General features: G+C 26.9%; 4 protein-coding genes across 8 annotated transcripts; 2 read left to right on the top strand and 2 right to left on the bottom strand.

Annotated features, from left to right (window-relative positions):
* The first annotated feature begins 8,811 nt into the window (after positions 1 to 8,811).
* Positions 8,812 to 23,869, top strand: LOC123260796. 4 transcript variants are annotated; one of them, XM_044722145.1, is made up of 8 exons: positions 8,812 to 8,955; positions 12,104 to 12,321; positions 12,419 to 12,572; positions 13,793 to 13,881; positions 17,663 to 17,806; positions 18,986 to 19,237; positions 23,037 to 23,121; positions 23,788 to 23,869. In XM_044722145.1, the coding sequence occupies exons 2-7, from the start codon at positions 12,222 to 12,224 to the stop codon at positions 23,114 to 23,116; spliced, it is 819 nt and encodes a 272-aa protein (XP_044578080.1). In that variant the 5' UTR covers positions 8,812 to 8,955; positions 12,104 to 12,221; the 3' UTR covers positions 23,117 to 23,121; positions 23,788 to 23,869. The 4 variants fall into 4 exon arrangements, 3 of the variants coding, with proteins under 3 accessions (XP_044578080.1, XP_044578081.1, XP_044578082.1); XR_006508520.1 differs by lacking the exon at positions 23,037 to 23,121 and adding an exon at positions 19,451 to 19,575; XM_044722146.1 differs by lacking the exons at positions 23,037 to 23,121; positions 23,788 to 23,869 and adding an exon at positions 19,451 to 19,576.
* Positions 23,870 to 26,456: 2,587 nt separating this feature from the next.
* Positions 26,457 to 27,308, bottom strand: LOC123260475. The gene has a single exon (XM_044721583.1). The coding sequence runs from the start codon at positions 27,306 to 27,308 to the stop codon at positions 26,457 to 26,459; it is 852 nt and encodes a 283-aa protein (XP_044577518.1).
* A 12,241-nt stretch (positions 27,309 to 39,549) lies between these two features.
* LOC123260786 (serine/threonine-protein phosphatase PP1-beta catalytic subunit) lies at positions 39,550 to 52,911 on the bottom strand. 2 transcript variants are annotated; one of them, XM_044722129.1, is made up of 7 exons: positions 52,754 to 52,892; positions 50,133 to 50,213; positions 45,231 to 45,718; positions 42,833 to 42,931; positions 42,468 to 42,707; positions 40,290 to 40,448; positions 39,550 to 39,713 (listed from the first exon to the last, which is right to left on the bottom strand). In XM_044722129.1, the coding sequence occupies exons 1-6, from the start codon at positions 52,803 to 52,805 to the stop codon at positions 40,335 to 40,337; spliced, it is 1,074 nt and encodes a 357-aa protein (XP_044578064.1). In that variant the 5' UTR covers positions 52,806 to 52,892; the 3' UTR covers positions 39,550 to 39,713; positions 40,290 to 40,334. The 2 variants fall into 2 exon arrangements, with proteins under 2 accessions (XP_044578064.1, XP_044578065.1); XM_044722130.1 differs by lacking the exon at positions 50,133 to 50,213 and having other exon boundaries at positions 52,754 to 52,911.
* A 4,786-nt stretch (positions 52,912 to 57,697) lies between these two features.
* On the top strand, positions 57,698 to 61,177 carry LOC123260795. The gene is made up of 2 exons (XM_044722144.1): positions 57,698 to 58,559; positions 61,151 to 61,177. The coding sequence occupies exon 1, from the start codon at positions 57,698 to 57,700 to the stop codon at positions 58,541 to 58,543; it is 846 nt and encodes a 281-aa protein (XP_044578079.1). The 3' UTR covers positions 58,544 to 58,559; positions 61,151 to 61,177.
* Positions 61,178 to 72,089: the final 10,912 nt, after the last annotated feature.

Raw genomic sequence — 72,089 nt, 5'->3', positions numbered from 1 at the left:
TGAGTGTAAGATCGGAATGAGCTTATATCTTTAAAAATGTCAATAGTTCACAAGATACAGGGTCATTTCTCAACCATGTATCTAGAGAATCTAAATACTTATCATCATAAATTTACTATTGGTGAGAATGATATGAAACCTTGAAAAGGCACAATTCCAGGTCAAGACTTTTCCAATGATACTAAATTCAACCATAAAAACCCATTTTATCATATAAATACACTGGCCACAAACTTTTGTTTATTCTCTTAACAATGTAGATTACTAAATTATTTTGTAAAATTAGAGTAATATTTTTCTGGTTGAGTAAATAAATTGAAAAAAAAAAAAATTTTATTTTTTTGCTATCTGTACCTAAATTTATTCACCATAGATGAAAAGAATCTGTACGTAGAATCATCGAAAAATATTGTACAAATTTCGAACGAATAAAACCCGTGAAAAAATATATTACCAGCTGAAAATAAGTCAAAGATATTACACAATATAATTTACCTTTCGAGCTTTCAATCTTTATTTATTTTATCTGTCTTTTGATTCAAATTCGTCGACATCATCCACCAGCTGAAGTTATACTACATCATGGTGTCATAAATATAAGTAATAACCACTGCAGGGAAGAGAAAATTGTGGGGTGAGTACTGTGTATAATAAGAAGCTTCTTAGTGTATCTTCAGAAAAGAATGGCGGAAAAAGTTTGTAGGTATCAACAACTTTAACATTGTTAGCTCTGTACTTTCATTGTTACTGTTATTATTCGTATTCATTTTTTCCATTTATATAAAGCAGAGGAGAGGTGTATCCCTTACAATCGTTGGATGTAAGATTCACCACCTACTAAGGATCTCCACCAACCACCTTTTTCTTGGCGCTCCTGCGCGAGATTCCCTCCCCGAATAAAGACCCCTGGAGAAAACAAAGGAGAATGGGAATAAGTGTCGAGCACTATACCCTGAAACGCGTCTTCTGTCGACTCATAAGTTTTCATTAGCTGTATAGTGTGGATATAAGGAGATGTTGAGGATCTATTTCCCTTTCTCGTTTCTATTCGTGCGATGAAAAAGACGAACAAGTTAAGGAGACGTAAAAGCTCAAGACAACGACTTAAATTTATTTCAATGCATTAGGTATATGTCTTTTATATGTACGTAGTACACTTGATTAAATAATTTAGAGTTAAGTTGACATTGATTGTTTAAATTTCACTAACTGAAGCTTTATATTTTCACGTTGCAAAAACTAGCGGAAGCTAGTTCATTTTTTATTAAACTTATTATGACAATGAAGAAATTGTTTAGATTTTTTTAATGACATTTTAAGATGTCACCTTGAGCCTAAAGTATGAAGTAATAGGTAGCAAAAAAATTTACTATTTTTTAACCTGAAAAAATTACTGGAAAACAATTATCCATACTAATAAATGGAGAGCCGGTTTTTTTGTTCGGTTATACTGCGTAAACTACTGAACCGATCGGAATAATACTTATACCATAAGATGCAGCGTGCTTCGGAGAAGGTTTTAGTATATGATATGGTGGTGATTACTTATCCGGAACCTATATTTTTTTGACTTAGAAATAATGAATTTTTATTGTAACTTAATTTATTCTATTCGATTGTCATTTGTTTAAAATAAATTTTTTAATTCTATTGGTTATGTTAAATACGAGGCAGATTTCTTCACTTATGAGACCTGAAATTTCTTTAACTGAAACTTTCAATGCTCATTAAAAATTTTTTTCTGCCCTCCAGGCGGAAAGTGGCAACTTTCGGCCCGCTGCGCTAAACGAAATTGCCGCTTTCCGCCTCTGTCGGACAGAAAAATAGTATACAAACCTATGGCAGGAAAATAATAAATATCTCAGACCACATATATGTCGACCTCGGCTTCGCCTCGGGCAACATATATGTGTTCTGAGACATTTCTCATTTTCTTGCCACAGGTGTGTAATATACTATTTTTTCATATCAATTATTATTCATTTTTGTAAGAAAGACACGGGAATGTTATAATGATTGCACATTGAAAATTACTATGAATATCATCTAGAATAATTACATGGATAAAAGGTACATGCCAATTCGGCAGAATTTGGAATCTGCAAGTCAAAACAATACTCTAATTAAATTTTAAGTCTAGATCTAAAAACGCAATTCTATAAAGCGCCCAGCGGAGCGGGCGAGTAATAGCTAGTTTTCTCATAAATCGTATTAATTCATGTAAATTTTTATATAAATGATTGAACTTCATAGATTTTATTGAAGGCATTTTAGGATATGAGTTTTTATTTGAATAGGAACATAAATATTTATTAATCTGTACACTGAAAAAAAAATTAATTTGATTCAAAAGAACAATTCTTGAACCAAGAATATAACTTTGAAGAGGGTAATTATCTTGAATCAAGACAAAAAATTCTTGAATAAAGTAAAATTTCCTAAAATCAAGAATTTTTCTACTCAAATCAAGAATATCAAGTTCTTCAAAATTATATAGTTGATTCAAGAACATTTTTTTTTCTGTGTATGACCTGAAAAACTGCTAGAAAATGAGTTTTTCATGACAAAAATAGGTATTTTTTTTTATAAGTTTTGATGGCTATAACAAAATAGTCTCCATTTTTTTTTAAGGACATTTTAGAGTATGTCACCTTGAGTCTAAATCACGAATCATTAGATAGGAAAAATATTTACTATTTTTTAACTTGCAAAAACTACTTAATAATGAGTTTTTTTTTTTTTCGTAAAATTTATCTACTGTTTCATGTAACTTTTAATGACAAGGATGAAAACGTTTGGATTTTTTTAACATTATAAAACATGTCCTCATAAGTTTGAATTATAAATTATAAGGGAAAGAAATATTGACTAATAATTAACTACAAAAATTACTAAAAAATATTCAAGTTAAAATCGTCTAAATTTTCTATAAAACATTCCACAATAGTCCTCTTAGGTTCGAATCGGGTCCATGAGGAAATAAAAATACGTACTTTTAAACCAAGAAAATCATTTTGAAAAGTTGGATAATTTTGAATCAAGCAAAAAAATTCTTAACTAAAACTTATCCTAATCAAGAACATTAAAAATTTTTCTCCTTGATTCAAGATCATCAAACTTTTCAAAATGATTTTTTTGGTTTAAAAGATTTTCTCTTGAATCTAATTAAATATTTTTTTTTAGTCTAAAAATTAAATTTTTTTTTTTGTGTAACTTTTTATCACAACTCAAAAGGTTCAGACCCAAAGGGACACATCCCTTTGAGACTGAATCTTAATTTATCATGGAACAAAAATCCTTACTATTATTAACTAAAAATTGGTCACAGGAATTCAGGACAATAATTCCAAACTAAGTGTTGATTCTAGTTGAACGTTTTGTCCTTTTATTAGGACTTCCTCAGCAACTACAAATAACCAAAAATTATAACCTTTGTATACAAAAATATATGAAGAAAAATGATCATACTTACTCATACTAATTCACAGTTAAAATATATTATTGTTGAAACATATAAAGTATTAGTGTCCATATTAAGAAACCTTAATGGTTAACATGCTTGAAAAATGTAATGGAAAATGCGAGTATTTGATTGGATATTTCTTTTTATGATAATTATCTATAATTTTGTATTTCTTTCTATATAAATTTATTACTTTTGTACTTATTATCTCTTTGCATTGTATTATCGACAAAAATTTTGTAAAAATTATATATATTGTAAAATTGGTATTTTTGTACTGGTTCTATAAACAGGTGTCTTTACACCTCGATAGAATTCTTTACCAGATAAATAAATAAATAAATAAATAAATATTTCTCACCTCCGGGCGGAAAGCGTCAATTTTCCTCCCGCTGCGCTAAACGAAAATGCCGCTTTCCGCCTCCGTCGAGGAGAAAAATAGTATACACACCACGGGCAGTAAATAAGAAAGCCTCAGATCACATGTTTATTGACCTCGGCTTCGCCTCGGACAACAATTACATGTGATCTGAGACATTTCTTATTTTACTGCCCTAGATGTGTAATATACTATTATAAAACTTAACAAAAATTAACAATTTAACTTTTCTACCAATTATCACAGAATAATTCAATACATCCATAACGATATCAGGTGTAATACTAACGACTCTTAGAACCCTAGTAGAAATAATCGAGTTTTCACTGGATATAAACCAGTAACTGGCCAGTGATATCGAGTAAAAACTTGAAATCGCGCCACCTACAACTAAGTCATAAACATTGGTTACACCGACAGAGTATCTTTACTAGTGTGTGTGTGTGTGTGTGTTTGTTTACTTTTTTTATTAATTTGTACGCATGATTATTGTAATTATTATTAAAAAACAGTAGAAATCAATCAAAATTAGTGTTTATTAACGTGTAAATAATTTCCAATATATATTTCAAAATGGATGCATTGAAAAAAAATGACACAATATATAAATTGCAACTGTGGGCATTAAAAACAAATCTCCAATTCAAAATAATTATTTTCTTATTCTATTGTTAGATTTATTATTAGTCTATCAGTCTAATGATGTTATCTATTTTATAATGTACACATAAATGAAACTTTTTTATATCATATCGTTTATTAAACATTATTTTGAATTTATTTGACAATTTTAATAACGCCTAATAACCTCAGAATTCGAAACTGACAGTTTCACTAAAGCCGCCATAATGTTTTGTTAGATCTCTAGTAAAACTGGCCAGTTACTAGACAGAAACTTGATATTACACTGGCCAGTTACTGGTTTAAGTCTAGTAAAACTGGCCAGTTACTGGCTAAAAACTTGATTTCATTTCTACGAGGGAAGTCCTCGTAGCAGCTACACAACTACCAGGATGAATAGTAAAAATTAGTGTTTAAGTAATATAAATTATATAAAAAATTGTTTTCTACGCATATACATATATTGTTATACTATATTATTTCATTTTATTTTTTAATTCATTATCAAAATTAATAGTTGTAAGCTGAAAGGAATGTAAAAGGTCATGCAGGCCATACATTATATGAAATAAACTACTCCTACTAACGGCTCTTAGTTGGTGCGTAATGGCTTTGTAGTTGCTGAGGAAGTCCTAATAAAAGGACGAAATGTTAAACTAGAATCAACTCTTAGTTTGAAATTATTGTCCTGAATTCCTGTGACCAATTTTTAGTTATTTATATTTTCTGGACGTGAGCAAGATTTTAAGACTATAGTATTAATCTTACAAAACTGCACTGATAGAAGGATTTGTTTATAGTTAAAAATATTTGTTAATATTTAACAAATCATTTATTAGAGACCACTTTTTAGTCCTTATCAAATATTTTTTAGTATTTAAAAAGATTTATTAATATTTAATAAATGAATATCAGATTTATTAAATACAAACGAATGATTTTAAATACTAAGAAATATTTGTTTAATACTAAAAAATGGTCTCTAATAAATGATTTGTTAACTATTAACAAATATTTTTTAATACAAATAAATCCTTCTATCAGTGTGCTGAAAAGTCATTTGTTTTTCCATGTAATTTCTGAACTACAGATTTATATATAAATATTTTAAGATTTTCCCTATATATTGGACATGATTATTAGCAACACGATATATAATAAGCTGAAAAGATAGTTTAAGTAGGTCAAGATGAAAGATTAAATAAAAACAAGCGAAGGTCAAATAAAAAACAATTTCAAGTTGTAAATATCCGGTAAGGTGCCCCGAGAGTGTCGCAATGATCGATTAAGCTTTCAGTAGATCACGAAAGCGATGATGCGGTCACTCACTCATCGCTGTCATGTTTATTATCCATTAGCTTCGACAATGCACAAAAATAACAATTATAAACTACAACAATAGTTTGAAGACATAAAAAAAGAGAAAATTGTGAAAAAAGTAACTTCTGCTGAAAATCAAGCGTTAACTGTGAGAGAGTTACTAACATATGACACCTCTAGCCCTCGCGTGTGTGAAATACTTTTAATCGAGTCATCTTGTCATTTTGTTTGGCCGTGGCCGAGTTGAAATATAAATATACATCGGTGGAACGCATACACTGCGTTTTTAATAGATGTGTTTATGTATATGTTTAAATTTGTGTATCGTGTGCTCTCGTCCCGGACGAGTAAATAGTCGACGACACTGAAAATAGACGTGTAACGTCTTGTATCGATGCATATGCATTTTTATTTACCAGCTTAAATACAACGAGTACTTGTACTTGTATTTACATGAGGTACTGACCAACAGCTGGCTGATATGTGATGATCATCATCATTAACATGATGCTTCGATTGATTAGTTTGTTAATTGGGCAATTAATTTCGCGGTGGCTGATATTAATTTGACCGGTTGTCGCTTCCTTTGTTCATTATTTATTTACACAGATTTCAATCTGTAAATGTCAGAGTTCAGGATTTTCAAATTTTATTTTTATCTGGGTAAATATTTTTAGGGGTAATATAATTTTAGAAGGATTCACAAGATAAGAAATTGATTTTAATAATGATGGAAATTTGAAACTTTTTGAATTATAATATTGGATACTTATTTCAGCAATCAAAATTGTTAAAAAATAAAATTAATTTTGCAAGTAATAAAAAACTGGAAAAAAATGGAAGTTTCTAATTAAAAAATAATAAAAAATTGAATTTTTCAATTTAAAATAGATAAAAATTTCTTCTACAGTAACGACATAAATTAGAACAGTGGAAAAATAGAAAACAAGACTGTTTTTGTCGATTTCTGCTTATTACAGAAATTTTTGTAATTATTGACTATAAATTTGTTAAGAAATCGAGTAAAATTGTTAATAAAAAAATAACACATTAATTACATACACAAAATATTTAATATTAAATAAATAAATTTAATAGAAAGTAGAAAAATTTGGAACCCAAAAATTAAATTTTATCTTTAATAAAATAAGGTTCAATAATAAAAATCATTTCAATAATTAATAAAAATTTCTTCTTCTAAAAAATGAATTCATTCATCAATAGAAATGTCAATCCATCCAAGTGAAACGCATTAATCAAAATTTTGGATAAAATAAAAATGAAAATAGAATTTAAATATCTTCAATTTTTTTTTTTTTTGCTAAAAAGAACTTAAACTTCAGTTTTAAAAATTTTTTCCTTTATACTTTTATGATTAAGAATTCAGAAATCTTTTTTATTAAGTTTACATAGAATTTCAATTTTTTAAATTGACAAAATTATAATACTTTATAATATTCGACTTGGTAGCTTATAAATTTATCAATTCTTTAGTAAGAATTCGATAGATATTCTTTTGTTAAAAAGAATTCTAATTTTTTTCTTATAGGTTTGATTAAATTACAACTTTAAAATTTCATTAAACATTATTTATTTATTTTATTTATTTATTTATTTATTTCCCAAAATTACATACATAGTCTTACAAAAATAACTACATATAATCCCCATAGAGACAAAAGATTGTCTGTACATAGGGTAGGGAAAAAGAGATAGGCTTAATGCCTAGTGCTATACAAAATATTCATAACTAATTGAGTCACTCTTTCATAAGCCTTAAAGGATAAATTACAATTATATGTTTGATCTATTTTATATTTTCTTTGATTTTGTATCTGGTTACTAGTTTTTTATTAATTTTTTTTTTTAATTTTTAATTTTTAATTTTTTTTTTTTTTTTTTTTTTTATAATTTTATTATTTTAGAGAATTAGATGAGTTTGAGTATTTGATAACCACTTTTTTATTTCGATTTTGTTTGTTTTATTAAATTTCGATAATTCTTTATATTGCGTTGGTAAAATATTAAAATATTTTGTTGCTACGTAATATGGGCTTTTGCAGTATTTCGTTTTATTGATTTTACATAGTTTTATAATTTTATGTCTAGATCTACCATCGTAATCATTGTACAGTTTTTTACATGCATCATAGTAGTATAATAAACTATTTAAGATAAAAGTTTGTTTGATATTTAGTAGTATGTTATACATTATTAATTTAAAATAATTAATTACACTATAATTTTTATCACGGATCTCTAAAGTAAATTTTTTAAAAATTATCAATAAAAACAGAACTTATTTTTGTTTTAATAAACATTTTTATTAATTTTAAAAATTAACTGTCTATAAAAATTTTTTTATACAATATTTAGTATGAATACTTAAGACACTAATTTTACGATTATTAAATATAGAAACATTGGCAAAAAAGTTTCACACTTCATAAAAACTATTCTCGACTTTTACCATCATAAAGATTCGAAAATACACATTGCAATAAATAACGCGAATAAATAGCCAGTAATGATAAATAATTAAAAAAAAAAAAAAAATCAGTCGCGTGTAATTTTGTAACGCGTAGAAAAATTTATTTATGCAATAAATAAAAGTATAATAATAAGGATTTTCATAAGATATTATAAATAAATAAAATACTACGTAGTAGCCAATGTCATCAGAAATAAATGTCATTTCTTATTCTCTGGAGTATGATGAATGTACGATCTTGGAATAACTTTCGGTAAAAAGCACTGCGTGTAGGCCGCGGGCGTGGGAGTGCCCGAGGTCCCGTGATAATTGAACAAGTACAAAAATAAAAAATTGTTTATGGAAAATAAAATCGAAAAACAAATAAAAATCACTAATATAATGCTATTAAGTATTCGTCAAAAGTAAAAGACGTCACTGTTATTATTTGTTTATTTCCCTCTTTTTATTAAATTTTCTCGAGCGTATCATGATCTGCGGCCAATAATTATCGTGCAGAAAATAATAACATAGCCACGGAGGGGGAAACTTGCCATAAATGTCGCCGTTTATTGTTAGTTTCGAATCTCACCGCATTGGCGCTTTAGTTTATCGCACTAGTGATATACTAGTTGGAATTTTTGGCAGCGAAAGCTCAGTGTAAGATCCAATCCTCGATCCGAACGGTCAACCGAAAATTAGGTAATAATTGTCCACATACTCGACATAATTCACATTTTTAAAAACCACGTACCATTTTTCACAAATTTTATTATTAAAAAAAAAAAAAAGAAATTAAATTTTTTCTTTTCGTGCGGATTTTTGATTTTTGCTAAGCGAGTTTATTGTTAATTTAACTATTGTCAACGTCAACTGTCAAATTTTGACACAAGGAGACAACAACCACCTGCTGTGATGTATAATTGTGATAAATTATTAATATTAGTTTAATTGTTGAGGAGTAACGATCTATTATCGTTGTCAGGACTATTATTTTTTTTAATTATTTATTAACAAATATTAACCAATTTTTGAATAAATTTTTTTGAACACTAATGACTAATGACTAATTATTTATTTATTATTATTAGTAATTATTGGTTATTGATCATTGATTAATAATCTATAATCAATAGTAAATTATTAATACTAAGGGTTGATTAATATTAAAAATTGGCCTGAAATTAACGTGACACATTAACCTAATTATAGAATGGAATTGGATCATGATCTAATAACACTCATGACTCAGATTAAGATTGCCCGCTAATGTATTATATTATATTTGGTATATGTTGATAAGAGAGAATTATTTATATAGAGTAGAGTGTATTGTGTGGGTGTGAGTGCAGCTGACAGATAAATAGAAGCTCTAAAGTCGGAGAAAGATGTTGGTTTATACCAATAAATTGGCACGAAGATTTAACAGTTATGTAAGAGTATACACATGCACATACGCTAGATTCTATATTTATATGCCGGATAAAAATAACCTGAGAGCGGCCAAACCCACTAAGGTCTGACCAACTGTACTTGTTAGCTCACTGTTATAACATTACGTATTATTTAATTCTTGCTCAAATTTCTAACTCATCATTTTGGTGTTATTGCCAAGAGTAAGTCCGAGGTATTTTATTATTGCGTTTTTCGCTGTTGTATATTTTAGTTAATCCACAAATTTTTTTATAATTTTTTAGTATAAAAAAAAAAATTTTTTTTTAAAAGTTCTGCGAATATTATAAAGTAAAAAAATTATCTTGTTTTTTTATATTATTTATTTTTATTTTTGAGAGTTAATAATTACCAAAATTTTAAATAATTTTTTTAATGAAAATTTATATTTAATATTAGACATAATTTCTCTTTAATCTAATAAAATTTTTGATAATTTATAAAAAAAAATTATAACAATTTTTTTCGGGGATGTATTCATTTATTTACCGGTTCGATAATTTAAAATAAAAAAATTGAATAAATAAAAAAATATTTGATACTTACAAATTCTGATAACCATTTTAAAAATTATTTTAATAAAGCATAAAAATTAGTGGACGAAAAAAAAAAATAAATAGAGATTTAAAAATAACTTTTAATTTGTCCTTCACCTAAAAACAAATATAAACCAAAACTAATTAAAAAAAAAAGTAAGTCCAATTTTAAATTTAACTTGTCTTCGTGCCGTCTGACTACATAAATACTCCTTCTACTCAAGCTACACATTGCACATTACTCATTACTCATTACTACTTATTATAATCATCGCGCAATAATTCAAAAAAATTTTCTCAATTATTTTTGGCACTTTTATTAATGACTGACTCATCGAACTAATTAATTATTATGAGTCATGAGTTTATTACCGTTAAATTGTAATTGTATAAAGAAAAAATGAACATTTACAAATTTATATTATGATCTTTTGTTTTGTTTTGATTTTTTTTTAACATAAAAAAAAATGTATTCTTAAACTCAATTAATAACAAATTTGATTATTAGTCAGAATTTTGAAATTTTTGAAATATAGTCTAAAATTATTCAAAATTCAAAAACAGATCATTCTTCTGAAAAAGATAAATTTCTTAGTTAGAAAAAAAAATTAAAAAAAAAATATTTATAAAATTAATCATCTTAAGCAAAGTAAAAATTTTGGCTTTAAAATAAATTTTTCTCTATCAAAACTATTTTAATTTTCCCCAATAATATTTTTGGCTCAAGTAAAAACTTTTTCTATGCAATGAATAGTAATGAACTTTAATACAAAAGAAAAAATAAAATAAATTTTGGCATAATGTCAAACTCTGATAAATTAGAGTCGAGTGCTGCAATACAAACACCCAAAAAAATTGACCTTTTTTTGCTTGCACAAAAATTATGTAAACTATAATCTTCTCAAATTTCTCTTTTTCATACCAGTTAACTTTTAACTTAAAAATAAAACCCCCACTCGAAAATTTTGCTCCTAAAAAACAATATCAAATATTCAGATTTAATTAAGAATATTCAAATATGTCAATAAATAATTAATAATTATAATAATTATAATAATAATTAATAATAATCAATGTCAAAAAATAAATTAAAAATTTTTGAAAATAATAAAAATGATTTGATCATTAAAATCTATAAATAGTAAATAAAATATCCGAGTCGTCAATTACTCACAATTCAGTGAGTAAGCTTCCGGTTGTTGACTACAAATCTATAATTAATTATAATAACTCCGTTGACAAATTGGTAAATCAGTAATTGAATCCCGCGAACGAGAATTATGAGGTCATTGTCAAGTTATAGTAGATCTAACTCATAGGAATGGTTGGTTATACATATGTCGGTCAAAGTCAGCAGTACATAGGTGGCTTTACTCTGGCAGTTTACTTGATGTGAAGGTATAGTAACGGAATGTAAAGGCTACATTGAAGAGAAATAGAAAGAGAAAGAGAAAGAGTAAATAGCTCGAGTTTAAATATTAAATTAAACGATTAAGCTCTGTCTGCGCTACACCTGTTTCGAATCGGCATATATGTAAATGTATATTGTAACATATGCATGTATATAGTATGTTATAACACATTGATGCAAGACATCAGAGAAATCTAAAAATGATTCTTGGTCTGAGCTCTAGATGCTGAGGGGGCTGCTACTCACAGACTAAATTTATCGAACATAAAATCCGGGACTCTTGCGTCATTACCTCAATCATACGTACATTCAACATTATAAATAATATTTATTATTTAGAAATTTCTTTTTTTTAAATAAAAAAAAATATTTTTCGACTTTTTAAATTAATTTATTTCAGATAATATTAATTTGATTAATTAATTAATGCTAATGAATTTTTTGTTTCCAGCGAACGAGTACAAGTGATCGGTAGAAGTAGCCAATAGCTACGTTGTGGCATCGAATAGTTTACAATAGTTATTTTTATTAATTACTGATTAATAAATAAATTTTAAAAAACGATAAAAATGGACGCGCGATTCAAGAGCAATCTTGCCATGATTGGCCGTAATGAACCCATTACGAGAAAAGCCAGATTTTGGCAGAGTTATGTACGTGCTCTCAAAGGTATTTGTTTCTTAATTTTTATTTTTTTTTTTTTTTGTTTTTTAAGAGAGAGAGAGAGTTAATTAACTATTAATTGAATTTTGTTTTTGTAAACAAGGAACCGACGACATGAGAGCACCCGAACACACTCGTAAACCTAGAAGCATATTCAGCGACTACCCTGAACTTCATTCGTCATCATGGCCTTACGGAAAATCTATTTTTGATAACCCATCGCACGCATCTGATCGCATCAATGTACCTGGATACAGGTAAATATACTTTTTTTTTTTTTTACATATTTTGATAATGTTAATTAATAGATAGTTTGAGGTTCGATTGATATTTCATTTGAAGAATATAAAATACGGTAAAATTGATGAGGAATAGCTTTTGGCTTGAATTAAATTACATATTTTTATAATTTACATTCTTAATATTTTATATAGAAATTAATATTAATATTGAATGATATAATAATTTTGTATTGAAATACGGTGTCTTAGAAATTGATCAATGAAAATTATTTTGAAGGGAACTGATTATGTTAATTCAAGAATTTCTTAATGAAGAAAAATTTGAAAAATTTTGAGCAACCTTTACACTGATAGAAGGATTTCTTAGTATTTAAGAAGATTTCTTTGTATTTAAGAAATCATTTCTTAAACATCATTTTTTAGTATTTAAAAAATATTTTTTAATATTTAAGAAATATTTCGTAGTATTTGAAAAATATATATATTTCTTAGTATTTAAGAAATATTTCTTAAATACAAAGAAATATTTTTTAAATACTAAGAAATGATGTTTAAGAAATGATTTCTTAAATACAAAGAAATCTTCTTAAATGTTAAGGAATCCTTCTATCAGTGTAAGAAATACAATACAGGCTTGAAATTTTAAGTATAAACATTACACAGTAAAAAATTTTGCGTCATTGCGTCAAATAACTTAGTGTTAAAAATTTTTGTGTTAAATATTTAACACTTTTATGCGTAAATTCAACACTTATTCTATTAAATCATCACAAAAAAGTGTTAAATATTTAACATAAAAATTTTTAACACAAAATTTTTTAACGCAATGACGCAAAATTTTTTACTGTGAACTTTTAGCTTAGAAAATATTATAATGACATGAAAAAAATTAAAAACCAAAAAATTCAATTTTTGACAATTTTGGAAATATTTAAGAATTTTAAGCGACTTCCAAAAAAATTTTTCTTGAGCTGATTTTCAAAAAAGGCTTTTGAAACTTGATAAATTTTTATAGAATATTTAAAGTATAAAAAAACAGTTTCTTGCGACAACCTGAAATATTAAATTTTAAATTCTCTTTCATGGTTCAAAAATGAAATCGTCTCCAATTTTTTACGACATTAAATCCTTTTTCAATAAAAAGATTTATGATTAAATTTTTATATAAATTTTCGGATTTTTTTTTATTTTTAAATGATCAAACTTTCTAAAAGCATATATTTCAAAATTTTCAGGTACTTACCCGTTCATCGGGAAATCTACGGCTACTCACCGAGACAATTGTATCCTCACCAGTACAAACCCGTCGATCGCTTCGTCTCCGGTAGGTACTAACCAAAGCTGTGTCCAGAGCTGGAGAAATTAAAATCTACCAGTCAAACTGTAAAGTGTCTGAAAATTTAACCAACTCCCATTGATTAAAATTTCATGGCTACTTTACCGTTTGACGTTCAAATATCTCTAAAATCTGAACGAACTTAGGGTTTTCTTTCACAAGCACGTTCTTCCACTCGTTGTAAAAGACTTTTGTTTTATTGTCACACCCCCACCCACATACTTTACGTTTACTCAATGACAACAATTTTTACTTTTCGTCTTTTTTTTCACTAAAAAAGAACTGAAAATTTAGTTTGAATTTTTCATCAAACTCAGTACTTAAATAATAATAATATTCGTAATGATAATAATAATAATAAATAATAATGAATAGTAATAATAATAATAATAATAATAATAATAATATTAGTGTATAATTAAACTCATGTCCATCACACAAAATTGACTTTTATTTTTATTTTTGCTCGCTGCCTGTGAGAGCTACACACTATTACAAAAATTGCCTTGCTGCACTACCTTTGTATGTCTATGCAATTACTACCTCCTGCAAATAGTCGTCTTTAAGTGAAATTATAATTACACATTAAAAACTAGTCAAAACAAAATCAAAAAATAAAAAAAAATTTATATTTCTTAAAACAATAAAAATTATAAAAAAAAAATTGAATCTACATACAAATAATCATTATCCCTTTTTTTGTCGTGTTTACATCGTGTTAATTATAAATAATTGATTATATTGTTAGTTAATAAAGTAAATAATTTTAATTACATTGTAAATTACTACGTTTTTTTTTTTTCGTTTGTCAAAAGACAATTGTATGCGTTAATCACTGTAATTAAATAAATCATTTAATTAATTAATTATTTTTTTATTTAATTAATTAATTAATTAATTGTTATTGTTAGTAACTAATTTACCATAATTATAATAATAATAAGTGTTTATATTTTATTACATTCAAAAATTTAGTCATCAAAAAACGTTACGCACGCACGCATTTAAATATTATCATTCTTTCGTTCATTTTATTTGCATTAATTATTGGTTTTGATAATAATAAATCCCAAGTCGATTAGTCATTAGCCATTTTACATGTTAATTACATTTATTTTAAATAAGCGCCATTGAGTGTTTAGAGAAATTATCAAAAAATCGTTCATTAAATTATTCATTGCGTGTTTTCAGTCAACATTTCGTGTTAGTTGTAGATTTTTATTATACAATTGGATACGATGATTTTGTTTCTAAATAATCTCAAAAAAAAACGAAATAAAATAGGGCTTTTTCTGTGATTTGGAAGAAAGCTGCACAGTAAAAAATTTTGCGTTAATGCGTCAAAAAATTTTTATGTTAAATATTTAACGCTTTTTTGTGTTAATTTAACACTTTTCTGTGTTAATTTAACACAATAAATGTTAAATTTACATATAAAAGTGTTAAATATTCAACACAAAATTTTTTGACGCAATGACGCAAAATTTTTTACTGTGTGTATAGCATTTTAATATTGGACCTTCTAGTGGCGAAGAACAAAATTAGGGTTAGGTTTAAATGGTATTTATGCATTTGAAAATGGTTGAAACAGAAATTTGAAAAATTAAAACATCACTCGGAAAAGAGAAAAAGGGAAAAATTACATTATATAATGTAACTTAGCGCTTCCCTTGTGGAAAAATTTCTCTAATATGAGAAATAACTGTGAAAAAATTTTAATCAGTACGAATAATAGTTCATGATGTTTTTTATTTTCTTAAAAAGTCCGAAAAAGTCTTATTAAGTCGGAAAAACTCTTCTTTCGGCTGAGATAAACAGATTTTTTGCAAGATTTGGGACTCTGCCAGAAAAGTTTTTCAGAGTTATTAAAACTTCTTGTAGGAATTTATTCATGTAGGACAATATTAAAATTTTTTCACAGTTATTTCAGATAAATTTTGCTGCAAGGGTTCATATAAAAAACTGAATCCCGGAAAAATAGACCTGGAAAAAATTTCAAAGTCATGAAAAATTCATATTATTTCAAATTTATTACATTATTATTATTATAATTTTTATTTTATAATAATTTTAATGAAATAATATGAATTTTTCATAATTTAAAAATTTTTTTAGGGGTCTATTTTTTCCGATTACCAAAAAACTGGACAAATTACAGTTTCAGATTGTAATTATTACAGATTTTGTAAGAATTACATTGTAAAATGTAAATATAACATTGAAAGCTCTGGAAATTGACGTTGAAAGTTTGAATTTACAAAAATTTTATTTTGAACTGCAATTTTTCTAGTTTTTTGTATAAAGCGACACTTGTTACTATTTGTAATGTAATTTTTACATTATTCTTTTTTGCGTGCATATATTTTATAATTCAAAAGTTTTTTTTTATATTACAGCTAGATTTTTTTAAATTCTTTACCAAACTTAAAATTCTTATCCGATGTTAAGACTTATGTTTTGCGAAAAAAATTAATAAAAAAATTTTTTATAAACAAAAGAAAGACCACTCGTTAAAAATACATGAAATTGCGAGAATCGAGCTTTTAGCTTCAAGTGTGTTGGCACAACGAGCAAAGCGTGTGTGCCAACACACGTGTTTCAAAAGTCATATCCACGAAGGTCATATATAAATTTTAAATTGCAATTTTAAGAAATTGTGATTAGATATGTTTCTTTTTTTTTCTCTAAAGAAATTTTAAATTTTTTAATACAAAAAATTTTTAGTTACCACAGGATATTTTGAGGTTATTTTGTAATAAAATATCTTGTAAAAAAATTGTCATAATGGTGTCCATTAGTGAGCAGTAGAAAGTACAGTAGTAAATGTCTGTAAAAAAGGGAACAAAATTAAAAACGTGAATCGTGTGTATTATTTATAATTATTTACAGACGAATACCCAGGTCAATGGCAAAAATGGCTTCATCTGCGTCGTCTTAATGAATTAAGTGACTTGAGAATACAGCAAATAAGACGAAAATGGCAAAACCGTGAAAACATACTCCATGAATACTTGCTTAAATTAAAAGTATTGAGAAACAGGCGCTATGATATGCCTTTCTGCGTTTGCTCATTTTCTTGGCGTTCTTGAAAACTTTTTAATTTTATAAATTATAAATTAAAGTCTAATAGATTAAATCTACTTGGGTACTATATTACTTAATCAAAATGTTCTATTAAATTATAAGTGCGTGCGGGCGGCTCTTGTTCAAAGTAAAAAACAGATTACCTTCAATTGAAATTGTTACTCTATTTTATTAATAATTAAATTAAAAATTATAAAACAATTAATGAACGCCAACCTTCTGAAAAAGCTGGAAATTTATAAATTTTATTGTTTTATTAAACTAATGCCCAGTGAATGCGCATACAAATTACGAGTGCTGAAATTTTTTTTTTTTTTCAATTATATATAATTAACTAACAAATGATTTTATCAAATGAATAAGAATTGAATATATATTGCACTTTGTTAATGCTAGCCAGAAATTTCTGTCTTTTTCCGGAGATGGCATGTGTTTTTCATTTTATTTTTATTGCAAATCCCTTATTTATATTTTTTAATAAATGAACACTTGTTTTGGAATTTTAAAGAGGTTAGTATGAACTCAAAATATAAAATTGAAAATTTATACTGCGAATGGATGTCAAGTTACTTTGGAAGTTATTATTGTATATAATGTGTGTATTTGTCTGTTCTATATGATTGGTACATATTTGGTACATAATGATACGTGGATTGAACGAACGTATCGATGATGATCTAAATAGCTGAGTCATTTGACGCCGACCGAGCATGGAGTGACCACTTGGACCGATTGGCAGACATCGATAGATTGTACCCAAGTTCATCGCCCTTATTATCTCGTCACAAATCACCCTCGCTGTCGACGAAACCGCTATTTGACATTCACGGTTCGTACGAAAATCATTTTTCAACCACTAAAAAAACATATTTGGTTCAAGAAAAATATTCGTGAGCTAAGAATGAAATTATATTGAAGAGAACTTTGCTATGTTTTTTTATTCAAGAGTTTTTTGTCTTTAGGTTTTCTCAGTGCAGAGAAATTTAACTTTTTTAATCAAAATATAATTTCATTTTCTTTTAAGAATTTTATATTTTTGGTTCAAGACAGATTTCTTTATTCAATACAACATAAAAAAATTTTTTTTACTTGTACCCATTTTGAAAAGAGTTTTAGAATTATTTTTAATGATATAAAAAATAATAAAAATTGCAGGATTGAATTATTTAAACAAATCGATTAATTCTTAAATGAAAATTTACAGGAAGAAAATTATCGAGTGAAGTCTAGGTTATATTGTTTAAAATTAGACCTGATGGAAAAAATATACAGGCAAACATGTATGAAAACGTATAGGCTAACATAAAAAATTTATACGTTGAAAAAAAATTAACTTGCTTTAAAAGAAAAATTCTTGAACCGAGAAAATCATTTTGAAGAATTTCACTGTTTTGAATCAAGACTAAAAATTCTTGAATCAAGTAAAAATTGCTTAAAACAAGAAAAATTTCTTAATTTAAGAATTTTTCGGCTCAAATCAAGATGATGAGACTCTTAAAATGATTTTTTTAGTTTTTTTATAATTTTTTTTATTTTTATATAAATTTTCACTAAAAACGGATATGAAAAATTTTTACATATTTTTATATATCTTGGATATATCCGTTCATATTAAAAAAAAATTATTTTTGAAAAGTTTAAATATTTTTTCGGCGAAAATTTGTGTAAGTTTATGTAGATATAAAATTTTTATGTTTTCATATATATTTTTTCTTTGGAGGAGTAAAATACCTTATAAACATGGTAAAATTTTTGAATTAATTCAAATTAATTCATAAATTTTTTGAATTAATTTAAACCGAACATCTCAAAGCAAAATCAAAATTTTGAAGATAAAATTTTTCTTGAATCAACGAATTTTTTTCAGTGACACATTTTTATTCATCACATTTTAATCATACCCCGGGCTCGGGCAATAATAGATGTACCTCTGAGGCTAGAAAGCCCTAAAAATTTTTGGGTTAAAATGAAAGTTCGAATGTGACTATGATCTAAACTATTAAAATAGGAAAGCTGTTGGATGACCCGTTAACGCACTTTCCTTCGATGCTGGGAAGAAAGGCTTTCCACGACATGCTGGAGCCCCAGCCGTCTAAACCGATCTCCGCCTTTACGAGAGATCCATGGTGGTACCCATGCACCGCACCGTACATCCCAGCTCACGCTCAATGGATATCCTCACCCTTCTTCTTAAGGGACAGCTATCTCAGTCCTGTTAAGCGTAATTACCTTTGGAGAAGTCATCCTCTCAGGCCTTTTGGTACGTTACCGATTTTATAGCCCCATATTAACTTCATTTTTTTCATGCACGATTTTAGTCTAGGATCTGTAGAATAGGCTCTTAGTTCACTCGCATCTCAATTTTTTTTTATTATTTTTTTTTCAGTAGATCATTTATAATTCACTCATAACATTTCCAAGAAAATCAATCATGAATTCAATTAATTTAATTTATAATTTTATTTATTTACAGACAAGATTAACGTTCTATTTGCGTCTATTTTGTAAATATCTAACCATTCAGATTGAGGAGATAGAAATAGAGATATATAAATGTGTATATATATAGTACAAGATTAACACGAGATAAGACTCGCGGTATCGGAATAATATTTCAAGAATTTATGTTTTTAAAACGCACGACTCGCTTTTTAAGATTTTTACTTTAAGGTTTAGATTTCAAACGTTGCTCAGAAAGCCATTATTTTAGCACGAATTGTATATATATATAAGCATGTTTTTATTTATTTACAGCTACAGTGTATTGTGTTATGAAATTCGCCAGCGTAGAATTTGTAAGAAAATTAGGTAGAAGTGCACACCTCAAGTGCTTAGCCCTTCAGCGCTCTCGATATAAAATTTTCTCTCTCGCTTGAGGGCTGTTACGTTCTGGATTTTCCAGCTCATACACTGATAGAAGGATTTATTTGTATTAAAAAAATATTTGTTAATAGTTAACAAATCATTTATTAGAAACCATTTTTTAGTATCAAACAAATATTTCTTAGTATTTAAAATGATTTGTTTGTATTTAATAAATCAGATATTCATTTATTAAATATTAATAAATCTTTTTAAATACTAAGAAATATTTGTTAAGGACTAAAAAGTGGTCTCTAATAAATGATTTGTTAAATATCAACAAATATTTTTAACTATAAACAAATCCTTCTATCAGTGTATTTTTATAATTTACCAGGCAGGTGTCTATAGGAGATCTATAGATTCCAGGCGCACCCTGCTCTTAGATACTCTATAAATTTTTAGAATAATTATTAAGGGTATTATATTTAAAATAATACACACGATTATATAAAATTAAAGTAAATTGTTTAATTAATTATATAATTTGGGCCAGATGGCACCGGACATACGTCCGGAGCCCCAAGATGATTGTCGCCTGATTGCTCAGGGCAGACTGCCCTGGATTTGTATCCAGTACAATAGATTTTAATAATTAAATGTCGTAAGGCCGCATCTCAGGTTACCCTAGTGAACACTATCGAGACCCGAATCTCATGCAGCGTCATGAGTTTTGAATTCGAGTCGCGATGGAGTTCGCAGAATTTTCTTATCTCCTCGTCACTCCGTTAAATAATTCTTGCAACGGAATGATCGAGGTTTTATTTAATAAAAATAATTTCTAAGAACCGTCAAATAAATTTCGAAATTCGCTAGAACGTTACAGGGCAAATTGAATTTTTATTTAAAATTTAAATGTACCCGAGTTAAAATTTAAATCATAGATTCAACGTATTGAACGTTCAAATCGTAAGTTTAGCGTATAAGACGTTGAAAACGTAAGTTCAACGTATTGGACGTTAAAATCATTATTTGAACGTATTGAACATTAAAACCGTTAGTCTAACATATTCAACATATTGTGAGCGTTAATCAAACTAATACGGAGTGAAAATAAATAATATCAAAACTATTCAGATAACTATGCTTTTAAACAGAAGTATTATAAAAAATATTGTTTCAATTCTGTTAGGGAGAATTTCAGGTTTTTGGTTGAAATTTTACCATCCGTTTGATAAAAATACTCAGTCCGAATTTTTTACTTGTGGACTGATAAAAGGATTTCTTAGTATTTAAGAAGATTTCTTTCTATTTAAGAAATCATTTCTTAAACATCATTTTTTAGTATTAAAAAAATATTTCTTAATATTTAAGAAATATTTCGTAGTATTTAAAAAATATATATATTTCTTAGTATATATAATATATATACTAATACTAATACTATAATATAATATATATATATAACTAATACTAATACTATAATATAATATATATATTTCTTAAATACAAAGAAATATTTTTTAAATACTAAGAAATGATTTCTTAAATACAAAGAAATCTTCTTAAATGTTAAGAAATCCTTCTATCAGTGTGGAATAGTTTCCAAAATGTTTTTTTTTTTTCGAAAGTATATAGCTGTTTAAGAAGACTAGCTAGTGTTTAATTAAGAATCAGTAGTACTTGGAGTATCTTTGAATTTAATCTTTTTTGGAAAAATTGAATCTATATTTTTTACGTCTAATACGTTAAACTGACGTGTTGAACGTTCAAAACGTTGCATTTACGATTTGAACGTTTGATACGTTCAACTATCGTTCAATACGTCGAATTTACGGTTTGAACGTTCAATACGTTGAATCTACGACTTAAATTTCGACTCTGGTAATAAATACGTGATTTTTTTCTATCCGTCAAGAATTTAATGCTATTGTACGCCTCATAACGCGAAGCGCGTAAGGTTTCGCTTTACACTCTACTCGTCAAGGTTAAGCAATTTTTAAATATTTTTATCTATTTGTGCACAAAATTAAAAAAAAATATTTTTTTATGATTCTGAGGAATTTTGCACGCCTCATAGCGCGAAGCGCGTGAGGTTGTGCTTTATACTCGACTTGTCAAGTTCAAGCAATTTTGTGATCTTTAAATGCCTCTATCACAAGCATACTACACTTATACAATGATATAAGTAGATGTACACCGAAAAAACACTTAAATTAAACCATCTTTTAATTTCTAAAATCATTTTAAGTTGCTATTTTGAAAAAAAAAACGTTTTGAAAAAAATTTTACGTGGACGTCCGGATGTCACCCCATTTTGGATGTACCAACGATTACTCCCGAACAAATTGATATTTCAAGACCGGACCTTTTTTATTAGTTTAAGAATTCGATGAACTGGGTCCGTATTTCATATCAGTGGCCTAGCTTATGTATTTTTTTTTTTAATTGAATTTTTATTAAAATTCACGGATACAACCGTACAAAGCCAAACGAACTTTTCTTATTTGTCACGTGAAAACTTTGGCGCCACTTGATCAAGCTAGATTTTTTTAGACTGCGTGCGCATATGACAAGAAAAAAGGGCGCCGATGTTTAAAAAAAAATAAAAAATACTCTGTAAGAAATTACTTAATTATAATTTTTTTTTTTTTTTTTTAATCAATTACACAATTAATTGTTTTCTTGTAAAATGAATGAGCGTTATGAGGCGTGCACTTTTGGATTTTCCAAACTTTTTGTTATTACAATAGTAAAGTCGAGTTTGATCGTATAATTAAAAACAGATTTATACAAACAGCTATAATTAACCTTGTAATTTAGTCTATTTTTTAATTAAAGTAGATTTACGCTGAAATAAAAGTCGGAATTTTTTGCATTACGAAAAAAATTAAATGATAGTGAATGAATTAACGAGAGTGCTGAAAGATTAAGTTTATTATTTTTTTACAAGAAAGTATTATCGACTGGAAACTGAAAACAACATTTGCTTCATCGACAGATAGTGTGAATTTTGGTATAATTTAATTTTCTTTTTTTAATACCGTAGCGCTGGTCTAAACGTCAACATTCCCAAAAAATAATAAATATTATTTGAATTTTGTTGTTATTATTATAAATTAGTAAAAAAAATCATTGAATGGGAACGAGCGTTTGAGGTGTGCATAAAAATCCAACATCCAAAAAAAAAACATAAAAAATAATAAAAATGTATTTTATAATTCAGTTTGAAGGAAAAAATGTATAAAATGTTTCAGGAAAAAAATTTTATTACTATTCGAAGCCGATTCCAAGAGTTATATTTTCAAGACCATGGTACAATGACTATTATTGTTAGCGAAAGTGAGCAACTTCGATACAATCAAAATCTTCCCTTTAATTATTATTAATCTTTTTTATTTTTACTGCCCCTATGTAACGTGTCAATAATGAATTAAACCAATTATGATGTTGAATATTAATCCCCTGACAATTTTTATTATTTAACAAGGATTTACGAAACATATATATTTGAATTCTCAATTTTCTTATATGTTAATTGTTGAACTTGGATGTTCAATTACCCAAAAATCAAGATGTACATATTTTAGCTTTACAGTTTGATTATTTATGTATTTAATACTCAATTAATTTTTTTTTTTAATCAAGCAATTTGCTTTGCTTAATATGCTTTTATTTTAGTATTTATATTTTAAATGATTTATTAGTTTTATGCATGGTTATTTATATCGAAATAAAAATCAATTTTTTTTTCATGTACAACTTCAGTTTCAAAATCAAAAATTTAAAAAATAATTGGAAATTCGACATGATTTTGAAACTGAACAATTAAAATATGAAAGAATGTTGAATGGAAAAATTTATATTGATATGTTTGAAGATTGAATGTGTTATTTGTTGTTTGTACAAGGACTTTTTTGAAACAAGTTTACTTAAATGTGTATTGTTTAATGTTGATTGTGAATATAAAAAATTGCGGTAATAATTTAGAAAATTTTGAATTTACAGCTTGTGCCCGTTAGAGGAATAACACGTGTCATGCCGATGGTTTGAATATATGGTAGCGTGTATGAAAAAAAAAAAGTAAGAGTAAAAACAAGAGGAAGGACGGAAATAACATTATTGAATATGGAGTAACTAAAAATTAACGGAGAGAGATTTCAAAGAAAAGTCATGTGGAGATTGGGGCTCAAGAGAAATATATGTTTTTTTTTTTTATTTATTCATTGGCCTATACCTTTATCAATAAAAACTATGTTATGTTACAGATTCATATATGCACATATATATTTTTTTTTTTTGTTAAATTTAATTTCGTTTCTACTTAATTATTGTAAACTGTCAAGTAGAAATAAAAACGTGAAACCCACACAAAATATTCATTTTTTATTGTATTTTCCTTTACTTTCGTTTTAGAACATTAATCCTAAGATCCGAATTTTGAAAAATCAAAATCGTTATAGAGATGAATCAATGTAATTATTATTGTGATATTATTTCCCTTTAAGGTAGTTGGGTCATGCGAGCAAAATTTCAAGAAACCTTCCAAATTTATAATATAAGTAATTAAAAGCAGACTGAAAAAAAAAATTTTTTTGTCCAAAAAAAAACTTCTTGGCTTAAGAATCGTTTAAAATATATTTTGGTTTTTTGACAATAGCCTGAATAAAAAAAAGTATTTAGACAAAGAAAAAAGTATTGAAAAGAATTGGATTGACTAGAAAACCAATTCCTTTCAATACTGTTTCCTTTGTCTTAATACTTTTTAGGTAGATTTCTATAGAAATCTAACTATTGTAGCCGGTCTCATGTTGTAATTTTAGGAAAATTTTATCATAATATGTTTTATTTCATCGAGTAATGTCAAAAAATGGCATTGGCTCAAAAGTTTATATATGTATTTATGTATATACAGGGTGTCCCAAAAGTCACGGACGCCATTGTAGCATCTGATGAAAAAAATAATTCTGAGATGAAAAGTCTTTAGCCATTTTTTGGCCAAATTTATCTTAAATTTCATTTAATAACCTTCAATTTAAACTATTATTTGTCTAGTTTTGATGATTTTTTTAATTAATTCCGTGAATTTAAAAATTTTAAAAAATTTTTCAATAAACGTATTCCAGCCCTTTTTCTTTAAATAATTTTTAAGCCGTAAAAGATAGCTCGAATTTATCAACTTTATGTTAAAATTCACATAATTATCTTCAATTTGAGCTATTATTTGTTACCTTTTGATACTTTTTTCAATTTATTTCGGAGTTTGGAAAATTTAAAAAAAATCAAAAATAAAATAATTTTTAACTATTATCATCAAATGACTTTCATCTGTTACAAATCCTATTTTTTGGGAAGATGTCTTTGAATATCTATTGGTTGTAGTCGGTCTCATATCATTATTTGCAAAAATATAATAAAAAATAAATTTATAGATTAACAAACGAATAGGTTCACTTGAATTAAACAAAAAATAATTCGATCAATTCTTGAGACAAGAAAATATATTCTTGAAAATTATTAAGAATATATATTCTTGTGACAAGCAAATTTTCTCAAGAGTAGTAATTTTTTTTCTCAGTGCATAATGCACATGCTGTCAAAATTTGGAGACGATTTACCACTTCTAACCAAAGATAATTGCAATTGAAAATGACATTTTTACACAGGCGGTATAAGAAAAGAGAGAGAAAACCGCGAAGTTCTATTAGTTTTCTATTGAAGAAATTTAAGAATTTCATGAAAAACTAATATTACTTAGATTAATACATGTATAATTACCCTAAAAAATTCTGGAATTCCCTACCACATATTTTTTGAGAAATTATTGATAAATTAGTGAAGTAAACAAATAAAGTCATACGTGGAAGTAAGTGAGCAATAGCCCATAAAATAAGCGACACTAGCGAATGCAAAAGACGGCAGTAGCATAAACTATAGGTTGGGAAAGAACTACCTTAAAGGCTAATTTTCCAGCGAAAATATCAATCTTACGATATTTTCATTTCAGTACTTTTTTTTTTGTAGATTTTAAAGTTTTCTACAAAAAAGCTTACTTCAGTTTTTTTTTTTAATCAATGGTAAGTCTCAAATTTTGAAAAATCAAAAACATAATGAAAAATCATTGCAATGATATAATTATCTTAATACTACTTCTACGATATTTTTATCTCAGTATTTTTCTGTAGAGCATAAAACTTTTCACAAAAAAGGTTTATCTAGTTTTTTTTTTTTTTCCATAAATCAATCCTAAATCTCAAATTTTGGAAAATCAAAAACGGAATAAAAATCACTGCAATATAATTTTTTTAAAGTTTAGTTTTCCAGATAAAATATCACTCCTACGTTATTTCTGTCTCAATACTTTTTCTCAATAGATCAAAAACTTTATGAAATCAAATCTAAAATTTTCACCAATATTCAATTATCATTATTTCTTCACTACAGAAAAAAATTAATTTATTTGCCTGATAAAAAAATTAACTAGATTGAAATAGAAAAATTTATAAATTAAAAAATTGCGAAATTACTCTTGTAAATTTTACTTGATCCAAGAATTTCCTTCTTTTTAAAAAACGATGAAACTCTAAATTTTTTTTTTAATGTACAAGGCGGTTACCTACCTCAAGAAAATAATTAAAAATTCCAATTGTAATTTCAAAAAAGAAATTACAAATCAATTAATTTTCATCTTCTGCATCCTCATCATCAATGTCATCATAATCATAATCATCATCTTCAAACAATACCTTATAAACATTATCATAAAATTCAAAATCAATTATTTGGATCAAATTATTATATTCTCCACTAGATTCATGCACTAATTCAAATTCTTTCTTCAAAACCCGAAGCTCTTTGCGATTTTTCATGTCTTCGCGGAATTTCGGCCTGTCATACCGATAATTGGTCAACAATCGCGGAATATTAATATAAATTACAGCCGATCCTTGCTTATAACGTTTCCCAAAAGAAGTATTCAATTTCGGCACTATAAAAACGATCAGCGAATGGCAAATTGTTTTTTTAACTTCGGTCTCATCTTCTGTTTCGTCTTGCACCACGTACTCATACATTGCCAACAGCTTCAATAAACTCCCCGTGAATAAACTGGTATTCAGCATTGAATAAACAGTGAAGCTTACATCCGGCATTATTACTTCATAGATTTTCTTAATGTGGTCAGTCACAAAGTTTTTATAGTCATCTTCTGACGTGTTTCGCGCATAATATTGCAAGGCTTCAAAATTCAAATCTAATGTCTCTTTCAAGAACCTTACGTTTAGTGTACAAGTCGCTATTGTTGCTTGCACATAACTTTCGCGGTCTGACAGATAATTATTAATGGCGTCAGAAAGCGATGGTGTAGGATTTTTTATTTCAATCATCATTGCATTTGTTATTTTTTCAACAAATTCTTCATCGAGTTCAACTTCTTTTTTTGATAAATCATCTTCTTCATTTTCTGAAGCAACAGCAACGAAGACAATGATTGCCGATGCAATTATGCAGCTCAAAAATATTATTGTCATTCGCAAGAGTCAGTACACAATTTTAATGATTGTCTTTAAATATTAAATATTTTTACTCATCAATTTTCAATCTGGTAATGATATAAAAATTTTCTTTTATCGTTCTAATAAATGTAAAATAATTTTTTAAAAATTATCTCTACTATAATTTAACTATTCATTTTTATTCGACAATCTAATGAAATAATCAACAACTTCTCTTTAAGGGGACCCGGTGGTCTAGCGGCCTAAAATTTAACCTATTTTTTAAATTTTATTTTTATATGAACATAATGACTAATAATTTTAAATTTTTATTACACTTATTCTATTACTTATCAACTACACGAAAATGAAAATCAAAACAAAAAAAAAATTTTTTTTGTAAATTAGAAAAATGGCGCTCAAGTCCCCCTCTCCAAAAAAAAATGGACCTTACTGGCGCAGGTCGATTGATCTCTCCATCTGATCTGAAATAAAAAAAAATACAGATTTTTAATAAATATAAGTATAGTTATCGCCGGAAATAGAATGAAAAAAAAAATATTTGACAAAATGGCGCGTAGTTAAAAATACAAATCTGAAATTCGTTTTCAAAAAATTATTTCAACTACGCGCCAATTTGTCAAATATTTTTTTTTTTCTATTCTAGTTCCGGCGATAATTATACTTATACTAATTAAAAATCTGTCATTTTTTTTTTATTTCAGATCAAATGGAGAGGTCAATCGACCCGCGCCAGTAAGGTTCATTTCTTTTGAAGGGATTTCAGCGCCATTTTTCTAATTTAAAAAAAAATTTTTTTTTGTTTTGATTTTCATTTTCATGTAGTTGATAAGTAATAGAATAAGTGTAATAAAAATTTGAAAGCATTAATCATTACCTTGATATAGAAATAAGATTTTTTAAAATAGCTAAAATTTTAAGCCGCTAGACCACCGAGTCTTCTTAAGAAACTAATTTTCATCTATTATTTCCAAAAGTTTATAAGTTGAAGAATAAAACTTGAAAGTATCTGAATTTTCTGTCTTGCATTTTGCAAAAGAATCTTTGTATTTTTGTTCCCATGTGGATAACGTTCTAACCATATTTTTATAACTATTAGAATCGATAATAAAATTACTTAATAAAAATGCCGCATTGTAATACATATAATTGTCTTTGTATTTATCACTCAATGTCTTAGCTTTTGATGTCAATATTGTTATTAAATTATTTATCGCATTCTCATTGACCTTTGAATATCCCGAGTCATTAGTCAAAACAATATATTCATATATAAGAAACGATTTAAGATAATTGATCATCATTGGAACATCTTTCATAATTTGATTTTTTTCATTAGCTTCTAGCGTTGCTAAGTTGTCGTCAGAAACTTGATAAGTAATGTGGGATCCAATTTTTTCCATAAAATCCTTCACGAATTTATAATTAACTGTTGTATTACCTTCAGCATATGCTTTTAATAATTTCATAATGAATTGCAGTGATTTTTGAAGATCTAGAGAATCATCATCATCTTCAGAAATCTGCAGCTCTAGCTTCTCTATTAAATTCGTTTCAGAGTTTTCATCATAGCTTTCAATTATTTCTAATTCACTTGCCGATAAAGAGTCTGAACAGTCATCAGTAGCTTTCTGTTTCATAATGTGTCTGATCTTTTTGATTATCTCTTTGCTTTGAAGCATAAATTTGTCAGGTTTTTGATCAGCTTGAGCATCACCCGGTTGAATAGGCTGCTTTGCTAGGGAAAATTCTTCAGAATGATTTGCTGTTAATTGTTCAGAAACACTATGTGCCAATGACTGAACATCATCGTTTTGCGATTTAGTTTTGGCATTTGAAAGACAGATCAGTACAATACCGACAATCATTACAGTAACTATAATTAATAAAAATATTAATCGTTTATGGGAGTTCATACTGCTTGTATGTTATTTTATTTTTAGTAAGTGTAACAATTTTTTGTCTGTACTATAATAATCGGAACATATAAATAAAATTTTCTGCCCTCCAGGCGGAAAGTGGCAACTTTCGGCCCGCTGCGCTAAACGAAATTGCCGCTTTCCGCCTCTGTCGGACAGAAAAATAGTATACAAACCTATGGCAGGAAAATAATAAATATCTCAGATCACATATATGTCGACCTCGGCTTCGCCTCGGGCAACATATATGTGTTCTGAGACATTTCTCATTTTCTTGCCACAGGTGTGTAATATACTATTTCTTTATTCACGGCCGAAAGCACGTACTTGCTACTTCTGTTGGGAATCAGAAAGACCGACATTTATGCTTTGGTAGGGGCGCGCATGCGCGCTGCTCTAGTGCGCTGGAAGAAACTAGTTGTGCACTGAATTGATGTACGAGGCAGCGAAAAAAAAGTATTCACCAGAGCTGACGCGGTTTATTGTGCACTCAGGCCTACCCTCACGGTTTTGGAAATGCCGTAAAGATTCGGTATTTATACGATATAAATGCTGTATTTTTACCGTAATACTTCAGTTATTTTAGCCAGTTTTTTTGTCGAATTATTATGAAAAAATTACGAAATAAATTCAGAATATTTATGGCAATACAATAGAAAAGTTACGGTATATTTACAGCATTTAAACCGTAAATATACCGCATATTTACTGTATATCTGCGGCATTATTGCAGCAAAAAACCGGAAAAGAAGATCCCTACTTTCTATTACCGGCAAAATACCAAAAATATGCTGCTTTACTACTATTATTCAATAGCTTGAAATTTTTTTTTATAATATAAATTATCGTGAATTATTTTTAAGAGGTTGATAAACTAATTTCTCGATTGTTATTATTATTAATAATTTTTTTTAGTCTAGACCGGGATTCGAACTCAGATAATTTAGTTACGCGCCGAAGGCTCTACCAGTTGAGCTATCAGAGACACTATCCATACTTAATTACTCAGTCACCTAATAAGACTCACCGAGTAATAAACACAGCCGTCCATCTTACGGTAGAAAGCATTATATCTTTAATTATATCAGTATAAACGCGGCAAAATTATAGTATATCTTTGGTATTTTTACCGTAGAAATACGATTTTATTATTTTAAAATTATATTATAGTTAATACATAGATTTTTTACGCTAAAAGTTCTAGAGTTTTACAGTAATTTTATAGTATTATTTCTGAACTTTGCAGCAAAAGTACGGTAGAAATGCTGCATAACTATAGTAAAAAAACTGGCCAAAATGACCACAGAAATGCCGTATTATTTCAGAATTATAACGGTAAATTTACAGTAAACGCATTAATACCGAAAATTTACGGTATTTCAAAAACCGCGAGGGTAACCTTAAAATTGCTTTTGTGGGTTCTTATGTCGTTGTGTGTTGAAATTTATAATCTAAAAAATTATATCGAGTGAAAAATAATAAAAATTTTAAAAAATGAATGCGTTATCATCATCAAAAGGAAATTTTAAGGAATTTCGATACGGAAGCTAATCTAATTATAAAAACAGATACGTTACCTAAAAAGTCTGCAGATAAATATTTACACAGAAAGAAAGGTTCACTTGAACCAAGAAAATATTTTTCTTCCTAATTATTTTCTTGACACAAGAAATTTCACTTATTCCAACAAAATTAATTCCCTTGCTTCAAGAAATACGTGTCTTGATCCAAGACAATTTATTTAAATCAAGAAAATTTTCTTGTTTTGAGAAAATTTCTCTCTTGTTCCAAAAAATTAAGTTCTTGACAGAAGTAAATTTTCTTGTCTTGAGAAAATTTTTCTTTTGCTCCAAAAAATTAAATATCTTAATAATAAATTTTCAAAATTAAATAATCAAAAATTAATAAAAATAAGACTATTCAATTGAATTAATTTAATTTTAAAAAGTTACTATTATTTTTGTCTATTTAGATGAAGTCGATGCCCGCCCCCGACCAGCCGCACTCGCTTCGCTCGTGCCGCAAATGTCGGGCGGGCATCGACAACATACTAAGAACATTTAACTGTAACGTTAATTGATTTGTAAGTCAGCGTACTTTCGGCCGAAAATAAAGAAAAATAGTATACACCACACGGGCAGAAAGTTTGAGAGCCCTTGTAGTGTAATATACTAATTTTTGCCCTCCGGGCGGAAAGTGGCAACTTTCGTCCCGCTGCGCTAAACTAAGTTGCCGCTTTCCGCCTTCGTCGGACAAAAAAATAGTATACACTCCTCGGGAAGTAAATAAGAAAGCCTCAGATCACATGTTTGTTGACCTCGGCTTCGCCTCGGCCAACAATTACATGTGATCTGAGACATTTCTTACTTTACTTCCCTAGGTGTGTAATATACTATTTCTTACTACGCCGGTCGAAAGTACGGGGTTCCCGCTGCGATTTGAGGGCAGAAAGCCCCACTTTGATGCCGTGGTTGAGTCGCGCATGCGCTCTACGACGGGGAGCCGAAATAATGAATTCATGCACTGACAACGAGACACGAGGCGGCAGAAAGTCTGAAAGTCGGTAGACGCGCTATCTTTATAACTTATGTTTATAAGCCTAACCTTACTTGTGATTGTTATGAATGTATCTATTTTGTTATGTGTCAATGATTTTAGGTTAAAACTAAGTTAATTATAGATAATAAATATTTATTTTAATGAAATGAGACTTTTTTAATATTTAAATTACATAAAGAAACGAGAAATATTTTTTATTCTGATAGATATTCTCAAATAAATAAATTAATTATTGAACAAATAATTATTTGAAAAAATACACTGATAGAAGGGTTTATTTGTATTAAAAAATATTTGTTAATAATTAACAAATTATTTATTAGAGACCACTTTTTAGTATTAAACAAATATTTCTTAGTATTTAAAATGATTTGTTTGTATTTAATAAATCTGATATTCATTTATTAAATATTAATAAATCTTTTTAAATACTAAGAAATATTTGTTAAGGAGGTATGGGAGTTAAGTCGTAATAATGAGATCAATTTAAAATTTTTAGGATCGATAGAAATATATTTAATACGTGTTGTGTTAAAATTTCAGCGACCTAGGGTTGATAGTTTATTTATAAAACAAGATTCAAAACAGGTCATTTAACATTGTAATGACATACCAAATCTCACACCTACTCTTGTTTTAATAAATTTCATGATGAAAAAATAATGAGAAAGCTTCGAAAAACTCATTGTAAGAAAAAAAAAATTTTCAAAAATTATTGAAAAAATAAAATTAAGTTGAGGGTACTTAGTTATAAAAATAATTGAGTTTGAAAAATCTAAATTTTAAAAAAATAGTCAGCCATAGCAAACGTGGGTTATGTTGACGGCAACGCCGTACGTGGTGGGTCGCGCGGGAAATTTAAAGCTTCAATGAAATAGGTTAATAGAAATATCAAATAGGTTAAGAAAAATATTATAAAATTGTTATTATTTATTATAAAACATAACATAATTAAATAATCAATATTTTAATTCTTTAATATTTTGATATTTTTAATAGCATAACTTGTAAACATAATACACACGTACCCATCAAAAACACGAATAGAGCAGTCAACGCATGCGCAACCGCGATAAAATTTATTGCGTTGCCAAACTTTTTAAAAAATATTTAAAATTAAAAAACTTATTATTTTATTCAAATTAAAAATAAATTATCAATTATTTGATAATAATATAGTTATTTAATGCATAAAAGATTATTCCGGTAAGCTAAATTTCATTAAATCACTAGTAAAAACTTAAGTTTTCTGAAAGTACAGTCTCGAACAAAATTAATCCTTCTTAACAGGCGAGACCATCTTTTTCTCGCTTTGCTCTCACGGAGCTCAACGGAACTATCTCTGTCGCACTTCCAACAGCAGAGCAATTGCAGTTTCGATTGGTTTCACGAAACGAATGAAATTTTTGAAAAAAATGCTTTGTGGTGAAATAGTTTATTAAATTATCTATTATCTCTAAAAACGTTTTTTCAAAATTTCCATTCGTTTCGCTAAGCCGATTGAAACTGCAATCACTGGTCTCGGCTGTTAAGTCACGTACTATAGTATAGCTATATATAATATATATATATTATATATGCATTGTGAGATGAAACTCAGTGAACGGACTGTATGTCCTATACTTCCATAAGGACTAAAAAGTGGTCTCTAATAAATGACTTGTTAAATATTAACAAATATTTTTTACTATAAACAAATCCTTCTATCAGTGTACACAAACAGATTTTTTTCTTAATTTTTTTTTCTATGCATTTTACGATTATTATTTCATTTTTCTGTTTTTTTTTTTTCTCAAAATCAGAGTTAATTTATAATATATTTATAACTTTAAATTTATTAAATTAAATTAAGATCTTTTCTCAAAAGAAAGTAGTAATATGATAGATTATAAATTAATATCTTTATTGACAGGTGTATTTGATGCCTGCCCCCCCCCCTCCCCGACCAGCAAAGCAGCACTCGCTTCGCTCGTGCCGCAAATGTCGGGGGCAGGCGTCAATTTTTTTTCAAAGCAATTTTTTGCGTACTTTCGACCGGATAGCAAGAAAACTAGTATACACTACTCGGTAGGTCTTATTTGGTGACTGAATGGTAGTTACGGACAATCTCTCGGATAGCTTAACTGGTAGAGCCTTTAGCGCGTAACCAAACGATCCGGGTTCGAGTCCTGGTCTGGGCTTTCTGAATTATTTTTTCGGTTACCGAAAAATTCCTACTGAGTAAGGTCCCCCGTCCCTCCTTTATCCTTTATTTCCCCAGCCCCCAAATTTGTCTTTAATGACAAATTTAGCTATCAAGTATGGCTATAAATTTAGCTATAAATTATGGCTTCGCCTCGGGCATCATGGCGCGCAGTGCAGGAATCTCAACTTTCTGACCTTGTAGTGTAATATACTAATTAATTGTTCTATTGTCATGATCAAACAGAGTAAGTTGAATCATTTGTGATTAAAAAACAATGACTCATATATTGTACTGCAAAATATTCATTCGTTACCGCTCTTCTAATATAAGCGAAAAAATAAAGGAACATATTAATAATTACAACAAGAGGGAATATTTATTATCTGAAAGTTTACAACTTCTTGCTTCCATAATTTTAATTTAATTTCGGGCATTTACATTTTAGATTATTTTTATATCCCGCTACATTGGTTTTAATAATTACACATACTTATTTGTGTTATTTTTATTTAAACTTAAACTGTATTTATCGATAAATTTATTTTAATTGATAATTATGATAACTGAGTTTTTAAATTTTTAATCACTGTAATTAAACACGGTATTTAGTTTTATTTTTCAGAAGCTATTTCATTATTTTTATAGTGTTAATATTATTAATATTTGTAATAGTATTTTTAATTATCACTTATCAATACCATTTTTTAGATATTTATTGATTATTAATTATATTATTTAATTAAATATCTTAATTTTTTGTTTATTAAAAAAAATTCAGTTAATAAACATTTTTTTTTTCTTCAAAAAATAATCAATTTTTTTTCGTAAAAATTAGTACCAATATTTACTTTAAGTTGTTTAGATTAATTGTCAATTACAATTTTTTTTTTTTTTTTTTTTTTTTTAACTAAAAAAATAATTTCCAATTTATGTTAATTTATTAAATTTAAATTAACATTTAATTATATTGACTGAATTTTTTTCAAAAATTTTTTCTTACTAGTCTTACAATTTTATTAATGCAATATTAATATTAAAAAAAAATACAAATTTCTCGGATAAATATAAAAAAAAATTCTGAATAATTTTATATTTATATGTGTAATATAATTTAAAATATATTACTAACAAATGTTTTTTTTTTAATATTTGTACAAGTAACTTATTTTTAAAATTTAATATTTCATATTATATATTACTAACAACTACTTATTTATACATTTATAGTTTTATTAATTATCATTAAAAATAATGACAAATAACTATTTTAATAGTTAATAACTCACATAAATTTTTAATGCATATTAATTGCTAATCATAAGTTATAACTTTGATAAACTGATAAGAATTATAACTCAAAACAATAATAAATAGCTTAAAAAACAACCTTTTTTTATGCAACCTTTTTTGAAATTCCTACTTGGCATTGTACATTATTTCATCAATTATTAATTATTATTATAATGTACCATATACTGTATATTTTTTTAATAATGCATTTTCAACTTTTCAACCTAATTATTTTAACTTCTGTGGATATTCAATAAGTTCTTATAATTATCTATACAGACAGAGGCATTTGCATTGCCTTAAAAATACTGCTTTATTTATTTTATAATTTATTATTATTTTTCTCTTCAATCAATCTTTCATTCATTTTTACTGGTCTCATTCATCAAAGATATACTAATTTATTCAAATGTCGGCGTTATGTATCATATTTTAAATTTTTATTATTAATTATTATTAATGGTATATGGTTATTAATTTTTAAGATTGAAAGAAAAATTTAGTTATTATTTAGGAGCTTCCAAATAGAAAAATTTTTCTTACTTTAAATCTTATTTGTGATGATTTTTGTAAATTATGACTCCAAATATGACTTAAAAGTCATTTTTCAAGTTTTATGCTTCAAAATAGTTTAGAAAAAAAAATTTATTTAATTTTTAGGTCGTGTTTGCAAGTATTGAAATATTTTAGTTTTCATTTTGGATTAAATTTTTTTTTTCAAATTTGATCATACTAAATGAAGAAATACGCCTATATTTAAATAAAAAATTAGTGACCCTTGTAAAAATCATCTGATATCATGATGAGGTTCATTATGAATCTCATATTTTGACACAAATATGAGATCCATATAAAAGCCATATTAAGGTAAAAGTCCCAATTATTGGCACTGGCCTAGTTAATTGACCCTTGCAATTTTATTCTAATTAAAAAAATAAAATGTTCTCAAAAAACCAATTATCTTAAAATTTATAATTTAAAAATTATATTTATTAACTTATTAGAGTCGATTTGTTTTAATCAATTAAAATAAAATTGCAAGTGTCAATAATTAGGCCAGTGTCAATAACTGGGTCCTTTACCTTAATATACATTTGATACCCGTAATAAGTAAAATATATTTATGGGAACAGATTTTTTTTTAACTAGATTATAAAATTTTTATTTTTCTTGTTGGAAAAAGAAAATTTCTAGTAATTTGATTATGAAATAATTATGATATTAACATTAATTCATAATAAAGTGATGGTCATAACTGCATAAAATCATATTGATATTGTTAGCCTTTTTAAATCGTGATATAAAATTATTAATTCATAACTATATACAGGAAATAATGCAAATTAATTAAATTAAAAAAATTTTTAGGAGGAATTAAATTATTTTCAAAATAAAAAATAATTATTTTAAGACAAAAAAAACTTTTGTCGGTCAAAAATTTTTTTTAAACTTAGATAGTATTTTTCTAAATATTCTTCTGAGTTAAGAAAATCAAGAAAGAAAGTCAAGTAGTTCAACAGTATAGTGCATGATAAAAATACTGTTTTTTTTTCAATTATTATACCTTTCCTCTGATTAACAGAAAAAATGAAAATTTTACTAATCTACTTAAAAAAATTTGCTTACGTAAGAATTTTACTTATTAAGGGGTTATGTGGGTTTTAGAAGTTCAAAAAAAGGGTATTTTTACTATTTTTTTTTTTTTTTTTTTTTTTTTTTTTGTACATACAATCATATATTTTATTTAAACCATTCAGTATATCAAAGATACATATTTAAACAGTATTTTGTAAAATTTTTGTTTAAAAATTCCGAAAACTTAGCCGTTAAGTACCTCATCTCCCTTAACGTCTCAAAAAAAAAAAAATTAGGAAAACGGTTGACCCTAAAGGCCATCCCTGCAACTTCCCGCTAATTCCGTTAATACCTGGCCGCTTTTTTGAGCTCTTCGAGCTCAAAAGTACAATCTGTGTGTTGTTTTAAGCTCTCCGAGCTCAAAAAGATACCTTTTCTATGCTTTTGAGCTCTTTGAGCTCAAAAGTCTGATAGAAGTTTCATAGAACACTATTTTTTGAATGTTCATACCGCAATAACTTTTGAATGAATGAACCGATTTTTACGCGGTTGGCGGCATTCTACGTAGTTTTTTAAGCCTTATAAATAATTTCTAAGTTTCAATTGGTCAAACTAGAAATTTCGGAGTAACTCTGAAAAAACACTTTTTTCGGTTTTCTTTCGTTCACGATATCTCTCGAACGAATCAATCAATTTTGACCGGATTAGCGGCGATCGACGTGGTTTTTCAAGGTTGAGAGCTGATTAGTTTTTGGAATCGATCGGTTGAGCCGTTTAAAAGTTATCCCAAAAAAACCACTTCAGAAAAAATTTTTTTTCCTACTTTTTTTTAGATTTCTCCAAATTTCTCAAAATCTATCGGTTCGAATCGGTTCAAATTAACAGGAAATCTAAGTTTGGCAAAGCCCTTTCGAATGGCACCAACCGCGATGAAATCGGTTAAACCGTTCAAAAGTTATAAGAGGTTTATATACTTACACACACACACACACACACACACACACACACACACACACATACATATAGACAGTGACACCCTCGCGGGAATAGTCAGGAAAGCTTCCTAGGACCTCAAAACGTCGAGATCTGATGAAAATTCGATTTTCGAAAAACGGGGTAAAACCAATAACTTCCCGATTTTTGAAAATTTTCAATTTTCTTAGCGGGAAGTTAAAAAATGCTCTTGCCGTGGACATCATAACTCATTATTGGTTCATCGAAAATAAAAGAACTAAACATATTTCGTTAGAACATAGATAAATCTCGTTATTGGACAAAGGATTTTTTTTTTTTACTACAACTAATTTTTTCGAGCAAATACATGGCGAAAATTTGACCAAAAAAAATGTATTTTTTTGTTCAAAGTCTGTCAAAAATTCAAATTTTAATTTTTTTTTATTCTCCTTCGTCCAATAACGAGATCCATCTATGTACTAACGACATATGTTTGGATCTTGGATTTTAGATGAACCAATAATGAGTAATACAACGGCTGAGTTTTCGGAATTTTTAAATAAAAATTTCACACAATACTGTTTCAATATGTATCTTTGATATGTTGAATTGTTTAAATAAAATATATGATCAGCCTAGGGTCACAAATGACTAGTGAATCTATTATAATTAAATATACAATCGGTCACTGAAAACAACTCTGATAAAATATATGATTGTATATACTAAAAAAAAAAAAAAAAATAGTGAAATTACCCTTTTTTTGAACCTCTGAAACCCACCTAACCCCTTAAGAAGATTTAATTCTACCTAAAAAAAATGAAAATTAATTTCGCATATATTTAATGATTTTATAACAAATTAATTATGGCAAAAAAAAATTGACATTTAAAAATTTTTAAAAATTAAAAATGCAATTTTTTAAAAATAATTTTATGGAACAAATTTTCTATACTAAAAAAAAATAGTAAAAATACCCTTTTTTTGAACCTCTGAAACCCACCTAACCCCTTAAGGGTTTCAAATGAATAATATGGATATCAGATGATTTTTACACGGGGAACACGACGTTAATTAAATTTTAATTTTAAAATTGAAAGTGAGTTTAAATATTGGTTTAAAAATTTTTTTTATTTCATCATTTGCACTGTCATTTTAGCTTTAAAGAGGCGGGGTTTTATTATGAAAAATTTTTTACAGCCTTCCAAAAAATTTAACCGAATTTTAATCATAAAAATTAACAATTAATACCGACTAGAAAAAATTTTAATTCACCGAAAAATATACATTAATTTTAAGAAAATACTCGGTAATTTTTTTATTTGGATAATATTAACCAGAAGATGCCAGATAATAATAAAGATTGATAAATAATAATTGTAAAAATTTATATGAAAAAAGTCAAATCATGATAACTAATTATAATTATTAATCTTACTTCAATAAATTATAACTAATAATTACAAACTAATTGGTTATCATTTTATAGTCATGATATAATAAAATATATGAAGATAAATGTCTTATGTTATGTGTATAAATAATAAATCAAAATAATGACTGAAAGCGTTTTTATATTTACTGAATAAATAAAAAATAAATAAAGTATATCGAAATGCACTTTTTATTTTAAGAAAACAAGTCAAAAAAAAATAAAAAATGGTTTGATGGAAGTATTTATGTGTAATAAATATTTTAATTTTTTTTTTATTACTAAAAGATAAACTGTAAATTTAATTATTAAATAATATATCTCTGGTTTTTATATTAATAATTAATAATAATATTATTTTTTTGTAACAATAATAGTAATATGATATTTGAGTTTAAATATATGTAATATAATGTAATTAATCGAGTTAATAGGAAGAGGAAGGTACTTGTAAACATTCGACTGTTACGTTATCGGCTCAATAGAATAATTGAACGCCTCCGCAACTAAAATAAAAAGATAAAATAATATAAATTTATCGTAATAATTATCAATCATCAGTACATTGAAGCTTACGTGATGAAATATTATTCAATTATATATTTAATTGATAATAAATATTTGTCTGTTTATATTAACTGGTGTTTTTATTTTTTTTTAAATATTGTGTTACTGTCAGATCAAATGGATTTAATTTATTTATTTATTTCAGATAATTAATTGTCATTTTATGTTGTTGCATGATGAATGTGAATAAATATATTGATTTTAAAATTAAAAATAAATAATTGAAGAAACTAAAATTGAAAAATTTTATAAAAATTTTGAGTCAACTTCAATTTATGATATTTTTTAATGTGAAGTTATAAATTTCAAGTGAAAAATTTCATTCCGATTCAGTGTTAAGATAAGACTAATATAAATTTTTTTTATAATAAAAAATTGGCAACTACAAGATCTTATAAATGTTAGAAATTTATTAAGAAAACGACTTTTTGATTGTCGGAATAAAATACCCCCTTGATTGTAAATAATTATCTTGAGTTAATAAAAAAAAAAAAAAAAAAATTAATATTAATTACCTAAAATGACATGAGTGAATGCTATCCTGGATCAGCTGGTGAAGATCATTTTTTGCTTTTCTTAGTTGGATTTTTTTGCGGGGTTGATGGTCTTCCTGTTTGAATTCCAGGCATGCCACCGTATTGATACTTGGCTTTTTTCTCGGACGGTTTTAAAATCTATTAAATTAAAATAATAATAATAATAATAATAATAATAATAATAATAATAATAATAATAATAATAATAGCTAGCAACCTGCAGTCACTTCGTGACTGCCGAGAATTATGAATAATGAATAAAAGAAGTTTGACTTGATGATTTTTTAATATTTTTAATCACACTATAGATATTTTGAGTACTTTTAAGATAAATTAAAAAAATAGCAAAATTGCTGTGACAAAAAAAATTATTAATAATTTAATGGACAAATATGACGGAATAAAATTATAGAACTAAAAGAACTAGTCAAAACTCCTCTAAAAACTTAACATAAAAAATTGACTATTACCAAGAAATATAAAAAATCGCGAAGTGCCACAAATTCACTTCAGGACCTTTTTGAAGATACCAAAGTTAAGGTAGTACCTCCACGAAAAACGTATTTCAAGAAACTTATGGAATTTTTTTTATCGAAAGAAAAATATATTAATAATTCACCACCAAAATTTCAGATCAATTCACCGCACCTTTTTTGAGTAATTAATTTTCGAAATTGCATCTTTTACACGTAGAGGTATAGAGAGATAGTAAAGATAGTATGAAATCTTCCGTACCACTCCAGTGATGCAAATAGATTTCACACTAACTTTACCATCTCTCTATACCTTTATGTGTAAAAGATGCAATTTCTAAAATTAATTACTCAAAAACGATGCGGTGAATTGATCTGAAATTTTGGTGGTGAATTATTAATATATTTATCTTTCGATAAAAAAAATTCCATAAGTTTTTTGAAATATGCTTTTCGTGGAGGTACTACCTTAACTATAAAAATCTGTTTTAAATAAAGTTATGTCCGTCATAGAATCATTCTTACATTCTTAATTACATGGATTAATACTTGACATATAACAACGTACAAAATACAATAAATAAATAAACAAATTTTATTAAGCGCGAAATTTAAATCTATTTATAACTACACTAAAAACTTAGTAAATTAACTATCGCTGAAAACTATATGAAACTTTGAAAAGATACAAATTCAAATCAATAACTTTCTAATTATCTATATTATTAAGAGAATAAGCAAAATTTTGTGGCCAGTGTATTTATATGATAAAATGGGTTTTTATGCTTAAATTTGGTATCGTTGGAAAAGTTTTGACCTAGATTTGTGCATTTTTATGGTTTCATATCATTCTCACCAATAGTCAATTTATGATGATAAGTATTTAGACTGTATTCGAAAATGCTCTCTCTCTAGATACATAATCAAAAAAATGACCCTGTATCTTGTGAACTATTGACATTTTTAAAGATATAAGCTCATTCCGATGTTACACTCATCAAGACCTTTCATTTGAGTACCCACATCAATTTTTCATCTATTTATATATATATATATATATATATATATATATATATATATATATATATATATATATATATATATCAAAATGCATGTGGGTACACAAATGAAAGCTCTTGATGAGTGTAACATCGAGATGAGCTTATATCTTTAAAAATGTCAATAGTTAAGAAAGTACAATTCAATTTAACATAATTAAGAAACTACCCTATATCTTGTGAACTATTGATATTTTTAACGATATAAGCTCATTCCGATGCTACAATCATCAAGACCTTTCATTGAAGTACCCACATCAATTTTTCATATATTTATATATATATATATATATATATATATATATATATATATATATATATATATATATATATATTTATATATATATATATATATATGAAAAATATATCAAAATGCATGTGGGTACTCAAATGAAAGCTCTTGATGAGTGTAACGTCGGGATGAGCTTATATCTTTAAAAATGTCAATTATTAAAAAAGTAAAGTGCAATTTAACAGAAGTTATTATTTAATAAAGCAAAATTTTATTTATTTATAGTTCACAAGTCACGGCAGTCACATTGTGACTGCAAGATTGCTAGTAATAAATTATAGTGATAATAATAATTATAATATTTATAATAATAATAATAATAATAATAACAAACCTGAAAACTGCACATAAGATTTTCGTCAACACTCATCATACCACCAGCATTATCAAATTCACCGCAGTAATTAGGGGCGGAGAATAGCGTGACAAGCTGACGTTTTGCGAAAAACTCGTAACCATCCTCTACAACTTGATGCGCACGGCATATTAGATCCATATCATGACGATTCAAGAACTTAGACACTACGTCAGGGCCAAAGGTGAAAGAAACACCACGGTCATTTTCACCCCAACCCTAAAAGTAAAAAAGAATGTATCTTATCTTATACTGTATATTCTATCTAATTTTTTATTTATTTATATGAAGCATTTATAACACCAATTATGATAATAATGAAAGGAGAACAAAAAATACAGTACCTGAACGTCTTTGTCGGGGTCTGACCACAACAAATCGCAGAGCAATCCAGTGTCTGGTACGTCTGTCGGTCGCATGATTCTCCTAATTTGTTCCATTCCCTGTTCAAAAAAAAATTATTAATGGTCATAATAAAATTATTACAATGGATATGCTTCTAACATCAATAATACTGATACTAATTTATTACAATTGGTGATGCAATTTTTTTTTTATCAGTAAAGTAATAGTTGATTAAATTACTCAAAATAGTAGAGGTCGAAAATTTAAAAATAACATTATGATACTCCATATATTAAATTACTAAAATAAACTGCGTAAAATTAGATTTGTACATGAAATACTGTATTTTAATATGTTTCGCACATCATCTATTAAACGTGCTTAATATATTAAATTATGTAATTTTAATTTGTTGTTTATACTTTGAATTTATTTTAATGCGTAATTTATTTCATAAGGAAGTATTTACTCCAGTCACTTGTTATATTTATACATTTAAAAAATGTTCTTTTTTTTTTTTCAAAATCAACAAAAAATTTAACTAAAATATCAGTACAATATTATTTACAAAAATTTTTTTTATATCCTTTTTATTATTGATCAAATTTATTCAACTCAATTTTTGGGGTGAACTTCCCTTATTAATTAATGATATTATCATACATGTAATTACATTACATACATGAATTTAAAAAAAAAAACCACTATGATTTATGAAAGTCATTTTGACCTAGTATTCTAATTATAGTTTGATCAATTAACTTTTATAAAAATTTAAATTTCGGTTCCATATGTCTATATTGTAGAAAAAAAAAAAAATTTGAATAATAAATAAAATATTAATAATAAATTAAAAGGCTTTTCTATGTTTCTAAGAAATCAAGGGACAGTAAATTTTTTAATTAATTCTTGAAATTAATTTCTATTAATACAATTCTTACTGAGTTCATTTAATTGCTGAATTAAATTGTTTTATTAATTATTTCATAAAAACACGAACGAATTGCATCAATCGAGAAAAATTAACATGAGTGTTCAAGACATACACTTTTCGTAATTTTGATTTATCATAAATTTCGTATTAACTTATAATTTTAAAACTTTCTTTTGTGAATTCAATATAAAATTATTCTAATTAACTGATAAAAATTAAAAGTTAAGAAATGAAATGGTCAGTCAAATTTCATAAAGTCTTTTTATATTTAAAATGCAAATTGCTGGTTATATGAAAATTTCATTGCAAATAAAACTAATGAGGGAAAATAATTGAAGAACTTTTTAGGTAAAAATAAATGAAATTTTAAATATTAATTTAAAACACTAATATGTAAGTAAAATTTTGAATCAATGAAGAAAAATTTTATTGATAAATATGATGGTATGGAAAAAAATTCATAAAATTTCAAAAACAAGAAAATTATTTTGACTTAACAAAACTTTATTTAAACGAAGAGAATTTCCATTATCTTGAATATTTTCTTAAGTCAAGAAAATTAGTCCTCTAACGAAGAATATTTTATTTATATAAGAAAATTATAATGATTTAATGGTAAATTCATTTTGACTTTATATTTATTTCAATATCTTAAATTTAAATAAAATTAGTAATAAATCAAAACTTTTTGCACGGAAAAGTAGAAAAACCGAAAATCTTTTTGATAAAAAACATCGATACTGCATTTCTTATAACTTTTAGACCTTAATTTCAAGTAATTTTTCTTAAAAATATTTATATTCAAGTATTTTCTATCCATAAATTAAATTTTTTATCAGTTTGGCGCTCAAACTTTTTTTTAATAAGAAAAAAATCTTAAAATTGTCAGTTCGTATTCCACAAAATTTGACAAATTGACTTTCTTTGAAAAATATAATAATAACAACAATGTTTGCAAGTCATATTAAAAATTTAAAGGTCAAATAGTTGAATAACTATTTTTAAATAAACATTTTCATCCGTCGAATCCCGTTATATTGATATCCATAAACAAATTTTTTTTAAGTATTGAAATGAACTTTAAAAATTTTCAATGCACTATCGATTGATATCACCTGAACAATGACCTTTTATTTGTTAAATTTCCCACAAAAAAAAAAGAAAAAAAGGATGAAATAATCTTTAGATAAAAATGTACTATACGTAATGTCAATGCCACGATCGATTGATTTTCTTGATAAAAAAAAAGTTTTTTTTATAATAATAATAATAAATAAAACAATAACAACAGTAACTATCTAAGCCAGTGCAGAATAAAAAACCGTAACGGGTATCTTATTTATTTATTCAATGACATAAAAATAGTCTAGTCGACAACGACAATATAAATAAGTTTGTATTAGTACATGCTTCCTCATATCAATGCGTGAATAAAATAACAATAAAAAATATGTAATGTTTACCTGAAGATCAGGGCTGAGTCCGCCGTGACAACAGAAAATTTTTTCATCGATGATAGCAGCGATAGGTAGACAATTGAAACAATCCGTGAATGTTTTCCACAGTTTGATATTATACCTACGTTTGCATTCATCATAGAAGCCATATATCCTATTTATACTAGCACATTCGTGATTACCGCGTAGTAAAAAAAAATTTTCAGGATACTTTATTTTGTATGCTAGTAACAAACATATTGTTTCGAGTGATTGTTTACCTCTGTCGACATAATCACCCAAAAATAGATAATTTGATTCGGGCGGAAAACCCCCGTATTCAAACAGGCGCAATAAATCTGTGTACTGTCCATGTATATCACCACATATTTTTAGTGGTGCTTCTAATTCCAATAGGATCGGCTGTTGTAAAAATATCTCACGGCTTTTTAGACATAGACCACGTACTTCAGCCTCCGTCATAATAACTGACTTTCCTGGGCGACATGCTCGAACTGCGTCAAAAATATTCATTATTTTTTTTATATTTAATTATAATTATTACTTCATTTTATAATAACGATTATAATTGTTTAATAGAAGTAAACTATGATTTCAAGCTCTTTAAGTCTGCAAGGTATTTACGTTATTAACATCAGGGTCACGTTTATTTACATTAGTTTGTTTATCAATTGTGATACGATTGTTGATAAATTCTATACACTGTAAATTGTTTTTATTTATATGTCTTATAATTACTTGCAATGCAAAAAAAAACATTTCTTGCTTCAAGGAAAATATTCTCTTGATAATTTGACTTGTTGCAAGACATTCGATTTTCTCTTACACTAAGAGAAAAAAAATTACAGTTCAGATAATTTCTTAGCTCAAGAGTTTTTGGAAATGAACCATTTATATTTATTAATTTTTTGACAAAAAAATATTAATATCTGCCTGAGTTGTGAAATATTTGCTTCTATTATGATAAGTAAATAAACAGTTTTACTTGAATTAAGTAAAATATATTTTTAATAATTGAGAATATGTATTTTTGGATCAAGAAAATTTTCTTAATACTATTTTTTTTTTCAGTGTAATTTTTTAGAAAAAAAAAGTCTAGGATAAAGAAAAAAAAATTCTTTATTAAAAAAGGCCATTCGGCAGTCGAAATGGAAGTAGATTTCATAATGAATAAAAAAAAATTACTAGGGTTGTATACAAAAATAAAAAAAAAAAAACGAGTGCAACAGTAAATTTAATAGGTAAACAACGTTCAATAAAGGAAGAAAAAAAATTATTGTACTTTAGTACTTTTAAGTCAGTTTTGTATAGACAAAACGACTACAAGAGTAAAATTTCTTAAAAATGATCAGAAGATGGATATTTTCTGCTTTGGAAAAACATGTAAGCATATAAATTGAAGCTTAATTTCTCAGTTCGAAGATGCATTTTATAGAAATCGAATATCTCGACGCGTTCAAAAGTTATATGAAGGAAAAGTAGTGAAAGTATGGAATTTTTAAATTTTTAAAATTTTTAAATGCTGTAATTTCTAAACTTATTGACCGATTAAGCTCATATTTGAACTTGACCTTCGTAATAGTCTATAGAATAAGTTGAGTATATGGACACTGTTATGCATTAATGTGTTAAGTGCTATGGAAATCTATGTACTTAATACACTATTGCATAACAGAGTATATATGAGGAGCTGATTTTCAAAAGGGTATCTTTTCATATTTTAAAATACCAGTTTTCTGAACTTTTAAATATTAATTACTTCGAGAATTATGAACATTTATAAATGAAAATCGAATTGCAGCTTCACAACCGATAGAACTTTATAGCTAAATTAAAAAAAGTTCAATACAAATATTTATAATTGAAGATAACTAGTTTTTTGTCTCGATTAATCAAAAATCAAAAGATACCCTTTTGAAACTCAGCTCCTCATATATACATAAACTTTTAAACCATATGTAGTTTCTGACTCAGCTCGTCGAGTTAGGTCAAAATAAAGCAAAATTTATGAAAAATTACGTCATGAGGACAAATACAATAGTTAGATTTTTATGAAATCTACTAAAAATATAATCAATAGTTCACCCAAAAATTTTTTTCCTGTAATATTCATTCAAGATATCACACTGAAAAAAAAAATACTTTCATGGAGAAAATTTTCTTGATCCAAGGGCATATTTAGATTTAAAGAATTAGTCGAATTGATCAAAGTAAATTGTATTAAAGTTTCAAGTTACATTATTTGTACACTGAATAAAAATTAAATTGAGTCAAAAAAAAATTCAGACAAATTAATCCAATAAATAAATGGAATTATAGTCGGAAACAGATCCGAAATAAGCTTTAAGTCATACTTTACTTTTATCAACTAATAATATCTATTATATACTTGTAATAATTTTTAATCTATTATCGTTATTCAAATTTTTTATTGATAATTGTTGATCACCAAGGAAATAAATAGAATGCCCAATATAAATTGATTCGTTATTTATAGTAACGACCGTGAACAAATCAGCCATGCAGTTTAATATTTCCACGTTAGATTATTGGAAAAAAATATAAACTGCATACTTGACATTATATATATATATATATATATATACAATATGTATGTATAAAAGTTTATATTTTGTATTGCAGTCATTTAATCCTTTGAAGCATCAACTCTAGTTATTTTTATAAGATTTTTTTCTTCCCCCTTTCCTGTTGGTTTTTTCTAACACTTCTATTAATAAATCTATCTAAAGAGATTTTTAATTGCACTTTTCCGAACATTGTGCTCTTGAAGACAATCAATTACAATAAATTTGTTTTCTAGTTAGTTTTGACGAATTTAAATAAAATAACAATTAGTTTAATTTAATGTACTTTATTCGGTGGCTTTGACCTACATTATAACTGGGTTAATCTGTACGTGCGATTAATAATTTAATTAAGAAACGTATGTTGAAAAAAAACGTGACCATAAACGCTTTATGGTTTTTCTTTTTCAGTCACGAATTTTTAAAGATCGAAGAATTTATGTTTTAAATGCTTCAAAGTATTAAAAATTTTTGGAGGTTTACATTAGCACTACGTTTATAGAGGCTTTGATGTAGTTATATACTTGGTAGCTTTAATTACTTTGTACCGCAAAGTTAGGGGTCATTTAAGCTATAGGTGATTTAATTGCCAAAATACCGCATTTGTAATTTTAACAGTAATAAGCTTTTAATTTTTATTTTCTTACTGTTTTATTACATTTATTGTTTCATATATTATGATGATGTTTCCATGAAAAAATGTTTATCGAAAATATTTAAAAATAATTTATGAAAAATTTATTTTTAATAGAGCTAAATTTTGGCTTATTATCGTATATATTTTAAGTATAACTATAATATATTAGAAATATATCTAAAAATAATTTATTTTAAACCATAATATTTTCATACATTTATTTATTTTTTTTATGTCTAAGGTATATTGTTTATATTTCAATATATATTTTTGATAAAATTTTTTTCATGAGTAGGCCAATAGTAGAAAAAATATCAAAATATTTTTTTTAAAAATGATTTATGAAGCTTCTGTTAACTTTGTTAAAGTTTAATTAAAATTTGAACTTTAATTAATTATAAAAATAAATTAGGGGCGCGCAGTAGCCCTATCGGATCCGGCTCTTGCTTACCAAAGCATTGGATCGGGTTCGAGTCCGGCGTACACCAATGAATATTTTCAATATTTAAGTGTATTATTCTGCTCAGCCCAAAAAATAAAAACGAGTTCCAATCTCAAAAGTTTACCCCCTACCGTAGTCGCTCATGACCTTAGTAGTTTATGCGACTTTAAATAAATAAAAAAAAAAAAAAAAAAAATTATTTAAAATAATAAAAATTTTAAAGTTCGATAAAATTTTTTTTCAAGTAAATTAAAAAAAAAATTTAAACTTAATAAATTGATATATCAATATTGCAAACAATTTTATAAATTTTTCAATTTTTTTTTTGCAATATAAATTTATTGGTTTATAATTTTTATTAGTCAATTTCGACCAAATAAATTTTAAAAATTATAATTTTTTCTAAATTAACAAAAATTTTATATAAAGTCATTATTTTCACTTTAGATTCTTTATTATATCTATTTGTTGGCACTGAAACAAAACAGCAAGAAAAGATATTTTTCAAGTAATTTTATAGCTTGTTAAAATTTTAATGCAAGATATTGTAACAATTGTGATGTAAGAAATACCTTTCCAAGCAATTTAGAGTTGCGCTTAATTCAATTATTTAATTTTTTTAACTATTGTCACTGATTGTTTAATGACAACGCGCTGATAAAATTGAATAATTATGAATCATTGTTATTGATATTAAATGAGAAACAATTAAAATATTTAGTTAGTTTGGTTCAACAAATTGATCAATAATTCTCACAGAACTTCTTCACATAACTTAGACTTGATTATCAATAGAATGAAACTATTAATTAGTCAGTAGGTTAATTAATTAATGAAATAAAGTTAATTATCACATTAACAAGTTCTAATTTGAATAAAAATTATGTAGTGCAACTCAGCAGATAAATTATTTATGTTTATATTGTTGTTCAATTAGACTTTTAATTAAAATATTTCATACTCGAACGCTACATGCTTACCAACTCTTAACTTAAATTTTAAATTACTTTACTGCAATATTAAATATTAAAATTCAAATACAGGGAGCATACATTAATGCACATATACATATATATATTTTGTGTTGATAAATATGTTGATGTATATGCATACAAAGCTACAAGGGAGCAATTAATTAATTACTTTATACTTGTGTATTATATATTGTTTGGGTTTATGTTTACTTTGTTTGTTAATTAATTAAATAATTTTAGTTTTTTTGTTACTTTGTTGAATTATCATACCCGAAAAATCCGACAAGAATATATCAGTAAGTCTGCCTTTCTTCGGTTGAACAACTTGTTGTTCATTTGGTGTTTTAAATACTTTACCCAGTAATATTATTTATTCCATATAAAGAAAGAAGCATGGGAAAGAAAATTAGGTATAAACAGAAAAAATATAGTTTTTTTCGTTTTTAAGATAAAAAAAAAAAATATAAGAAAAATTGGTTTAGCTGTCTTAATGATTTTCATGATCTTGTATTTTTTTAATGAAAAAGCACAATATATATTTATGTTAATATATTTATATATTTACGTTAGGGTGGCTCAAACGAATATATAATTGTTAGTAATTTTAGATAGAAATTTTTTGTTGTAGGAGATTTGAAAAATAGATATTTAAAGTAAAAAAAGTCTATTAAATTTTTTGTGATGATTTTAGCAGATCTGAGAATTTTTTTTAATTAATTGAAGGTATTAATCATTAAAAAAATTTTTTTTTAATTACTTTCATAAACTAATCAAGTTTCTTACACTGAAAATAAGAAATTTAAATCAAGAGAATAATTCTTGAAGTAAGAAAAAATCTTGAAGATTTTTATTGTCTTGTATCAAGTAAAATTTATTTAAATCAAGAAAAATTTCTTAGTTTAAAAATTTTTCAACTTAAATCAAGACGTTTTTAAAATTATTTTCTTGATTCGTTACTTTTTTTTTGCGTAAAAATTGACAATTCCTTCTAAAATTGAAAAACAGACTGCTCACTTTACATCAATACTTTTAATTATTTTATAAAAAATAATTTTAACACTATATTTTATTGTATTATTTGCAACAAACAAAAAATTTATAAATCTAAAGAAATTATAATAAATTTTTGAAATATTTCTTCTAAAATGATGTAAAATTGAAAATGTTTTACTTCTTCTGCACAGAAAGAAAAATTTCTTGACTGGAGAGCAAAATTCTTGGAAGTAAAAATTTTTCTTGAAATTCTATTCTTGGTGGAAGTAAATTTTTCTTAATTCAAATTATCATAAATACTTGATACAATAAATTTTTATATTTGATCAAGATTTTTAGATACTTTAGGGAAGCAGCGCCACTTACTTCAGCTGAGAAAAAAATTTTCTCACCTTGAGAAAATTTTTCTCTTGAATATTTGATACCCATTTTATATTATTTTAACGTGCAATCATACATATTGAATGAAAAAAAATGATGAAATATTATTTGATCTTCCCATTTGACATATTAATCAATAAAAATATTAATGGAAATTTACTTCTATCTTTATATTTAATTTTTTAGAGCAAGAGAGAAATTTTCTCAAGACAAGAAAATTTACTTCTATCAAGAACTAAATTTTTTGGAGCAAGAAACTGAATTTTCTCAAAACAACAAGATTTTTTTGACTTGAATAAATTTTCTTGGATCAAGGTACGTATTTCTTAAAGCAAGAGATTTAATTTTGTTGGAATAAGTGAAATTTTTTTTTCGCTCAAGAAAATAATTAGGAAGAAAAATATTTTCTTGGCTCAAGTGAATCTTTTTTTCTGTGTGTAACATTAGTATTAATTTATAATAAAATATTTATAAAATATTCTAATTTTTTTAAATCATTTCAAAAACTCAAAAAATCATCAAACGTCCGCTGTTTTTATTATCAAAAAAATTCTCAGATTTTACCAACTGCAGGAATGAAACTTAAATTAGCCGACATTTGAAAATTTTGATAATTTATTTTATTGAAAAATAATTTTTAAAAAATTAAAACAAAAATTTTCACATGTAGAAAATTTTAAAAATTATCCGCGGAATTTTTTAAAAATAGTTCTTTAATTTTAATTTATAATTTAAAAAAATAATCAAAAATTTTTTAGTGTCGGCTAATTTAATTTTCATACTCCAGGATCGTTTTTTCACAAATATCAAAATTCGTCACTTTTAATACTTTTTTCAACACAAAAATGATCAAGTCTAGATTTATAATTTTCAGTGTAACAGATTATCAAATTTCTCAAAATTTTGTCAAAAAAATTAACAACTTGTTTTTTAAAAAAATAATCAAACCGCTGAAACTTGTAAAATTATTAAAACAATAAAAAACTTTTGTTACCACCCACTTTCTTGCATGTACGCATAAGCACGTAAATACACATAAATATATATAATAAATTTATAAAACAGTCGAGATGTCAATGACCAAGATGACAAAAGTGATAAATAGACACACATATATTTTAATAATAAATTGCCATTTATGAACAATTGAATAACTATTACAATTTGATATTTATTTATTATTATTACTAACAATCCAATTGACATAATAAACATCAATTGGTTAAAAATAATCTGATTTAATAGATTAAAGGGCAAAGATAGATTGACAGTAATTAATTAAAAAGTAACAATATTAACAACAATAATGGTAATGATAATAATAATAATAAGAATAAAATATAAGATACTGAGAAAAAAAAATAGATTATATTATCCGCGATCGCAGCTTCGATGTGTTGTTATTTAGTGGTTAATTACTCGAGGATTAAATGACTTTTTAGGCGATATTGTTGATTGAGTTGGTGAAATTGACATGGCTGTTACGATAAATAATTTTTATTTTAAATAAAACTTACCGTCAAGTAATCTCTGAATTAAATTGTCGATATTCAAGTCGACATCCGCCATTTTTTCACACTTCACACTAACCGTGTACTGACGATCCACTGGGTCAATGTTTGTAGACCATGAGAGCTAAGATGCGCGCGACGACCCACGACTTTTACACTAATTATTATTTTTTCGATGTATAGGATGTGTACGCGATAGATATAAAACATCTATAGTGTGTAGAACATTTTGAATTCCCTGATAGCCAGCGCTTTCTCAGTAAGTGTTGACTTCCAGCAGTTACGGTTAATTTATACATCAAGTTGGCGGTAATTCTTCACTCAACAATCCCTGATAGCCAAGTCGGTCGCAACTTTCCGTCGATTTACTGCCGCAACTTGTCACCAAGTTGACGGCAAGTCTTGGAAATGAACTCGGTTGTTCACCAAGTTGTCGGCAAAAATTGCTTTCGAAACTCTTTCGCACCAAGTTGACGACAAGTTTCTCAAGAAATTTGGCGACATATTGCGGCAGTAGATTGGTCTTATTTTTCCCAGAAACTTGTAGCCAACTTGACGCCAACAGTTACAAATTTGGAAGTTGACCGCAAGTTGTCGCTAAGTTGGTGGCAACTATCTGACACCAACTTGGTTGGTCTGAAACTGTGGCTATCAGGGAACAGTTGTAAGCAAATTGACGGAAATCTACGGCCGCAACTTGAATACAAGTTAACAATCAAACTTGTAGTTAAATCAACAGACTCGATACCCTGATAGCCACAGTTTCAGACCAACCAAGTTGGTGTCAGATAGTTGCCACCAACTTAGCGACAACTTGCGGTCAACTTCCGAATTTGTAACTGTTGGCGCCAAGTTGGCTACAAGTTTCTGAGAAAAAAGAGACCAATCTACTGCCGCAATATGTCGCCAAATTTCTTGAGAAACTTATCGTCAACTTGGTGTGAAAAAGTTTCAGAGCAACTTTTGCCGACAACTTGGTGAACAAGTTGACACCAACCGAGTTACTTTCCAAGAGTTGCCGCCAAGTTGGTGACAAGTTGCGGCAGTAGATTGACAGAAAGTTGCGGCCAACTTGGCTATCAGGGTAGAGTCTGGCGCCAAGTTCCGTTCTCAAGCCAGACTACCGAGTGTGTATATACCCTGATAGCCAAGTTGGTCGCAACTTTCCGTCGATTTACTGCCGCAACTTGTCACCAAGTTGACGGCAAGTCTTGAAAATGAACTCGGTTGTTCACCAAGTTGACACCAAGTTGTCGGCAAAAATTGCTTTCGAAACTCTTTCGCACCAAGTTGACGACAAGTTTCTCAAGAAATTTGGCGACATATTGCGGCAGTAGATTGGTCTTGTTTTTCTCAGAAACTTGTAGCCAACTTGACACCAACAGTTACAAATTCGGAAGTTGACCGCAAGTTGTCGCTAAATTGGTGGCAACTATCTGACACCAACTTGGTTGGTCTGAAACTGTGGCTATCAGGGATAAGTTATAGGTAACTAATAGGTAATCGCTCGCTTTGCCAACTCTTTCCGTCAAGTTTGCTTTAAATTGCAGACGTAGATTGACAGTAAGTTATAGGTGAGGTGTCTATCAGGGTTGTGTATTCTTATGTCGACAGATGGTAATGACGTTTTTTCAGTCATTTGACAATTTTATTATTTTACGCGGCAAATTCAAATTTTAATAATATACAAATTTTATGAAAATTAATTTAGCATATATTTAATAATTTTTAAAATTTTATAGCAAATAAATTATGGCAAAAAAAATTTTTTTTTAAAATTGACATGTAGAAATTTTAAAAAATAAAAAATGCAATTTTTTAAAAATAATTTTTTTGATAAATAAAATTAAAAGATTAATAAGTGACTGCTAACTTTAATATCATACAAATTTTTTATAAATTAATTAATTAATTTTATAAAAATTAATTTAGTAAAAAGGTAGCATTTAAAAGTATTAAAGTTAAACATTAGTTTTGATATTTGTTCATATCAGGACGTATACGGTTATATTGGAAAATTATATATGTATGCTTATATACGAAAAAAAGAAATAAAAAAGAGAAGAATTACATTATAAATAGTAATGTGTCGCTTAAAATTTTAAACTAAAAAAATTGCAGTTCGAAATAACATTTTTAAAATTAAAACTTTAAATGTTAATTTTCACAGCTTTAAATGTAATATTTATATTTTACAATATAATTCTTACAAAATCTGTAAAGATTACAATCTGAAATCGCAGTTTTTCCAGTTTTTTATATGAAGCGCTACGTCCCGTGAAAAAATTTTCTGATCAGACTATATCAGGCCTGATATGGAAATTGGCCATATCAGACTATGTATGCCTTGATATAAGTATATCAGACTATGTACCCGCCCGGGTAAAAAAAATTATATATCATTATATTACATAATTATAAATGAAAAATGGCCCTATATAATTATGTATAATAAGGTATAATTATATATAATTATTTCCATAGGAAATAAAAAAATCGGCGTGAGTGGGAATCGAACCGTGGACCTACCGCTTGAAAGACTAATCCACTACCCGTTTACCTAAGAGATTTATTTGGAGAACAGAGTTTATTGTAACTACAAGTAATGCAAATCGTATACGTGATCGATTCGTAGTGAACAAAATTTTTTATCTAATTTATTAATTATTAACTGTCAATATTTATATATAATAATGGTATCTATATGTAGATTTATAAAATTATCTATGAATACATGAAATTGCAAAAATGATTCTACGATATATTGTTAAGGTACTTCGTTGTTTTAGAATTTATAATTTCTTTGAAATTAAAAAAATAATCGAGGTAAAATCAAAATTGAAAGCTTAAATTTTGATGGAATTATTGGTTTAGTATATGGAACTATATATTTCTGGAGGGCCTGGCTAACAATTTTTGAACTTGACAAAACTAATTATTTTTGTGAAATTAAATTTTTTTTTTAAGTTCCTATTATTTCATCCGAAAAATACTATATATTAAAAGATTGTTAATCATTGGAGTAACAGACTCTTAGATAGAAAAAGAGAATGTTTTATGGTAATCACAAAATACCCACTGGAGTAAAAAAAATTATATAGAATTCTATATGATTCATATATAACTGTATATGAATTATATATACATCTATATAATTATAAATGAATTACATATGCTTCTATATAATTAGATATGAATCATATATAATGATATATAGATTTTTTCACTCGGGTATGCCTTTATATGAGTACATAAGACTACTTATGTGCTGGTAAGGGTATGAGTATATCGGACTATATGAATCCATATCAAGTTATATCAACCCTGATCAGGGATTTTTTTTTCAAATTTATCAAAGTATACATAACTTTATAAGGTTATATCAGGGCATATCAGGACCTATTAAAAAATAATGTAAAATTAGATATGAGCGTATCAATCTATATCAAGTCTGATATATACATATCAAATTGATAAGGCTTGATCAGGCCTGATATGGCCAATTTTCATATCAGGCCATATCAGGACATATAAAAAATTAAATATGGACGTATCAGATCATATCAGGCCAGATATGAACATATCAAAAAATTTTATATGGCCTTATCAGCTCATATCAAGCCTGATCAGAATATTTTTTTACGGGGTTACATTATATAATGTAATTTTTCCCTTTTTCTTTTTTTCGTGTATCATGTATAGAAATATCAGAAATTTTTTATATGGCTATATGTGATGAGAATACCTACTGTTACTCAAAATCAAAGATACACGAAAAAAAAATTACCTGTGAAAATTACACAAGTGGTGATATAAAAATTATACACTTAAATAATATCATATTCATAAATAAAAACTATTAAATTTACAGGTATAAATATGTACAAATTACATAATTAAATAATGTTACATTTACAGAGAAAAATTGTTAAATTTAGTCACCCAAATATGTAAAAATTATATTACTAATAAATTTTATATTGAAAAAATAAAATGATGTCAATTCTTCAGGAGTAAAAATGAACTAATTTGAAAAACTTGTTTCAAGAAAATTTTACTGGCTAAGTGTAACACTAATTGAACAATGTCAAACGCTATGAAAATTTCCCAATCAAAAATGGGTCTTTCAAATTTCCTAAAAACAAAAAAATAATTCAAAAAGAAAATTCCTTATGGTGTACGACGACGTTAAAAATTATCTGAGAATCATTTAAAAAAAAAAAAAATTTTCTTTAATTTTTTGAAAATAAAAAAAAATTTTTCTTCTGTCAATTCGCAGAAAATGATTTCAAACAAAATCACGTCATTATATTTGAAATCCATGGATGAAGCAAATGTTTTGCAGAATTTCTCGAAATCTCTTGGATTAATTAAATTCAAACTTTCAAATAACTTCTAGAATTTTTTTAAGTTTACAATTTAGCAAAAAGATAATAATGATAATCTAGTTTTATCATTGAAAGTTATAAAAAAATTTTGTTAAGATAAAAAGACTTGAAGCGAACATTTATGCTTGAATTGAATAATATGTAATGTAATAAAAGAAACATTTAATGTTTTCACTAATTACAATCTCAAATACTACATCGACAACTAAAAGCGTGTGTGACTGATAAAAATTAACTGACTCATTAGAATTTGCGATAAATGAGTTATGCCCACATACTGTTCTTGCCATGATAATTTATGTTTGTTTTATAGTGTGGTCTAATGAATTAAATGAAAAAAAATCTTTAATTATACTTCTATAAATGTTTTTAAAAAAAATTTTTTTACTTTTATTTAGATGTGAGAAAAATTTTACTTAATAAACGCTAAAATCAATAAGATCAGTATTTAAAAAATTTGGATGAAACTTTTTCAATTTCTTTAATCATATATTAGAAGGAATAGAATAAATAAATAAAATTAGAAGATAATTTTAAATAGTAAAAAAATTCGATAAATATTATGGCAGATAATGAAGTAAAAGAAAACGCTAAAAGGGGAAGTATCTTTACAAAAAGAAGGGTTATCACTGCTATTTTTCTGGTAGTTATTCTCATAGTAGTGATTGTATGGGTGATTGTAAGCTTAAGTAATAAGGCCGAAGAGTTTGAAGTTAAAAAAATCGCAAAAGCTAAAACAATAATTGGTCAATTATCACTAACCACAATACAAGACTCTGATAAAGCTCAATTTACGAATTATAACAATGACTTCGATAAAAACACAGATTGGAAAGATAATGAATCGACTTTAAGTAAATTATGCGACTTTGCGACACTTCTTCTCAAATATTACAACGAAAAACCTGATGATAAAGAATCTAAAGAATATCTTAAATTCGCAAATGACGTAATAAAAAAAATAGACTCGAAAATTTTCAAACCTAAAAATTATTCCATCATTGCAAAGTCCGGAAATTACGACCTATTCTGCTCTTTAACGAAATTATTGAACACTTTCGAATATTTAGCTGACGATTCGTACAGCGACACTAAGATCATTTGTCATAATCAAATACTACATATGGTACCAGAATTCAATAAACTGTACTTGCAAGGAGTTCCAGAATCGAATATTAGTGGATATTTGAAGGATTGTGAGAGTATTTATACAATTACAGCGCGATTATTGACAAACGCTATCAGTGACAAAGATCTGTACAATTATGACGTTGAGAATCGGGAGGCGATCAAAGTACTCAAAGAGCAATTCGCTGTTCTCTCCAATGATGCCGAAAAGAAAAGCAATTTCAATTTCTATCCATACTATTACAATATGTATGAAATTTTCAGAAGTGGAAAATCCTAAATACAAGATTCGATATAACCCGTGTAAAAAAAAAAGTTCCGGAAACATTCCTCAGAAAAGTTCCGATTATGAGACAATCCAGAACTTTTGCGGAACTTTTCCGGAACTTCTCCGGGACTCTTTAGAAACAGTATTTAGAAAAAATTTTCACTTATAAACTTTTGAGTAACTAAAAATTTGAAATTCTTAAAATTTTTGAGGAACTTCTCCGGAACTTTTGCGGAACTTTTCTGGAACTTTTTCGGAACTCTTTGGAAACAACATTAAAAAGTTTACTTACAAATTTTTGAGTAACTAAAAATTTGATATTCTTAAAATTTTTGAAGAACTTCTCCGGAACTTTTTCGGAACTCTTTAGAAACAACATTAAAAAAGTTTACTTACAAATTTTTGAGTAACCAAAAATTTAAAATTCTTAAAATTTTTGAGGAACTTTTCCGGAACTTTTGTGGAACTTTTACGGAACTTTTTCGGAACTCTGTAGAAACAACATTAAAAAAGTTTACTTACAAATTTTTAAGTAACCAAAAATTTGAAATTCTTAAAATTTTTGAGGAACTTCTCCGGAACTTTTCCGGAACTTTTGCGGAACTTTTGCGGAACTCTTTAGAAACGGTATTAAAAAAGTTTACTTACAAATTTTTAAGTAACAAAAATTTGAAATTCTTAAAATTTATTAGAAACTTCTTCGTAACTTTTGCGGAACTTTTTCGGAACTTTTTCGGAACTCTGTAGAAACAACATTAAAAAAGTTTACTTACAAATTTTTAAGTAACCAAAAATTTTAAATTCTTAAAATTTTTGAGGAACTTCTTCGGAACTTTTGCGGAAATTTGGCGGAACTCTTTAGAAACAGTATTAAAAAAGTTTACTTACAAATTTGTGAGTAACCAAAAATTTTTAATTCTTAAAATTTTTTAGGAACTTTTCCGCAACTTTTGCGGAACTTTTTCGGAACTCTTTCGAAACAACATTAAACAAGTTTACTGACAAACTTTTAAGTAACCAAAAATTTTTAATTCTTAAAATTTATTAGAAACTTCTTCGGAACTTTTGCGGAACTTTTTCGGAACTCTTTGAAAACAACGTTAAAAAAGTTTACAAACTTTTAAGTAACCAAAAATTTGTATCTTTTAAAATTTTTAAGGAACTTCTTCGGAACTTTTCCGGAACTTTTGCGGAACTCTTTAAAAACAGTATTAAGAAGATTTACTTACAAACTTTTAAGTAACGAAAATTTTGACATTCTTAAAATTTTTTAGGATTTTCTCCGGAACTTTTCCGGACTTTTCCGCAACTCTTTAGAAACGCAGTATTGAAAAATTTATCTACACACTTTTAAGTAACCAAAAATTTGAAATACTTAAAATTTTTAAGGAACTTCTCCGGAACTTTTGCGGAAATTTTGCGGAACTCTTTAGAAACAGTATTAAAAAAGTTTACTTACAAATTTGTGAGTAACCAAAAATTTTAAATTCTTAAAATTTTTGAGGAACTTCTCCGGAACTTTTCCGGAACTTTTGCGGAACTTTTTTGGAACCCTTTGGAAACACTATTAAAAAAGTTTACTGACAAACTTTTAAGTAACCAAAAATTTTTAATTCTTGAAATTTTTAAGGAACTTGTCCGGAACTTTTCCGGAAATTTTGCGGAACTTTTTCGGAACTCTATGGAAAGAACATTAAAAAAGGTTACTTACAAACTTTTTGAGAAGTTCCTCAAAAATGTTAAGAATTTCAAATTTTTGTTACTTCAAAATTTGTAAGTAAATTTTTTTATTATTGTTTTTAAAGAGTTCCGCAAAAGTTCCGAAGAAGTTCCTTAAAAATTTTAAAAATTTAAAATTTTTGGTTACTCAAAAATTTGTAAGTAAACTTTTTTAATGTTGTTTCTACAGAGTTCCGAAAAAGTTCCGCAAAAGTTCCGGAAAAGTTCCTCAAAAATTTTAAGAATTTTAAATTTTTGGTTACTCAAAAAATTGTAAGTAAACTTTTTAAATTTTGTTTCTTAAGAGTTCCGATAAAGTTCCGCAAAAGTTCCGAAGAAGTTCCTAAAAAATTTTAAGAATTTCAAATTTTTGGTTACTCAATAGTTTGTACGTAAATTTTTCAATACTGTTTCTACAGAGTTGCGGAAAAGTTTCGCCAAAGTTCCGGAAAAGTTCCGGAGAAGTTCCTAAAAAATTTTAAGAATTTCAAATTTTTGGTTACTTAAAAGTTTGTAAGTAAACTTTTTTAACGTTGTTTCCAAAAAGTTCCGAAAAAGTTTCGTAAAAGTTCCGGAAAAGTTCCGGAGAAGTTCCTCAAAAATTCTAAGAATTTCAAATTTTTGTTACTTAAAAATTTGAAAGTAAACTTTTTTAATGTCGTTTCCAAAGAGTTCCGAAAAAGTTCCGAAAAAGTTCCGCAAAAGTTCCGCAAAAGTTCCGGAGAAGTTCCTCAAAAATTTTTAAAATTTAAAATTTTTAGTTACTCCAAAGTTTATAAGTGAAAATTTTTTTTTTATACTGTTTCTAAAGAGTTCCGGAGAAGTTCCGGAAAAGTTCCGGATCGTCTCATAATCGGAACTTTTCTGAGGAATGTTTCCGGAACTTTTTTTTTACACGGGAAAAGTTGTATTCTTTAAGCTTAAAAAGAAAAGAAAAATAAATAAATTGGAAACAATAAACATTTAGACAAATTTAAATTTGCTTCCGCACTGAGAAAACAATTCATTTAAATGAAATGAGGCTCGTTAATTATAAATAAATCTCTTATTTAAATATCACCAGAAATATTTATTTGATACAAATAAATTTATTTATTTGAGACAAATAAATTTATTTATTTGAGACAAAGTTGTAGTATATTTGAATGAAATCCAGATTTGTTTATAGTTAATAAATATTTCTTTGGTGCTAACAATCGTATATTTCAACCAAATCAGATTTTTTAACTGTAAATAAATGGTATGTTTGAATATACTCAAAGCAATGATTTTTAGTTTTAGCTTAAAGCATAAAGTTGTAAAAGTCGACATATCGAACGTTTGGGGTAAAATGGGCACTTCTTTTGGAATTATCACTTATACTGAAATTAACAATGACAATAAAATTAGCCGACATCTAAAAATTTTTAGAATTTTTTTTATTGAAAAAAATTTGACAAAAAAATTTTTTTTTTAATTTCATTTGTAAAAAATTTGAAAACTTGTAAGTGTGCAATTAAAAAAAAATATTATTTAGTTATAATTTAACACATTAAGCAAAATAAAAAAATAAAAAATGTTGACTAACTTTATTATTATAAATTAACAGACATCTGTAAATTTTTTCGACTTTTATAACAATAAAATTATTATGGAAAAATTTCAATTAAAAAATTTCACATGTTAAAATTAATAAAAATTATAAGTGTAAATTTTTTAGAAACATTTTTTTATTGTAATTGATTTATTATTAAAATTTTTAAAATTGACAGCTGACGGCTAACTTCAGTATCATAGTAATCATAGTATTTTTATTAGTATTATAAGTAATAGATATATTTTTTTACGAAAATAAACTAATATTGTTATAAAATATACAAATTTTATATTCAATAACACATTTGAAAATTTTCTGTAAAAAAATTATTACTGTTTCAAATTTCCAATAGAATCCCATCAAAAGCGACAAAAGCCACTTAGAAACCCATAAATTTTATTGGTTTCTAAGTGGCTTTTGTCGCTTTTGATGGGATCTTATTGGAGATTTTCAACAGGGGCATGAAATATAAAAAAAAAATTTAATGCAAAAAAAAAATCGTAATTCACAACTGGAAATAATAAAATTTCTTTAAGATCAATAGGTAAATTAATATTATAATAAAATAAATATAAAAGAAATAGTGGTTGGTCCCAAAAAAGTCAAATGTAAACAATACTCTTACATTTAAAAATAGTGACACCAAGCGTAATTTACTTGAAACGAGATTTGTTAATAGTTAACAAATCTTTATTTGAATGAAATAAATGAGTCGATTCAATTAAATAAACCGAAACGAAGTTGTATTTGATTCAAAGTAATATATATTTAAATAAAATAAATTTGTTAACATTAAATAAATATTTTTGATTCATTTCAAATAAATCTGTGCATTTGAGTCAAACAAACCGTTTACTCAGTGCGGATCAGTTTACTTGTAGAAAAATATATAACAATGATAGAAAAATCTCGTAAAATAATATTCAAAAAATTTCTTATTCTTAAAATTTGATTTCTTTTTTAATTTATCGATCATCCGTAACTTAATTTCCTTACACCATATTTTTTTCACATGCTTTTATTAACTTGAAAAGTATTTATAGATATTTCTCGTTAATCAAACTACTTTTATTTTATTAAACTCATCGGAAATCATTCAAAACTATCTTCTACTTTTTAGTTTGGTGTAATATTAAACAGTTTCTTGCACGCCTCATAACGCGAAGTGCGTAAACTTGTGCTTTATACCCAACTCGTCAACTTTGAGCAATTTTGTGACCTTCAAATGCCTCTATCACACCCATATTGCACTTATACAATAATATAAGAAGATGTACACCGAGAAAACACTTGAATTAAACCATCTTATATTTTCTAAAATCATTTAATGTTACTATTTAAAAAAAAAAAAAAAAATTTACGTGAACGTCCTGACGTCACCCCATTTTATATGTACCAACGATTACTCCCGAACAAATGGATAGTTCGAGACCGGGATCTGACCCAAATTTTGACAACTGACAATTATTGTAATTTTTATAACATATCAATTTATTATAAAAAAATATTTTAAAAAATTCGCACTTTTAGTTTCTTTTAATTTCTACATGGGGAATATATTTATAATAAATTTTTTCTACACGGAAAAAAGAAAACAGGAATAATTACGGTTATACGACACCTTGACCACAGACACTATATCCGCGACTTTAAATCCGCGACATTAAATCCGCGACATCGTCATTAATTTTTCAATTGGGGGGCTTCGCCCCCCAACCCCCACCGGGGCTCCGCCCCTGAACCCCTCCATCATCATCATCATCATCATGGTAAAGCCTTTGGCGCGTAACCGAACGATCCGGGTTCGAGTCCCGGTCCGGGCTGTCTGAATTATTATTTTTTCAGTTACCAAAAAAATTCCTACTGAGCAAAAAAGGTCCCCCCTTCCCTTTATCCTTATTTACCTAGTTCCCTAAATTTGTCGCGGACATTGTGACGCGGATATAGTGTCGCGGATGTAATGACCTCGGTTTCCGTGACGTATAACCAATACGGTTATACGTCACGGAATTCAGCGACATTATATCAGCGACGTTGTATCCATGACTACGTCATTGACTTGTCTATATGACAAATTTAACTACAATTTATTTTTAAGTTTAATTACTACAATTATAAAGCAGTTCCACATAGAAATATCGTAGTGTGGTGCTCTACGACGATGACGGCTTCGGGGTTCTCGTCCGATCCACGTTTCCTCAAAATATTCTCACATTGGGGACAATTCATGTTCATGATAATCGAAGTAATCACTTTTAATTAAAGCATCATAAGCAAAAATTACATCGTCTTCAGGAACGAATGCCAGCGCCATTAATTTTTTTATATTTAACGAAAATTGAGGGTCTGTATTATATTTTTTTTGCAGTCATCGGAAGGGGAAGGGGCCCGGTAGCTTAACTGGTAGAGCTCCTGACATGTTATCAGGGAGATCCAGGTTCGATTCCTGGCTTGGTAACCTACTCCATTTATTTTTTCAAAGTTTATCTTTGCTCTCATGTAGTTTCTTTCTTTTTCTTTCATTTGTTTAACATCTTTACAACTCGAACAGATACCACAAAACTTCCAGCTTTACTAATATTCAAGTTCGATGGACCCCATAGAACTAATGCAAAGAGAGAATGTTTCTCGACCAATAGTGCAGATGGAATGTCCATCGCTTGGCTTGAATAAGGTTCACTAGTCACTTGACTAGTAGGCATGAAAAACTAATTTATATATACATAATGGGTCAATGAAAAAAAATAATTGTTAATTACCAACAATGTTTCCTACATAACAGACTTTATTAGTACATTAATTCAACTAGATTATCATAACTACTAGCTTAACTGTTTTTTTATCAGAAGATGTTTGTATTATAACACGACATGAATATTTGGAGTAATGCTTGCAACGCCAAGTTACTGTTCCACAAACATTATTACTTTTATAAGAGTAAATATATCCTTCATGGACAAGCATTGGATTACCGTATTGTGATCTAATTAATTTTAATGGCATTTTTAATATTTACTACTATTACGATTTATTTTTTTATTCAAGATTTATTTAAATATTTATTATTATTACATAAACTGATGGACTGACAAATAAATTTGATTCAGCACCGCAATAAAGTTAGTGGTAGACTAACACAATTAGACTTACTCATACAATTGAGTATGAGTCACGGATGAATCATCGTAGTCATCGTCATGAACTAAAATATTCTTAGAAATTTAAATTTATTTTAAGTCAATAAATGGTCAAATTGTGAATAGGATTAACTTATAATAATATGGACATAATGTCGCATGGATATTATTTCGCATGGATATTATGTCGCGGATATATAATACAGTGACATGTTACCATAATTACAGTATAAAATTTAAAATCTGTCCCGTCGTAATCAAAACTAAAAAAATTACAGTTTGAAATAACATTTCACTGAATTCAATTTTTTAATTTAATTTTCAGAGCTTTCAATGTAAATATTACATTCTACAATGTAATTCTTATAAAATCTGTAATAATTACAATCTGAAACTGTAATTTTTCCAGTTTTCATCACGAAGCGCCACGTTGCATTATATACTGTAATTTTTCGAGTTTTTTTTCCGTGTATTGTATTTTAATAATTATAAAAATAAAAAAAATGTCAGTTTCACTATTATATATCAATGTCATTTTATTGAAAAAAAATTTTTTTATCACTTATATTTAGACGAGAGATTTGGTTAATTTGTCAAGTAAATACAAAAATGGTAGATAATAATAGCAAATTAATTATTGGCTTCGGAGTGACAATTGTTCTATTGGTTATCACGGTACTGATTATTACTATATATTCAAAGAAGAAAGTCGATGTTACGATTGAATTGAAAGATATATTAGGCTACTTAAGAAAAGATAAGTTGAAAATTTCTGACATTGACTTTAAAAGAATCAAGATATTCGAAAGAGACCGTCGAATTTACATCACCGAATCGTCATTAGAGTGGCAAAATGACTCAAATATATTTAGTGAAGTCTGTGATTTCGCAGTGCGTCTTCTTAAATTATACCATCATGATCCTGCGGTAGAAATTTATATGACTGTCGCAAACGATATAGTTCGCAAAATAAACCATCTTGTTCTTCAGCCGCAGAACTACAGTATTATAAGAATTCCTCAGGGCACTAATTGGATAGTATTCATTCATTTACTAAGACTGTTGAATACTTTTGAGTATTTAGCTGATGAAGATTTTTCAATCTCTAAAAAAATTTGTCATGAGCAAATACTCGAACTTGTACCAGGATGCACAACACTGTATTTGGAGGAATCGGTACGTGATGAAAAAGCTATTTATACGACAACGGCAAGGTTGCTTACAAATTTCTTATTTAATAAAGAATTATACAAAGCAGATATTGAGAAGAACAAAGCTATGAAAATTTTGAAACATAATTTTGATATTCTGGAAAAATCAGAAGACAAAAAAAATCAATTTGTATACTACGATACTTATAAAGCTTTTTATAATGCTTTCCGTTTGTTGAACTAATTTGCTACAACTGAATTTCAAAAATTAATTTGGTCTTAAAAATAATAACAATATTGATTTATTAGACTATACGACAAAAATAAAAACTATATTTCGCTTTAAAATTTTGTTTAGGGTACAAGTTTAACAGTTGATTTATAGGAAAATTTTAATAACAATATTTGTCATTAATTTTCTTCAAATCAGGCACAGAAATACCATTTTTAAGCGGCTAGTTGTCGTGTTCTTTCCATTACATCTATTGACGGATTTTGTTCTTGAGTGAATACGATCACAGATTTTGCACTAAAAAAAAAAATGTAAAAAATGTTTGACTTAAATATAAAACAATAAAAAATTTTGAAGTAAGATTTGATCAATCGCTTACTGATTAGTTCCCTGATTTTCACAAACCCAAGCAATTATATGGCTATCATAAACACTTTCAAAAGACCAGAATATAGCCGTCAGTTTTCCAAAAAGTGGTCCGATCCCAGTGACGTGCAGCGATAAGTCTTTTTTATTTACCAAGGCTTCGTTTTCATTTTCCAAATAAATGCCGGTCCTTTTTTATAAAATATTCAAAAAATGTCATCAGTCTTACAAACAATATGCACACTGATAAAAAAATTCACTAGACTCGAGCCAAAATCTTGAACCAAAAATACCATTTTGAAGAAAATGATTTTCTCAAGTCAAGAGAATAAATTCTTGAGACGAGAAAAATTTATTTAAATCCCTGTTTAAAAATATTCATTGAAAAAAATTTTAAAAATTCGCTCTATACAAATTATATATCTATAGATATATACTTAGAAATTGAAATCAATTGGAATTATTGAAAAAAATTCAAATCTCATGACAGCGAATTTTTTTTTAATGAATATTTTTAAACAGGGATTTAAATAAATTTTTCTCGTCTCAAGAATTTATTCTCTTGACTTGAGAAAATCATTTTCTTCAAAATGGTATTTTTGGTTCAAGATTTTGGCTCGAGTCTAGTGAATTTTTTTATCAGTGCAGTTTAATTATTACCTTGTTGAAATACTGGTAGCTATCATTGGTGCAATACCATTTCTAACTGGAAACCAATCATGAATTATACACTTTTGGCAACTATCAAATCTGTTTTTGGTACTTGCGTACATGTACCATCTACCAGTCATCTTAGTAAGCAATTATCAGGACATAACTTAGTATAATTTAGATTGTAATTTTGACAACATATCACTTACTTGAGCCATGTCAATGTCGACCACTGAGACCTTTGGACAAGAACCGGGTTCTACGGATACTGCAAAAGATCTAGTGACGACCAAGCAAAAAATAACGGACGTTAACAACATTTTTTTTCAATTGAATTGATTCTTCAGTGTACAATAAAAACACTTTAGTTCACTGAATTTTTTGAGTCAATTGAAACTCATGCTAACACTTGTTTTCTTCTCGTAATGGTTATCAATTATCAATAACCAACAATTTTCTAATTTCAAATTGTTATTTTCTTGTAATTGTTGTTTTATAATTGTGGTGATAATCATTGCACAGGTGAAAAAAGTCTAGATAATTCAAAAGCAAACATTTGGAAAGTTTACCTACGAAGAAAATAAGGAAAACGAAATAAATAAACTGATAACAAACAGCATTTGTTATTTCAAGATTAAAAATTTTAATTTAAGAGTACAAGATTGTTTTTCTTAAATAAAAATACACGGTACTATTGATATTACTAAATTATTTGAAAAATGCCACATTAAAGCCAAAAATTCTTGAATTTATGCTACTTTCTATAGCATCAAGAAAAGTTTCAATCAAAAATCAATTTTTGTCTGTTAATTTGAATAAAGAAATTATTTTTAGCAAAAAATTTGAAGTTCTAGGAAAAAAATAAAATTATTATTCTCCTAATAACCACTTGGTAGAAAACTGACATCTATCTGTTGACGCAATTTGGTATTAGATTAAAGAGCAGATTGGTGGCTGACTGCAATAATAACGCAACATTTGCTTGCAACCTGCATGCAGATTGATATAGAAACTATAAAATGTCTTGTTTTATGATTGAAAACAATCAAGTCAAGCCAAGCCAGATCGCCAAACATTGATATAGCTATTTAGATGTAGACTTACAACAGCTTCTGGCTTTTCAACACTGATAAAAAAATTAACTTGACTCAAGAGCCAAAATCTTGAACCAAGAATACCATTTTCAAGAAAATGATTTTCTTGAGTCAAGAAAAATTTACTTAAACCAAGAATAATTTCTTGACTCAAGAATTTATTCTCTTGCCTCAAGAACATCATTTTCTTCAAAATGGTATTCTTGGTTCAAGATCTTGGCTCTTTACTCAAGTTAATTTTTTTATCAGTGAACTTTTGCAGTCAGATTACCTGAAATCTGTGCCTCACAGTAACGCAGTTAAGCGTCAATCTAACAGCAATACTTGAAGTCTGGATTTGTATTTTACTTGATACCAATTATTGGATAGCAACTTTTGCACGGCGCAGCTTTGATGATTATTAGGATAATTCTGGACAATTGTTGAGGATTAAAGAATTCTATGTATCGATTGAAGATAATATTGTCTTAAATCAATATCAGTGATAATAGTTACCGACCGAAGATACGAATCTCTTTAATCAAGAAGAATAATTCAAGATAAAAAAAAGTCTTTAAACAACGGATTGTCTTTAAAGAACTTTTATTTTTAATGAAAATAGTTTTTTCATGAATAGATATATTTTTTATTTATTTTTTTAAACTATTTATTAGAAGACGAAATGGTAAATATTCTTTCTATGAATATAATTAATAATTATAAAACCTTTCTTGAAAAAATAAAAACCGTTATAATAATAAATAATGCCTATAAAAATTGATGAGAAACAAATCGTATTGATTATCCAAGGCTGCATATTGTTTGGAGTAATTATAGCGTTGATAATTGTCATTTGTAGACCAGTTTACGTCCCCGAAGTGTCAAAACATGAAAAATTATTAAAGGAACTCGGAAGTACCAGAATTACAGCTCAAGATTTGAAAATAGTTGAGCGATTTAAGACTGACAGAGAAAATTACTTCGTTACCGAAAATTTAGTGTGGAACAACGACGTAGATAAATTCATATCAGTATGTGACTTTGCGACGCGCATTCTTAAAGTATACAACAATTATCGCAACGATGACATCTACTTACTTCTCGTGACTGACATTATTAATAAAATAAACCAACTTGTGTTCACAGAAAGAAAAAAAGATATTCTTAAAAAAGAAAACGATTACCAGGCAATAGTCTACTTGGCGCGATTGTTCAACACGTTCGAGTATATCGCTGATGATAAGTATAAAACTACTAAGACTATTTGTCACGATCTTATAATCAATTTGTTTCCTGAATTCAACTACATTAGGATTTTGGGCATTTGGTTCAATGAGGAAAATATGATTTATACAATTATACCGAGATTGTTGACGTATTATTTGGAACCAGATAAAAAAAATTTTATTTATGATATTAAAGAAAACAAAGCTTTGACGATCCTCGAACAAAAATTTTCTAAGATTCATAGTTTTGCTGATAATCGTAAAAAGATTTATTTGTATGATTATCATTATGATATTTATCAAATTTTCAAGGAAAAATAACAAGTTGGATATGCAAAAAAATTATTTGGAATATAATTTCAGTTAAAAAGTTAAATTAAAAATAGACAAATTGTAAAATTTAAAATTTATTTTTTACAATTTATTCTTAAATTAAAATGAACAATTTTTTCATTAAACTTTTTGTACCACTCAAAGTCTGTAAGAAGGCCTATTTATTTTCTAGGAAGTTGCGAATGAGGTATCCTTCATAAAAATTTTAAAACTAAAAACTTGAATATTTTTTTTAAGTTTATTCAATTCATTTCACGAGAATTATTCGGGAAGATAGATCAAGCTAAAATTCGAAAACGCGATAGAAATTTTTTTTGCTCCGTACTTTTGTAAGATATAATATTAGATTTATACAAAATACAAAATCCCAAAAATCCGATGTTTAAAAAAAGTTCTATTTTTCTGTTTGAAAGTAATTATTTTGCCTGAGTTTTTTCTATTCTCATAAAGATCGACAACAAAGCCGATATTATCAGTAGAAAGCTTAAATGTGACTCACAGGACAGAATTATTTTAATATCTTCAACGATTTTTTCACCCCATAAACTCTCAGAGATAAATTTTTTTACTTCTCAAAAAAAACTTACCTGAATATTTTCAAGCTTTTGAATTACTCTGGTTGAAAAATTAAAAAAAAAAATTTTCAAGAAATATATTTTGGGCCTCAAAAAACTTTAGAACTCTTCACCAACAAAATTAAATTACATATTGACTAGCAATTTTGAGTTTTAAATTCTTTTTCTTATTATTATTAAACGACCAGAAATAAGGAATCAATAATTTGATTGTTATTTCAATACAATTGTAGTTTAAAACAAGAAATTTTACTGTAAAATTTATTCATTATTGTCAATATAGCAAAGGCAGGAGCAATTGAGGTACTGGGGGTAAAATGGGTATCTTCAAAAATTTTGTAAAACTATTTTTTTTTTCTCCTAAAAGCTTCTAACATGTTTAAAAATATATTTGAACTTTATTTTGCGATATTTTTAATAAGAAAAATAAAGCTTTGTTTGTTATTAAAAAATTTGTTCTCTTTCTCCAAAGTGTTTCTGACATGGTCGAAAATAACTTTTAACGTAACCCTCGTGGTTTTTGAAATACCGTAAATTTTCGGTATTAATGCGTTTACTGTAAATTTACCGTTATAATTCTGAAATAATACGGTATTTCTGTGGTCATTTTGGCCAGTTTTTTTACTATAGTTATGCAGCATTTCTACCGTACTTTTGCTGCAAAGTTCAGAAATAATACTATAAAATTACTGTAAAACTCTAGAACTTTTACCGTAAAAAATCTATGTATTAACTATAATATAATTTTAAAATAATAAAATCGTATTTCTACGGTAAAAATATCAAAGATCTACTATAATTTTGCCGCGTTTATACTGATATAATTAAAGATATAATGCTTTTTACCGTAAGATGGACGGCTGTGTTTATTACTCGGTGAGTCTTATTAGGTGACTGAGTAATTAAGTATGGATAGTGTCTCTGATAGCTCAACTGGTAGAGCCTTCGGCGCGTAACTAAATTATCTGAGTTCGAATCCCGGTCTAGACTAAAAAAAATTATTAATAATAATAACAATCGAGAAATTAGTTTATCAACCTCTTAAAAATAATTCACGATAATTTATAATATTATAAAAAAAAATTTCAAGCTATTGAATAATAGTAGTAAAGCAGCATATTTTTGGTATTTTGCCGGTAATAGAAAGTAGGGATCTTCTTTTCCGGTTTTTTGCTGCAATAATGCCGCAGATATACAGTAAATATGCGGTATATTTACGGTTTAAATGCTGTAAATATACCGTAACTTTTCTATTGTATTGCCATAAATATTCTGAATTTATTTCGTAATTTTTTCATAATAATTCGACAAAAAAACTGGCTAAAATAACTGAAGTATTACGGTAAAAATACAGCATTTATATCGTATAAATACCGAATCTTTACGGCATTTCCAAAACCGTGAGGGAATTGCACATTAGGAATTAAATAAAAAATTATTTGCTCAAAATCATACCATAGTTTTGTTGATTTCTGAAAAACAAATTTTCTGAATAGACAATTAATTAAATTAATACAAA

This window comes from Cotesia glomerata, linkage group LG3, assembly GCF_020080835.1.
Source record: "Cotesia glomerata isolate CgM1 linkage group LG3, MPM_Cglom_v2.3, whole genome shotgun sequence".
In the NCBI taxonomy this organism is placed as follows: Eukaryota; Metazoa; Arthropoda; class Insecta; order Hymenoptera; family Braconidae; genus Cotesia; species Cotesia glomerata.
The sequence above is the reverse complement of the archived record's forward strand: the minus strand, read 5'-3'. Positions and strand labels throughout refer to the sequence as shown.

Bases quoted from the DNA above. Each gene is read 5' to 3' on its own strand.
- LOC123260786 (XM_044722129.1), bottom strand. From the start codon at position 52,805: ATGGCGGATGTCGACTTGAATATCGACAATTTAATTCAGAGATTACTT. The intron at 42,932-45,230 runs GTAAACATTACA...TTTTTTGAACAG, and splicing joins GACTCAGCCCTGATCTTCAG to GGAATGGAACAAATTAGGAG. The intron at 40,449-42,467 runs GTTTGTTATTAT...TTAATTTAATAG, and splicing joins ATCTTATGTGCAGTTTTCAG to ATTTTAAAACCGTCCGAGAA.
- LOC123260796 (XM_044722145.1), top strand. From the start codon at position 12,222: ATGGACGCGCGATTCAAGAGCAATCTTGCCATGATTGGCCGTAATGAA. The intron at 12,322-12,418 runs GTATTTGTTTCT...TTTGTAAACAAG, and splicing joins TTATGTACGTGCTCTCAAAG to GAACCGACGACATGAGAGCA. The intron at 17,807-18,985 runs GTTCGTACGAAA...CTATTAAAATAG, and splicing joins ACCGCTATTTGACATTCACG to GAAAGCTGTTGGATGACCCG.
- LOC123260795 (XM_044722144.1), top strand. From the start codon at position 57,698: ATGGCAGATAATGAAGTAAAAGAAAACGCTAAAAGGGGAAGTATCTTT.
- LOC123260475 (XM_044721583.1), bottom strand. From the start codon at position 27,308: ATGACAATAATATTTTTGAGCTGCATAATTGCATCGGCAATCATTGTC.